The sequence below is a fragment of the Apium graveolens genome, chromosome 9 (genome assembly GCF_009905375.1).
Source record: "Apium graveolens cultivar Ventura chromosome 9, ASM990537v1, whole genome shotgun sequence".
In the NCBI taxonomy this organism is placed as follows: Eukaryota; Viridiplantae; Streptophyta; class Magnoliopsida; order Apiales; family Apiaceae; genus Apium; species Apium graveolens.
This window is the reverse complement of record NC_133655.1, coordinates 172,098,930-172,171,018: the sequence shown is the minus strand read 5'-3', so window position 1 is coordinate 172,171,018 and position 72,089 is coordinate 172,098,930. Positions and strand designations below refer to the sequence as shown.

At 38.1% G+C, this 72,089-nt stretch overlaps 2 protein-coding genes and 1 long non-coding RNA gene across 4 annotated transcripts; 1 reads left to right on the top strand and 2 right to left on the bottom strand.

Moving 5' to 3' along the window:
- Window positions 1-24,316: 24,316 nt before the first annotated feature.
- Window positions 24,317-27,949, top strand: LOC141682665 (uncharacterized). Its single transcript, XR_012559887.1, has 4 exons — window positions 24,317-24,447; window positions 26,286-26,817; window positions 26,894-26,964; window positions 27,182-27,949. It is a non-coding gene; the product is annotated as an uncharacterized LOC141682665 (long non-coding RNA).
- Window positions 27,950-31,884: 3,935 nt separating this feature from the next.
- LOC141687323 (serine/threonine-protein kinase Nek6-like) lies at window positions 31,885-36,566 on the bottom strand. 2 transcript variants are annotated; one of them, XM_074492558.1, is made up of 14 exons: window positions 36,248-36,566; window positions 36,005-36,130; window positions 35,680-35,746; window positions 34,997-35,062; window positions 34,772-34,818; window positions 34,578-34,623; window positions 34,403-34,483; window positions 34,274-34,316; window positions 34,150-34,199; window positions 33,648-33,729; window positions 33,496-33,545; window positions 33,283-33,356; window positions 33,132-33,183; window positions 31,885-33,034 (listed from the first exon to the last, which is right to left on the bottom strand). In XM_074492558.1, the coding sequence occupies exons 2-14, from the start codon at window positions 36,118-36,120 to the stop codon at window positions 32,051-32,053; spliced, it is 1,758 nt and encodes a 585-aa protein (XP_074348659.1). In that variant the 5' UTR covers window positions 36,121-36,130; window positions 36,248-36,566; the 3' UTR covers window positions 31,885-32,050. The 2 variants fall into 2 exon arrangements, with proteins under 2 accessions (XP_074348659.1, XP_074348660.1); XM_074492559.1 differs by having other exon boundaries at window positions 36,005-36,124.
- A 15,480-nt stretch (window positions 36,567-52,046) lies between these two features.
- On the bottom strand, window positions 52,047-55,169 carry LOC141684429 (uncharacterized). The gene is made up of 2 exons (XM_074489412.1): window positions 55,041-55,169; window positions 52,047-53,069 (listed from the first exon to the last, which is right to left on the bottom strand). Exon 2 carries the CDS (start codon window positions 53,049-53,051, stop codon window positions 52,494-52,496), a length of 558 nt encoding a protein of 185 aa, XP_074345513.1. The 5' UTR covers window positions 53,052-53,069; window positions 55,041-55,169; the 3' UTR covers window positions 52,047-52,493.
- Between the last annotated feature and the right edge of the window lie 16,920 nt (window positions 55,170-72,089).

Here is a 72,089-nt window from a genome sequence, read left to right as displayed (position 1 = left end):
CCTATGCAGCCCATGCCAATTTCACGGTCTATCAAATGGATGTTAAGAGTGCTTTTCTAAATGGAGATTTGGAGGAGGAAGTCTTTGTCAGTCAACCTCCTGGTTTTGAAGACCCAAATTTCCCAAATCATGTCTACTATCTTTTGAAAGCACTCTATGGATGGAAGCAAGCACCTAGAGCCTGGTATGACACTTTATCAAAGTTCCTTTTGGAAAATCACTTCACTTATTCTCTAGAAATGTTAATGGCTCTAGTATACTTGTTCAAATCTATGTAGATGATATTATATTTGGCTCTACAGATGAAAAACTTTGCAAAAAGTTTGGCAAACTGATGCAAAGTAATTATGAAATGAGCATGATGGGAGAACTAACTTACTTTCTTGGTTTACAAGTTAAGCAAGTTAGTGATGGAATATTCATTAGTCAGACTAAATACATTCATGATCTTTTAAAGAAGTTTGATCTAATGGATTGCACATCTGCAAAAACTCCCATGGCTACTGCAACTAAGCTTGAATTAAACACTACTGAAAAGTTTGTGGATATTTCAAGTTATAGGGGCATGGTTGGTTCACTTCTGTACTTAACAGCTAGTAGGCCAGATATAATGTTTGCTATTTATCTTTGTGCTAGATTTGAGGCTGATCCTAGAGAATCTCACTTAATTGCTATTAAGAGAATTTTCAGATATCTCAAAGGTACACCAAAACTTGGCATTTGGTATCCCAGAGATTCTGGTTTTGATCTAACTGGTTATTCAGATACAGATTATGCAGGTTGTAGAATTGATAGAAAAAGTACAACAGGAACCTGTCAATTTCTAGGAAACAAGCTAGTGTCCTGGTTTAGTAAAAAGCAAAATTCAGTTTCTACTTCTACAGTAGAAGCTGAATATATTGATGCTGGCAGTTGCTGTGCACAGATTTTATGGATGAAAAACCAATTGCTAGACTATGGTCTGCAAGTGGAAAGAATTCCTATTTTCTGTGATAACACAAGTGCAATTGCCATCACTGAGAATCCAGTACAGCATTCAAGAACAAAGCACATAGACATCAAGTACCACTTCATAAGGGAACATGCGATAAATGGTACTGTCAAACTACATTTTGTTCCAAGTGAAAAACAGCTTACAAAATATATTTACCAAGCTACTGGATGAATCCACCTTTTCAAGGTTGGTAAGTGAGTTAGGTATGCTTAATTATTCCTGAATCATTTCAGATATTTTTGCAAGTTGTAATGCAGCCAGAAATTTAATTGATTTTTCTTCCTTGGATGAGATTTTGGCTAAGTCAAAATTTACATCCCAATGGATGATCATTATCCATCGAGTTTGATAATCCGTCGGAATAGAATATCTAAAATTCAATTATTTTTCTGGATTATTTTAATAACCTGACAGATCAAATGTTTTATTCTCATCCGTCGAGTTGTCCAAATCATGGACGTTAATTCTTTGAACATCATCCATCGAGTTTAGTTAGAGTCTGTAAGTATATTTCTACGGATGGTTGATAGAATTTTGACAGTTTGTTTTAATTTAAAAGGCTATTTTGGGCAAATTTGATTGGTTCTTTATTACTTTTGTCAGTTTATTTTTGAGAAAGTATAAAAGCAAAATTTATTTTCATTACTTTTCTTTTATCATTCTCAATTCATCTGCTCTAACTTCTTTCTTTCTCAAAAGCTATTACCCTCTCTTTCTGTAATTTTTACTCTCTAACAATGGCACCCGTCATCAAAATCATGTCTCAAACTGGCTTTATCTATGAAAAGAACAATTTCACTGCTCTAGTGAACAAGGGGATTCAACTGTCTGGCGACTACCATAAAATGATGGATTTTGTGCAAGGCTGTATACTCAAATATGCCATGCTAGAGTCTCCCACTATCTACTGTGAGGTTGTGGAAGAAATATGGACAACTGCAGTGTACAACTCAACTGACAAGACCAGCACTTTCACTATTAAAGGTAAGGAATTCTGTGTTAATAGTGACATTGTTAAAGCATGTTTTAGGAATCCTGATAATACTGTCTCTACTCCACACACAGACATTGATATTGTTAACATGTTAAACTCCATGGGTTATGCACTCACCATCTCTAAATTAAGTGAGATTAGAAGATTGGGTCTTAGGAAAGAATGGAGTTACCTGTGTGATGTAGTTACTAAAGTATTTTCTGGTAAAATTAGCATTTTTGATTTTATTAATATCTCCATGCTCAACATGCTTTACATGCTAGTTACTGATAAATACTTCAATTTTAGTGATCTAGTCCTGTTTGAGTTGGGGTTTAAGTTATGGGGGCTTAATAAGAGGGGCAAGAGTGTTTATAATGCTAGATTTTTCATGATGCTTGCTAACCACCTCTCTGAGGACATTGTGATTGAGAACCCAACCAACAAGTTAAATTATTGGGTTCAAGAAAGAAGAATTATTGCAGATCTCAATAGAGCAGATCACCACAAAGGGGTGCCACTCTTCTACTTTCCAGTAATGGAGGCACCTCAGGTAAATGAGGTAATTTCAACTGTCTCTACTCTTCCTACCTCAAAAATTTCTTTGCCTTCTAGTGTAGCAGTGGCATCTGTGTCAATGACCAGACATATGCCTACCCCAGCTACCAAAACCAAAGTTTCAAAAACAAAGACAAAGAAAGCCCCCTCTGATTTCTTTCAAAAGAGATCAGTTATAAAATCTACCAAACCTAAAGAGGGGAGTGTGAAGGTGGGTAAGAAAGGTGAGGGACAGGGTGAAAATCAAAGAAACCCTAAGAATAAGGATGGTGAGCATAGTGTACCCAAACCAAGCCACACCACAGTTTCCTAACAAACTTTGGTTGTTAACAAGGACAAAAGCTCAATTCTAGTTTCATCCTCCGAAAAGGATGTAACTATTGAAACAAGCTCTCAACTAGGAGCACAGAAAAAAGGGGTAGGGACACAAGTTCACCATAAACTTACACAAGAAAGAAGAAACCTAACACCCTTGGGGATGAACAGGGTACACACACAGTGCAAACTGGAGCTAAAGACCCAGTCACTGCACCATTTCAAAGTCAAATTAATGTGGCTCCAACAAATATGGAGTCACAGCCAAAATCTGTACAAATTGAAACATTTCAAACACCAAATTCTCCCACACACTCTTTGGATGTTGACATAATTCAAACATCTCAACCATATTCTCCATCTTTAACTCTGTTGGAGAAGCCAAAAATCCATGCAAGTAAGCATCATCTTCTAGATGATTTGTTGGCTCACTTGCCATTTCTTTCTGAGACTGTTGAGATATTTGTGCCAAAATTTTCATCAATCTGCACAGAGTCTACAATAGTCTCCACTCCATACTCACTCATTTCTACTCACTTGATGGATATTGTTCATCCGTCGAGTAGTGATTGTATCCCGAGGGATGTGCCTAACAGCAGTCATCCGTCGGATAGTCAAATTACTAACCCGATGGATATTTCTCATTTGTCGGGTGTCTCTGCACAACTACAAAGTTCAACTATAGTTACAAGTGCGGATGACTTAGTAATTTTGCAATTACTATTAGGATTGAGGGAAGGTAGTGACTTGAGTAAGAGTCTGGGTTGCTCCCAGGAAAAAGGAGAGGGAAAGAGTGATCTAATGCAATCCATTTCTTCAAGAATGGCAAAAGTGAGTGTGAGGAGTCCCACCTTAAATGGTGAAGGTGAGGGTAAAGAGCCAAGGTGAGACCTTGATGCAAGAAAAGAGAGAAAATGAGAGAAAAGCAGGTACTGGAGATATAAGGGTGGATGTTATTGTAAGTGAGTTAATGAATGTCCAGGATGCAAACAAGGAGGGACTATCTCAGCAAACTCCAGCTGTTATAGATTCCACCTCCTTGGATGCTGAGACATTTACTCACCATGTTCCAGCATATCAACTTCTAGCTGGACAGGGCAATGACAATGCAGAAAGAATGCTCAATTTGGTGCACACCACACAGTCCATGCAAAGGGCTAAGGATGCCATCACAGCTTTGCCCTTAACAGCTGGTGATGTTGATTATGAGACTGGTAGTTCAGAAGAATTCTTTGGAGGTGAGGGTGGAGATAGTGAAGAAGAGCCATTGGATATAGGGGAGAAGTAGGCCCTAGTTCCAGATCAAGCATTCCATCATGGGCCTTCTCCAAGAAATGTGATGATCACCATTTCAAGACCACACTCATCCAACTTATCAGCCAAACACAGTCTGCACTTCAATCAACCACAAATGCTAGCACCAAGAAGCTTCTGCAAGCACATCTTGCTTCTCTCCAACTACAGCAAATCTCAGGCTACCAATAAAGTCAAAATGTCTCCCTCATCAAAAATAAAGTTGATCAACTTAATAAAGACATCTCTGACAAGTTTGAAGCTAGACTTCCATAGACAACAATGATAGACATCAAAAGACAGCTCAGGAAAAACTCTGATCTTGCAACCAAGGTGGATTCCTTGGACAAAAGAATGGTTTCTAGGGAAGCTTCTCTTACAGCAATCCATCTACACCAAGCTCAACAAACAGACTTGCTTCAGAAACTGGTGGCGGCACAGACCTCCTCCTCTACTCAACTTGCTGATAACAAAAAGGGGGAGAAAGAGAGTTCTAGGAGTGAGAGGGAGCAAAAAGTGCTTAACATTCAAGTGAGTAAAGCACTTATGCCAATAATTTCTTTCACAAAGCCATCAGCTAAAGATAGCATTGATCTGATAAATGAAGCAGCAGCCACTTTGAGAGCAGCTGAGAAGAAGCAGTTTAGTCCAATCAACTGGGAGAAAATTGAAGATGATATTCAAAAGAAATTTGGTCTAGCAAAGAAGCCAGAAAAATCAGTCATTCATCACTCTCAAGTCAGGAAAATTTCTGTGAATGATATGAGCATGAACTATCTGGAGAGAGGCCAGACATCCTGCATCAAATCCCCAAAGGTAGATGTAATCATGAAGCCAAAGGTGAACTATCAAAAGTCTTCATTCAAAAATCCTTTGGACACAATGTATGAGACACCAAAGTCTAATGAGAAGAAGTTGTTGGCCAGGTCTATAGCATTCTACAAAGATCTTGCAGATTCAGCTCTAAAAAGGAGAATTGCCAAGATTTTCAAAAATGGTAAGGAAATTTGTGTGGCGGCTGGACACCCTCAATTTGTTGAAGCAAAAAGGGAAGAAAAGGAAAGATTGAAGCAAAAAAAGAAGCAAGCTGCTCTAGATGCTAAAAAGCTCAAATAAAAGAAGGAGCAAGCTGCTATCTTGGCCAAGTTGCAAGCTGTGAAACCCATACAACAAATTTTTGCACAACCATCTGTAATTGCTGAATCTCAAGATCAAGTAGTGCAAGATGAACCTCCACAGGCAAAGAAACCAAGGTACAAGCAAAGAATCAAGAGAAAATTGGATTTCAGTGATGAGGAGATGAAAGACTACTTTCCCAAAGAGTCTACTTCTACAATAACTCAAACATCCATTCCCTCTGTGGCACATGAAGAATTCAAGATAGATCCATCCAAGAATTTCCATGGTGAACCTATCATTCCAAAGGATGAGCCAATAGACTGGGATAGTCTACCAATTCCTGAACTCAATCTACCTCATTTCATGAAGCCAAAGAAAACAAAGACCAGAGCAGTCAAGAAAGTGAAGCTCTCAACTCTCAGATCCAAGTCCCTAACCAAAGCTCAAACCAAAGTCAACAAGGGAGATATCATGTACATTTGTGACATCGAGGAATTCTCTGATCTAAACCTCTATCTAGATGAACTGGAAGAAGTTAGAGGGATTGATGCTTACAGGAATCTACCTGAAAGGCTAGTATTCAAGTACAAGGCATGAAAAGAGATGACATGGTCACTTCACAGGATTCTTCAAGAGAGCCAATCTATCCTGATAAAAGTCTATTTATCTTTTAAGAAGAACTTTGGATTCAATGTGACAGCTAGAAGTATAACGACTCGTATATTTCTATTACTATTTAAATGTGTAATTATGGAATAAATAATTAAATAAAATAATTGTGTGATTTCCGTCAGCGGGTTATTACTCTGTCATTATGTGTATGTGATTACTAGTTATGGAATTGAATTGCATGGTTAATTAATGGATTATATGATTTTGTTTCACTGTTGAAGGTGATATTATTGCAGTTTTATTTTCATAAATATTTGGATTGTCTCTAAAATTATTTTTATGGTTTTATAATTACAATAATTATTTTTGGGATTTTATAAAAATTAGAAATCAGTATTTTATCAGTTATTTAGCCTTGTATGATTTTCTGATTGCATTTATCTGTAAAATATGTATTTAATTCTAGAATTCTTCAAAAATTATGAAACTCATATTTATTTAAGTTTGGAATATTCCGAGAAGTTTAAAATTATTTCGAAAATTTTTGGGATTTATTTTACCCATGCATTGATTCGTTTAATTGATAAAAGCGGGTATAAAGTTTGTTTTAGAAATTATTTTAAAATTTCTAAAGTTACATTTTTATTTACTTCGGGATATTTATAACATTTTGAGACTATTTTCGTGAATTTATAAATTTATTTTGTGCGCAACTTGGTTCGTTAAAAATCTAAAATACGGGTCAGAACGGGACAGAAATTGGAAGCGCGTCCAGAACCAAATACGTGTCACCTTCTTATCAATTCATTTGATACGTGTTGTCATGTTATTGCTGGGTTTATTAATAAAATAAATAAACATAAAATCCTATTCTACCCGAACCACCCCACCCCTGTTCCCCTTTCTCCCCAGTTGCCTAACATCTTTCTCTCGTTTTCTTCCTTCCAGTTCTTCCGCGCCATTCCCTCAATTCCTGCTTTTATTCTTTTTTTTTCTTCTGCCCCGCATGTGTTCCCTATTTCCAGTAACTTCCGATTTCTCTGTTTTTATCCGGTGAGTTCCGGCGGGGTTATGCCGATAATTTCCCTCGGCCTTGTTCTTGCTTGATTTCTGTAGAAATATGTATATACATACGTTTATATACATATATGTACTTGGGTGTGTATAATATTGTGTGTGTGTGTGTGTGTCAAGTGTGTATGCGTGCAGTGTACGTGTGTAGCGCTGGTGGCACGTGTAATGCACGAAGTGTGATGGTGTGGCTTGATTGTGCTTTGCTCCTGTTACTCGATTATTGATCAAATTATTATATTTGTTTTTATTTTCTGCAGAGGCATATTTGACTGATTTTGTGAAATAAAATATTGAATTCGTGCGGGAATTATCTTGGGTTAATCGGTGAAATTTATTTGGAAACCTGACGCGTATCGAGCACCTATAAATTTTACCGTCGTCGGCGATGAGCCTCTGCGAGCCGACGGTGGACGGTGATGACGTTGTTCTGAGTCCTACAAATAAATAAATAATAAAAAAAATATATAAGATGTTAATAATAATAATTAGTTGATTCAAATCGGTGGTTGGGAAATTGTGAAATGTGGAGTGCGTAATTGGTTTGGACTTGAATTGATTGGTTGTGCATTGTTGTGTGATTGATTTGACGTCGAGTTGTTCGACAGGTAGTCCGATAAACAAAGGAGACGCTGCCCGATTTTCGGGAAATTGACCTACGGGAATATGAGAGCATATCTGATGATTGTCGGGACGTCAAGTGGCTATATAAATACATATGTGTTTTATACGAAACTTGATTGTAAGATGTGATGAAATATTTTGTCAAAATCAATAACCCTAATTTCGTAAAATGACGAGTATACGTACTTTCTAAAAACGAACACCGAACCAATTTTTTTTTGAGATTGTGAACCCTAATTATTGCGTGTGTTATTATAATATACATAATTACGAGTCGGGTTTAAATATCGTTGGGTAGAATTGGTATCGAGGATATGTCAAGCATACCTAGAGGTCTAACGTAGGGTATTTCGGCTCTGTAGGTTCTAGTCGAAGGACTCAAGATTTGATGTCGAACTAAGATAACCTATTGATCAGTCGATAAGCGTAGCGAGGTTCCAAGCGAAGGACCTGAACGTTGAAGTCGGATCCAGGATAGTCTGATAGTAAGGCGATAAAGTCGAGTGTCCAAGTTAGTCCAAGATCGATCGATAATAGTGGTAAAGCTCTGCAAGGCAAGTACCCCTGACCATTCTTTTATAGTTCAGTACGTATGAATAGCTAAATGTTTTATTCTCGTAATGGAACAGAAACGTTTTAAGTTGCGTATCCCCTGTAGTTATAAATCACTATTTTCAAATTGTTTTGGGGAAAAGTAACTTCGCAAGGTACCTATCTCAAATGAAATGAATTGCGAACTGGATTTTATATGTGTGATGGTTAAATAAATGATTTTGAAAATGAGATAGGTACAAGTGTTTTGAAAACTGGATAAAACGGTCAGATATGGGATATATTGGGGCCAGAGTAGGCCTATTGAGGTTGCGTAAGAGGCTAATTAGGTTGCGCGCAATATAAAGCCAATTAGTCCAGCAGGTCAGAGACCTAGCTAGTCTCTGAGTTCCGGAACAGGTATATGGGATGGCAGTGGGAGCCGTCCAGTGTTGATAGCCTGATCAGCTGTCTTCACATATCTGTAAGTATCTGATTTGACTTTGTGATTTTCATAACGGAACAAGTGAATTATACAGTGGATTTGGAAATGAAAATGGCATGCTAGAATTAAACTCTGGTATTTGTACACAGCACACTACTGACATTATTGTTTTACAGAGCATGCTAGTTTTGGAATATCCAGTTTATGAATTGTTTTACATATTTTGCAAGCGAGCTATAATCACTATTCCTATCACTCTTTTATCATAAATTGTTTTATTGTTATTCATATAGTGGTACTGCTGAGCAATTGATTGCTCACCCTTACAGAATATTTTACTTATGTATTGCAGATGCCTACGAGATTCTCGTGTAGTAGTCAGGGCAGAGTTCCAGCTCCTTTCGTGTCAGGCTCCTCTGAGGTAGTTGTGCTGGACCAAAGTCGATATGTTGAGTTGCTGCATTAGGTTAGTTATGTCAGGATTGTTAGAAGTGAGTTGGGTTGTAATAGTTGTAATCTAAGTCATACTTAAACCTGGAAAAGGTCTTTGTAAATGGGTCGTAGTTATATATTATTAATGATTTGGATTAAATTATGATTGTTATTATTGTTGTTGATGACGTCAACTCCTGACCCCGGGGTTGAGACCGTCACAGTTGGTATCAGAGATACAGGTTTGAGTCCCTGATTTAGGTTAAGAATGGAGTCAAAAGAGTGCAAGAAGGTTTATGTGTAGATGTGAGTCAGCAACTCAATCAGAGGAGCGAGTCCATGAGTTTAGTCAAGGGTTTCAAAAGCGTAGCCCTGATGTTTGTTGAGGATTGACTGGAACTGCCATAGTTTAGAGTACGTCTCTTTCGTATATATATTATTAGTAATGTCCGATAGAGATTCCTAGTTTCCCTTTTCGAGAATTTGAATCTGATTGATAAAAGTCAGCTTTTGAGCAGACCTTTGATGTGTCAGCTAAAGAGACGTTAATGTTAGTTCTAAATATCACATTTTCTATGACGAGGAATGTTATTAGACTGGTTGTGTGACCTTGGTGAGTTCGAATAGCGTGATAATAGTTAGAGCCTACTATGACGACCAAGTTTATATTGAATGTGGATCAGAACTAGAGGTGGTATCTTTGAACCCTTCTATTTATTCCTTAAGATGTACTTTGTTTCCAGAGTAATTGTTCCTTATTCCATAAGTTGCTTATCTTTGAGAAAGTTGAGAACTAGAAGTAAGCAACTTAGGATTCTGTTGATCCTATTATAAACCAGATTTTTCTCCCTCCCTATTTGTGAATTTCCTATTTTAAGCATTGTTTCTTTTCTCGGTGATTCTATCGGTTGATTGGGGTAAACAATGCATATGAGTTGACCGTTTGTCTGTGTGGCAAAAGGGTCTGGTGGGACGCCACCGAAGTATGTGTTGTGAGCTATGCGGTACTAAGACTGGCCATCTTATATATTTATATGTTTGCTCTCAGTCATACCTATGTTTTCTTCTCTTGTCCTCCCCGTATTATTGATTCTTTAACTTTGAAATTTCATTTGAAGTCCCGAGGCAGTGAATTATCAGTAGCTTTTGTAATTAGACAGTCCTGGTCATTGAAAGTAATTGAGAGTTGACTGTCTGGAGAAAATAGAAGATTTATATCGGATTGCTAGCTATCTCAGAAACGATAATAGTAGAGAGGATTCATGATTCGATATTGTAAGTTGCGGTTTTAGAAAAGTTAACCCTGTGAAAGATAGGTTAATGGTAGGAGATAAGAAGTCTCCTTGGGAAGGAAGGGTAGTTCGGTAATTGATGAATCACTTGAGGGTGATAAGAAATCATCCTTAGAGGAATGATTGGTTGAAATTTGGACCATGGTGCCTAGAGGAGTCTAGCATTCCTTAAGCTTGACTTGAATTACTAGTGGGCTCGGTGTAATTGGTGGCTGTTATAGCCGGCTAAGTTTCATTGTATACCAGATGGGTGTTAATATGGTAATAGAGCAGTGACGGGAAGTGGTCAGTTGCTATTGTACTAAGGATCTATGCTATGGTGTTCAGTTTCTTTGTATCCTAGTTTTCCTGAACTGTTGTTGATTCTGCTACTGTCATTGTTGCTGTGATTGCAAGTGCTGTTAATCTAGATTTCTTTTATAAGTGGACCCCGATAATTAAGGACTTGGGTACTGTGATTGGGCAACATTTCCCTGATATAGGTGCACCGTTTAAATGGTGATACCTTCTGTCAAACATTTTGTTATGTTTCGGAATAAAACTCATTTATATACCCCAGGAAGATGCCACCTAAGAAAGCTACCCAGTCTTAAAAAAATAGTAGTAGTTTTGCGGAGGGTCCAATCATAAATGAAATTCTAGACTTGTTGCGCCAGCAGCAACAACAACAGTTGCAGTTAATCTAACAGGTTCAGCAGCGATAACTACTATTGCAACAACAACATCAAGAAGTGAACCCAAGTGTTTATTTCAAATCTTTTCAGAATGTTAACCCTTCGGAGTTTAAAGGTGAACCTAATCCAATGGACGTCGGAGCATGGTTAAAAGTAATGGAGGAAGTTTTCAACCTCGTTCAAGTAAGTGATAACCTTAAGACTGACTAGGCAGGCTATTTCTTGAAAAATGAAGTGAATTATTGGTGGGAGTCAATCAGAGTGTTAGAAGGAGAAGGCCCTGTTCTATGGGCTAGGTTTACTAAGTTGTTTTTTTTGGAAAAGTATTTCCCAGATTGTGTGCGGAGTCAAATGAAAATTGAGTTTCTATAACTGAAACAAGGTGAAAGAAGTGTGTTGGAATTTGAGGCCAAGTTTATAAAATTGGCTCGATTAGTTCCTGAGTATGTAAGTACGGAGAATTAGAAGGCAAGGAGGTTCCAACAAGGGTTGAAGCCTGAAACTCACAGGGGAGTTGTGGCATTGCAACTTAAGACATACTCCTCTATGGTTCAGGTCGGCCTGGTAATGGAAAGTGACCAGAAGTTGACTGTTAAAGATGAAAGTGATAAGAAAAGGAAGTCGGAAGATGTTAAGGATAAAGCAAGCCAAGGAGAATCCACTCAAGGATTTGAGAATTGGTTTGGCTGGAATAGGATTAAGAGATTACGGAGACAGAATTTCCCTCAGGCTAGGTCTAGTGCTACTTCAGTTTCTTCCACTCCAGCCCAGTCAGTCAAGTGAGCAGTGGATTGCAAGTCCTGTGAAAGGAGACGCAGTGGTGCGTGCAAGAAGAGTGTGCGATGTTTCAAGCGTGGACATAAAGGTTATTATGCATCGGAATGCGATTCAAAAAATTTAGGAGTTATGTATCGTAATTGTGGAAAGAGTGGCCATATTGCACAGAGTTGTGAAACGACTACTCGAAGTACTACATCCCAAGAGCCAACATCCAGCTCATCTAGAGATAGAACTTTCAAAAGAACCAAGAAATCAAGCGTTTAGAAGTTGGACGTAGTTGCAGTTGATCTGACACCCTCTGGGCTAGAGGGATTTGATGTGATTTTAGGATTGAGTTTGTTGTCCTGTATTATGGCAAGGAGTGGTTTTAGAAGAAGTGAAGTGAAGTGTACAGAGGCCAATAGTAAGATAAGTTTCTGGATGCAGAAGCAATATAAGGAATTCTTCCAATCATGCAAAAAAAGAGGTAATAAGCTAAGGATATAAGGTAGATCCACCATATGTAAAGATACGAAGAAGATAATACTTAAGCTGGAAGAATTTTGGGTAATAAATAAATGCCCTGGAGTCTCTAGAAGCCTTTGGAACAAAATAACTAGTTCGATAATCAGAAAAGTTATTGGAAGGAGGAAAGTAAGCTTACCAAATATAGTCCAATAAAGCGCACCAATGATGCCATGAGAGAAGAGGAATGAAGTTATGAGGTTATGTACTGTTTATTGAGAGAATGAAAAAACCATGAAGAAGAATAAGTAACCCTATTCGAAATTGTTTACTTATGTGACTTAATTCTAGGAGTGTGTTGTTTCTCGAAGATTGACTGAAGATCCAACCTGAGGACATGTCAAAGATTGCGATCAGAATGAGTTATGAGTATTGTAATTTTTGGTGATATTATGGGGAGTAATAAGTGCATCAGTTATCTATAAATAATCAAGGAACATGGTGTATAAGGAGTGCTTGGATAATCAAATTGTATTTATTGACAACATCCTCAGCTATCCAAAGATTAAGAAAGTCTGTGTAGAACGCCCAAGGATTTCCCTACAAAGATCAGAAGGGAAGCAATTATACCTTAAGTTTTAAAGTATGAATTTTGGTTGAAAACAACAAAAGATTTTGAGTCTTTCACTAACAACCATCTAAGCAAAGCCCATGTAGTAGTTTATGTCTCGTGCAGAGAAAAATGATTAAATATGGTTAAGATTGCTAAGGAATTAGTAAATGAATTGAAAAGTGTGGGAGTTGAAGTTGAGTATCTAAAGATGATAAGAAGTGAATATATGAGGTTATTTTCTAACCTTGACGGATGAAAATAAGTAAGAGGTGTTCGAATGTGTGAAATTAAGTTGGAAATGAGTACTGCCTATCATCCTCAGATGAAGGGTCAAAGTGAGATGGTGATTCGAACAATATAAGATATGTGGAGAGTATATATGGTGGTTGAAAAAGGGAACTGCGGTAATCACCTACCATAGATTGAGTTTTCTATGATAATAGTTATCATGTTAGTAAGAGAATGCTACTTTGCAAAGTATTGTATGGACATAAGTGTGGGTCCTCACTCTATTGAGATCAAGTGGGAATAGAGATAGTGTTAAGTCCTGAACTAATTCAGTACATCCACAGTGTGGTGGTGTTGACTCAGAAAAGAGTTGAAACAACTCGGGATATACAAAAGAAAGAAAGTGGATTTGCATCGAAAGGATATGAATATATAGAATGAGGATTTGGGTATAGGCAAAAGTTTTACCTTGAAAGAGATTGGTTAAGTTTGAATAGAAGGGACAAGTAGAGTCCTAATTGTATTGAACCATTCGAGTTATAAAGAAATATATATAAAGTTGTCTATAAGTTGGTATCACCACCGCAGTCGCAGTATATATATATATATATATGATATGTTATATGCGTCAATGTTAAAGTGATATGTTTCTGATTTGAATCAAGCCATTGATTAGGCGCCAATAGGCTCTCATCCAAATTTATTCCGCGTGGAATAATCGATCCAAATCCTAGATCGTTGAGAGCGAGTCCTTAGTAATGAATTTATGTCTATAGTGAGTATGCCTTGAATAAATCCTTGAGTCGAAGAGTCTACCTGGAAGTTAGAGTCGGAATTGCTTGACAAATATCCTCACTTATTTAGTTAAGTCAGATTCTGAGGACAGAATCTTTTTAAGGGGGAAAGGATATAACGACTCGTATATTTTTATTACTATTTAAATGTGTAATTATGGAATAAATAATTAAATAAAATAATTGTGTGGGTTCCGTCAGCGGGTTATTACTCTGTCATTATGTGTATGTGATTACTAGTGTATGGAATTGAATTGTGTTGTTAATTAATGGATTGTATGATTTTGTTTCGTTGTTAAAGGTGATATTATTGCAGTTTTATTTCCATAAATATTTGAATTTTCTCTAAAATTGTTTTTATGGTTTTATAATTACAATAATTATTTTTGGGATTTTATAAAAATTAGAAATCAGTATTTCATCAGTTATTTAGCCTTGTATGATTTTCTGATTGCATTTATCTGTAAAATTTGCATTTAATTCTAGAATTCTTCAAAAAACTATGAAACTCATATTTATTCAAGTTTGGAATATTCCGAGAAGTTTAAAATTATTTCGGAAATTTTTGGGATTAATTTTACCCACGCATTGATTCGTTTAATTGATAAAAGCGGGTATAAAGTGTGTTTTAGAAATTATTTAAAATTTTGAAAGTTATATTTTTATTTACTTCGGGATATTTATAACATTTTGAGACTATTTTCGTGAATTTATAAATTTGTTTTATGCGCAACTTGGTTCGTTAAAAATCCAAAATGCGGGTCAGAACGGGACAGAAATTGGAAGCACGTCCAAAACCAAATACGTGTCACCTTCTTATCAATTCATTTGACACGTGTTGTCATGTTATTGCTGGGTTTATTAATAAAAGTAAATAAATAAATAAACATAAAATCATATTCTACCCGAACCACCCTACCCCTGTTCCCCTTTCTCCCCAGTTCCCTCACATCTTTATCCCGTTTTCTTCCTTCCAGTTCTTCCGCGCCATTCCCTCGATTCCTGCTTCTATTCTTTTTCTTTTCTTCTACCCACGCATGTGTTCCCTATTTCCAGTAACTTTCAATTTCTCTGTTTTTATCCGGTGAGTTCCGGCGGGGTTATGCCGGCAATTTCCCTCGGCCTTGTTCTTGCTTGATTTCTGTAGAAATATATATATATATATACATACTTTTATATACATATATGTACTTGGGTGTGTGTAATATTGTGTGTGTGTGTGTCAAGTGTGTGTGCGTGCAGTGTGTGTGCAGCGCCGGTGGCGCGTGTAATGCACGAAGTATAATGGTGTGGCTTGATTGTGCTTTTCTCCTGTTACTCGATTATTGATCGAATTATTATATTTGTTTTTATTTTCTGAAGAGGCATAATAGACTGATTTTGTGAAATAAAATATTGAATTCGCGCGGGAATTATCTTGGGTTAATCTGTGAAATATATTTGGAAACCGACGCGTATCGGGCACCGATAAATTTACCGTCGTCGGCGATGAGCCTCAGCGAGCCGACGGTGGACGGTGATGACGTTGTTTTGAGCCCTACAAATAAATAAATAATAATAAAAATATATAAGATGTAAATAAAAATAATTAGTTGATTCAAATTGGTGGTTGGGAAATTGTGAAATATAGAGTGCGTGATTGGTTTGGACTGAATTGATTGGTTGTGCATTGTTGTGTGATTGATTTGATGTCGAGTTGTTCGACGGGTAGTCCGATAAACAAAGGAGACACTGCCCGATTTTCGGGAAATTGACCTAAGGGAATACGAGAGCGTATCTGATGATTGTCGGGACGTCAAGTGGCTATATAAATACATATGTGTTTTATACGAAACTTGATTGTAAGATGTGATGAAATATTTTGTCAAAATCAATAACCCTAATTTCGTAAAATGACGAGTATACGTACTTTCTGAAAATGAACACCGAACCGATTTTTATTTTTGAGATTGTGAACCCTAATTGTTGCGTGTGTTATTATAATATACATAATTACGAGTCGGGTTTAAATATCGTTGGGTAGAATTGGTATCGAGGATATGTCAAGCATACCTAGACGTCTAACGTAGGGTATTTCGGCACTGTAGGTTCTAGTCAAAGGACTCAAGATTTGATATCGAACTAAGATAACCTAGTGATCAGTCGACAAGCGTAGCGAGGTTCCAAGCGAAGGACCTGAACGTTGAAGTCGGATCCAGGATAGTCTGATAGTAAGGCGATAAAGCCGAGTGTCCAAGTTAGTCCAAGGTCGATCGATAATAGTGGTAAAGCTCTGCAAGGCAAGTACCCCTGACCATTCTTTTATGGTTCAGTACATATAAATAGCTAAATGTTTTATTCTCGTAATAGAACAGAAATGTTTTAAGTTGCGTATCCCCTGTAGTTATAAATCACTATTTTCAAATTGTTTTGGGGAAAAGTAACTTCGCAAGGTACCTATCTCGAATGAAATGAATTGCGAACTGAATTTTATATGTGTGTTGGTTAAATAAATGATTTTGAAAATTTGATAGGTACAAGTGTTTTGAAAACTGGATAAAACGGTTAGATATGGGATACATTGGGGCCAGAGTAGGCCTATTGAGGTGGCGTAAGAGGCTAATTCGGTTGCCCGCAATATAAAACCAATTAGTCCAGCAGGTCAGAGACCTAGCTAGTCTCTGAGTTCCGGAACTGGTATATGGGATGGAAGTGGGAGCCGTCCAGTATTGATAGCCTGATCAACTGTCTTCACATATCCGTAAGTATCTGATTTGACTTTGTGATTTTCATAACGGAACAAGTGAGTTATACAGTGGATTTGGAAATGAAAATGGCATGCTAGAATTAAACTCTGGTATTTGTATACAGTACACTACTGACATTATTGTTTTACAGAGCATGCTAGTTTTTGAATATCCAGTTTATGAATTATTTTACATATTTTACAAGCGAGCTATAATCTCTGTTCCTATCACTCTTTTATCGTAAACTATTTTATTATTATTCATATAGTGGTACTGCTGAGAAATTGATTGTTCACCCTTGCAGAATATTTTACTTATATATTGCAGATGCCTAGAAGATTCTCGTGCAGTAGTCAGGGCAGAGTTCCAGCTCCTTTCGTGTCAGGCTCCTCTGAGGTAGTTGTGCTGGACCAAAGTCGATATGTTGAGTTGCTGCGTTAGGTTAGTTATGTCAGGATTATTAGAAGTGAGTTGAATTGTAATAGTTGTAATCTAAGTCATACTTAAACTTGGAAAAGGTCTTGGTAAAGGGGTCGTAGTTATATATTATTAATGATTTGGATTGAATTATGATTATCATTATTGTTGTTGATGATGTCAACTCCTGACCCTGGGGTTGAGGCCATCACAAGAAGACTAGTTCTAAAGAAGATTGAAGAACTGAAGAGTATTAGAGCCAAAGATGCACTCCCAAAGACTTTAACTATTCCTTACACAGGAAGTAGATTGCATCTAAGGCCCTATTGGCTGATGGAATTTTTTGGTGATAAGGGAGTTAGAAGATTCTTCAGACTAGAGGACCAGTTGAGCATCTCTAGCATTGAGACTCTTCTGGAAATGCAAGAAATGTTATATCTGTCAGAACCTGATGAATTTGAGTTCCACGGACAGCTCCAAAATCAGATAGAAGAAAACAACAGGAAGCTTGGAAAGAAATCCAGACCATCAAGGAAATAGATAAATTTCAGACTAGAGGAGCACCTTGAAAATGACTGTAAGCAAATCTTTGTACACTTTGTCTTGTAAATTCTTCAGTAAATATTGCAGCACTTTTTAGTTTTATCTACTACCTTTTAAATTTGTATTTTTAGGGTGTTTTATCATCAAGTTTCTCTTAATTTATGACTACAATTCTAGTAGGCATAAATTGGGGGAGATTGTTGGGAATATATTGTGAACTTGATGATTACATTAACAAAACACCTTAGTAGATTTAACTTAATGAAAAATGTAGCACCCGATGGATGATCAATTATAGCCCCGATGGATGATTCAATATAGTCCCGACGGATGACTAATTGATATCCATCGGGTTAGTAGCTTATGTAACAATAAGTCATGTAGCACATTTTTTCAAACATCTTTGTATAGATTTTGTAGTAGCTTATGAGTCATGTAGACTACTAGAAGATGTGCAGAATAGGTTGATTAAATATAAATATAAGATGTCTTGTAATTCTGCACAAATGAAATGGAGTCAAGTGATAAATGGCTACCCGACGGATGATCAACAAAGCTACCCGACAGATGATCAACAAGGCAACCCGATAGATGACAAGCATGTACCCGACAGAAGATCAATTCAACCATCTGTTGACAATGACAACACAGTCATATGTGTTAGGTGTTTGAAAAAGGAGTGTGGCAGCCTGTTTACCAGGAAATGAAGAACAAAGAAGCATTACTATTTCCATACAAGATTAAGAAGATTTTCAAAGATGCTGGAATAGAGTAGTGAAGCAGCATGGAGTTTGACTTGATAGTTTTTCTTTATTATCCTGTCTTATTACCATGTAAACTTGGTGATATATAAACCAAGTGTAGCTAGTAGAACAAATAACTAAGCAAAAACTTTTAGGAGAGAAATAGAAAAAGCTGTAACTGTTAAGAATTTCTCTGTAGTTTGTTTGTTCACTTGTAAAGCAGTTGTGAGACATTTTTTTCTTCACAGAGTTCTTAATTCGATATATATATATATATCTGGTGGATACTTTCAAATCCACCGGAAAGTTTTAAGGACTTGTATTTTTATTACTTTGTGTTTTTTATTTATTTAACTTGTGATTCCGCACCTTGCAAATCAAAACACTTATATATATAGTTTGAATTAGAACATTTTATAGTTCAAGAAAGAAAAGTTTACTAGAATTACATTCAACCCCCCTTCTGTAATTCTTGCTGCATTGTTAGGGAATAACAATTGAGATCTACATTACTGTATAGAGATGTCTCATGTCGATATGTATTGATATCTCTAATCCTCTATGTGCAGTTTGGCTTGTCGACATCTCCACTTCTCTACATACAGTTTTGACTTGTCGATATCACCACTTCTCTACATGCAGTTTTGACTTGTCGATATCTCCACTTCTCTACATATACTTTTGACTTGTCGATATCTCTTCATCTCTACATACCTTGGACTTCTCTACAAGTAGAATGACATCTCTACAAGTAGAATGACTACTTTACAAGTACAATGACATCTCTACAAGTAGAATGACTTCTCTACAAGTACAATGAAATCTCTACAAGTAGAATGACTTCTCTACAAATTACTCTAACTTCTCGATACACATCTCGACATAGATTGATCTGTGACTTCTTGACATCTGACTTAAAATATTTTTCAATCCACTACATTATTCTTCACCAAGTAGTATATCATTATTCTGAGGCATGATCAGGCTTGATCTTCTTCCAGAAATTTATTCCTATCTTGTTGATTGTTTACTGAAAAATACTTCAGTCTAGTCTTCTTAATAATTTTACAGACTCAAGAAACATTATTAAAAAATCATAGAATTACAAGTTAACTAAATCTTAGGATTGTACTTAGTCTTGTTATGTACATGCATGTCTTACACAACAAATATGATCCCGGATACGAGCACTTATATACCCACTCAGATTATGTCTCATATTGTTTCTCTAAAGTGATCCTAACGAATATGATTCATGGTCGGTATTTGATTAAAACCGAACATGAATTTTTAATTTAAACTCATTACATTTTTAAGTAAATATCCATTTTATAATTTCTTAATACCTTATATAAATATAATTTATTAAAAAATATGATTTATTGTCACAGCCCCAAAATATAACTAACTGAATATAACTAATAAATATAAAGTTATTACAAATGGCTATTAACAAAATCCAAGATCGCAAAGGTTCAGTGTTTGAACAGTCCAACACTACAACTATTACAACTCTTATATAAAGCTATCGGTCCTCACACAAACACCAACTATACTACCTGAGCTCTCACATAAGCCTCAGCATCTCCACCGGTAGACTTACGAGCAGTCTGTTTGGATCTAACTATACTTGCTAGCTGAAATAACATGAATGAAAAGCAAGAAGTGAGCCAAATGCTCAGCAAGGTATAACATAAGATAGAAATTGACAATATATCAATTCATAATTTAAAGTGAGGGTGGATGGCATCATTATTCAAATCAATCTCAAATCATTGCTCAAAATCATTTTATGACACTACGGATTACAGCCGGTGATCAGCCGCGAAGTAATCCCGAACCTCGTTGGGTTCTAAACAATTTGATTGGGATCCTTAGGCATCTTTTAAGTCTAAAATAATAAATATGGAAAGGACATGCGTCTTAGTCTGAATCCACTAATTTCCAGAAAACATTCTTTTATTTGAAGAGCAATTATCCTTTATAAAACTGATGCCATGGAGAAATTTCAAGGATTCTAAACAATAGAGCTTGAATTATAAAGCCAGGATTTAAAACTCTTAGCAGAAATGAATTAACTTCTCACTAGTAGGGTCATCAACAATGAAGATCAATGATTTATCAACCAAGGAAGAAAGTATTGAAAATGAATCATAACGATATCCAAAAATATAGGGATCTCAAATTTGGAGGGTAAGACATGGCACATATCTTGTAACAAAGTTTAGGTAGGATATAAAGAGAAATGAAAAAGTATGAAGTTAGATTGTTGATAACTCAATGTATCAAGGGTATAGGGATATAATATCAAATCAATAGGGGTTTTTTATCATGGAAATTGAAATGATGGAGCTTATAAAGGTATTTTGGTATAGTACGAGCAATCAAAGGATATAAATTATGGGTACTAAGTCAAGTTGAGACAAAACAGTGATATGGGTATGATCTTATAAGAGCATAAATAGACTTGAAACAATTCCAATAATCATAAGCATGGCATAACATTTTCAATATATCTAAAAAAGTTCAGAATAAACTTGTAACATATCTCAAGAAGGTTTAAGGACACTTGCAATATATAGTTTAAGGAAAACATCACTAGAACGATAAGTGAGGGCAAAATCACTTACAATATATCAAGAAAGTTCGGGAATACATGCCTTAAGAAGGCTTGACTAACTCTCGACTTCATCGTGGAAACAACCGGGAGCACTACTCGACTTTGACGACAAGCTTACTATCTTCTCCTGAGCCTACACAATAATATTAAAACTCATCAAGATATACTCTCACAAAATTCCATCCTAGTTACTGAAAATTCAAATCATAGTGGCACTTAGGCCTATTTACACTTTCGACTCTTAGTATTCACATAATAGCATCATGTCCCAATTAGTAATTTAGGAGCACATAACACATTTAGTCATATAATATATTATTTAAAACATATTTCACTATTAAGTATTGAATGATCTCACTCCACCAACACAAATGACTCGAAATGTTAACTAGCCTAGTGCAACTCAACTACCTCTCCAAACTCGAAGTGCCCTGACAAGCCAACCTCATTTCACTTGACCACAACCATGGCCTAACCTCCTACTTACCTCTAACTATCTTATGAACTCAAGGGTCAACTCAGGCCTTACCACTAAGGACTCAAAAACTAAGTGCAAGGTCAAAGTGTTTCTAAGTGCAATACATAGGTGACATCGAATGGTTTCTAGTGTCATTGATCCCTGTTCCACTCAAATTTTGCTATTCAAATTACTACACTGGAATCTCAGAACCTAAATCTAACTTGTGCACTTGGAATGACACAAAGGCCTATCATAGGCCTCCCTGGGCCTACTCCCAAAGTTGACTCTCCCACTTTATACCCTTGGTTTTAACTCTAAACCTCAAAAATATGTCTTGCAAACCTCCCACATACTCCCTAGTATCTGTGCTAATCGAGGCCTAATGAGGGCCTACCCATAACATCACTTTCTAAGCTCAAACTTGCTCATAACTCAAACTATCCCTGTTCTGGCAGAATTCAAGTTTTGACTTGTGCACCTAACTAAATGGATTGATTTCTCTCATTTAAAGCTTCTGGGATCGACTATAGGTAAATTCCTAACCCCTGGTAGCTTGGGCCTTCTAGTTCCTAACAAATGCTCATTCATTTCTTACTCACAAGTCAAACCTCAAATCTGGAAAATGCTGAAATCTATTCTAACTTCTTCCACCTTAACTTCCACTTATAAACCATGAACTCAATCTTTAACCAAGCATAATTACTATCCTAATACTCTCATCTAATCCACTAACACGTGGTGGAGATCATTCATACCCTAATGCACCATGACCAAATTATATAAACAAAATAGCAAGACTAACACTTAAATCACATTTTCGAGTACTTATGCACAAAATGAATATATATCAGAACATGCAAACGCAATACCAACTAAATATACTCATTAAACCACTGTACATACTATACATTGTCATAATAATGCACTTATCATCACATGCAAATCAATTCAAGGCTCAAAATCTCACAAATCAGGGCATGCAACTATGATCTTGACTTATACTCAAAGATATCTTGGTATCACTTAGATTTTATTCCATAAAACTAACATGCAACCTTATCATGATCATATTTATAGAAATATATAACATGCAAAGGTTTAAACTAAGGTAATATCTCCAAAAATCATGATTTAGGCACATAGCAACTAAGAGCAAATAATGATACAAGCAACCACTCCATTCGGCTCCTTTTGAGTCAATGTCGAATGGAAGAGGGAGGAATGGCACTTGCATGTGAGTGAAACTCCCATGTCTTTCCCTTCATAACCCTTTTGCTAATTTAACTCTTAGTTTGGACCTTAAGTTCATAAGAACTAAGGTCTTCCACTTGAGTTTTGTACTTACCTCTTACATGCAACACCAAACCATTTAACAAGCATATAAATCTCTACACAAATATGTATGGAATGGGTTTAACAAGATTGAGAGAGTGAAATTATACTAGAATTCTTTGTATTTGGAAATGAAAAAGAAGAGGAGTGTGTTTGTGTGTGTTTCGGCCGAGAGAGGGAGAGAGGGGGGGGAAGGAGAGTGAGGGTGGAGTGTGCAAGTGGAAAAATGATCAAATGTTTTATCATTTTATTTGTTATGTAATGGGTAGTGGAGTGGATAATTACTTTATTGACCTTCTCTCTTAACTAGCACAACGTGCATGCAAGGTTATAGTGCTCATTTGATTAGGTAGAAAAGAGTTAGTGGAGTGGATAATGACATGAATGTTCTCACTTTGTATTAAGGGTAAAAATGAATGCAAGGGCAATTAGGTAATCACATAATTATTAATCTAATTAAATACAAAGAATACATATTATAAATAAGACCGTAAATCTATAAATTACAAGAGTGACACCATAAAATAGTTTAGAATTTTAGGAATTTAATAAGATAAATTTCGAAATTTATTAATAAAAATAATTTTAAAAAAAAAAGATTTTTCTTGGATAATAAAATGTATTTTATAACCTACATAAATAGAAAATAATACATTTCTTATTTTCTAAACTTGCAAATAATATCACACAATTATTTAGCATAGTTCTAATCACACAAACACATATTCATAAAATTTTTTATTTAATTCACTTAATATACATATATATATCAATTAAAAGATAAATAGAATACCGATTATGACATTTATCCACCCTTAAAATGGAAGAATTATAATTGTATTTTAATTTGTTATTATTTAGTATACTTATAAGATTTTATCTATTTTTAGAATAAATAATTATCATAACATATAAATTAAAAATATTTTGTATTATTAGTGGATCATATTTTCTTAGGATTCGATGGATCATAAACTACCCGGTTAAAAAAGAAAATATGATACTGACTCATATCCGGTTTGGATCCGGACTTCTAATACCCTGTATTGTCTTGTATCCGAATAAAACGATACCAGACCCAAATCTAGATAATACGAAAATAAAATGATCCAAGACTTGAGTAAAGGGGTGTCCGGTATCATCCGGATCATTTTACACCGCTATCATGTGACGTGTCATGTATTTAGTTTTATCAATTAAAGTATAGACAACCCGACTCAAATAAATATCAAAACCTTCACCTAAGTTTTTAAATAATGATGATAGGCATTAGCCAATCAATATCATTTTAAATATTAGCAATCGGAGATGCTCAAGCCTCTCATATGAGTTAAGAAATAAAATATAAACAAATAAACTGTTTTATATTTGAAATATTTGGTCAGTAAGTCTTATAAGTTGTTTCATTTTGCATATTAGGATTACAAATAATGCGAGTTAAAAGTATTTTGTGTACCTAAACTATTGGGAATATGCACTTTGTGTACTTGAACTACCATATCTATCAAAAAACATGATATACTCTCAATTTTATAGCGAAAAGCATGCTACCGTCAGTTTGTAGTTAACACCGTTATCATGTTATGTGCAAGGGATAAGAATGAGAGCATTTGGGTCATTTCATTCAATTAATCGTGTGTGTATATGGTGGCAAATAGACACAATAACTCTACCCTAATTGATCTTCATTAATACACTCTCAATTTATTTCCCCTCTTTAATGCTCTCTTTTACCTTTATCCTAATGCCTTGGATTTTGAGAGAATCACGCTTTAATGAAGCATATTTTTCGGCTGAAGCTCCTAATTACAAGAGTAAGCTCTGTTTTCATTCTTTTTTTGTTCAATTTTGTATAGGGTTTGCATGGTATATGTCTCAGTGATAAGGGTTGTGTGCTTTGTATCTGTATCTATGATTCCTATTTCATGGGTTGTCCAATTTTTATTTGAAATCGTATTTATAGCATTTTAAATCGATTGTGCGGGTGACATGGACTTATTTAGCATAAATCTTCATGTTGCTGGTTAGTTAGGTGCACAATTGGGATTATATGTTGGTGGCACGTACATGTATGTTGATAATTGCGATGTTGACGAGATGTCTGTGTTAGAGCTTGGTACCATGTTAGAAGAGGCTTTTGGCCATCTTGGATATTTTGAATTCTCGTATAAATTTCCAAATATTAGTGGGTTAAACTCATTAAATAGGGATAATGATGTACTTACAATTTGTGGTAAACTTGATGAATCTCGATTGGTATATGTGTATGTCGTGACAGTCGATGTAGAACAAACACAAGACTACTGTCCCTCTCAATAAATAAATTTAGAATTTTTAAATCTTCCTAATCTTGAGGATATGACGATGAGGAGATAGAAACATTTTACTTGAGTACCTAGCACATAAATATGATAACAATTCACAGAATGAAAATGTTGTAATGAAAAATGTGTCTGTTTCAAATGATGAGATTATGGAGGTGGTTAGTGATGTCGATGTACAAAGTTTTCATGATGATTCTTCTAATATAGATAGTACTAATGATGAGGTCTATGATGTCAAGGAAAAGAGGAAGCAAGTTAAAGAACAGAAGGAAGTTGGTTGTGACATAGGACATGATTTTATTGAGGGATGTCTTTCATAAATTAGTGATAATGACTACAATAGTGAGGAGGAGAGGACGGCTACCAATATTACTGATAAGGAGACCATTTTTTCCTATATTTGATGAGAAAACAGATATGAAGGATCCAAAATTCTGCATTAGCAAGTTGTTTTGCAGTGGCAATAGTCTTATAGTAGTTGTGAAGAAACATGCCATAATGCATAGGAAATCAGTTGCTCAATGTAGAAATTTTGGCAAGAGGATTAGGTTTGTTTATAAGGGAGAAGGATGCCAATGAAAAATCTATGCAACTCCATTAAAAGACACAAAGACCTTTCAAGTTAAGACCTTTTAAGGCACTCACACATTTTTACCAACATTTAAACAAAAATTTATGACTTCTAAATAGATTGCAGAGTACTATGAAAATGTTATTCGCATGAACCCCACCTGGCCCCTTGGTGCATTTAGAAAGAAGGTTGTGAACGATTAGGGATGTGAGGTTAGCATTTATGCTATTGGCAGGGCAAAAAACAAGGCTTTAAAGGTGATAAGGGGAAATCATGAAGCACAATATGGCCAATTATGGGATTATATGGGTGCAATTAAAAAGGCAATGTCAGGTAGCACAGTTGAACTTATGCTAGATTCTGAAGAAGCTGGACTGCAAGGAAGGAGATTCAAAAGGACATATATGTGTTTGGGGCCCTTGAAAAATGGTTTTACAATTGGATGTAGACCTCTTATAGGGTCAGATGGTTGCCACTTAAAAGGTCCATATGGTGGCCAACTTCTAACTGTTATTGAATGTGATAGCAATGATGGAATGTACCACATTAGTTGGGCTATTGTTTAAGTTGAAAATACTGAAAATTGGAACTGGTTTTAAGAATTTCTAGTACAAGATGTTAATGTAGTAAACTCTGATGGTTGGACATTTATATCAGATAGACAAAAGGTAAACTATAACAGTTGGTTTAAATATGACATATAAACCAATGCCATGAAGTTATTAATCTTTGATATTATTTTATGATTTTACTGCAGGGACTTGTAAATGCTCTAACAACACAAGTACCAAATACAGAGCATAGATTTTGTGTTATGCATCTCTATAGGAACATGTACAAAGACCATACGAGAGTTGGTTGCAAATCATTACTATGGCTGGCAGCTAGAGCTACCACAGACTACATGTTTAACAAACACATGACTGAGCTCCAAAAGGTACCAACTCTTATTTAATGACTTTGATGCAATGTATGTTCCTGGAATATTATTTTATTTTATGGTTTTTTTGTTGGTTGTCCAAGAAATTTCACAGTTGGTTAATTGAAAAACTAACATCCTAATGGACCAGATCAGCATTTAGAACATCTTCACTCTCTGATATGTTTGTGAACAACCATTGTGAGGTGTTCAATAATAGCATAGGGGAGTATGGGAATCTTCCTGTTATTGGTCTACTGCAAGATTTACACAAGAGTGCCTTGAGAAGAATTCAAACTAGGAGAGACAAGATGGCAAGGAGTTATGCTTTAAATCATATCTGTCCAAATGCTATGAGAAAAGTACACAAGTAAGATTCCTAGTCCTAGTTTATTTAATGATATTTTATTTAACATTTATTTCATGATTTCATGTTTTATTTTTAGGACAATGACTTTCAGTAATGGATGTGTTGTTCAATGGTCTAGTAAGAGCAAATACTTAGTTACAATGACAGGTGGGGGCCATGAAATTGTTGTTGATCTTGATGCTAGAACATGTGCATGTAGAAATTTTGATCTAACATGCCTCCCATGTTATCATGCATGTGCATGTATGAAAAAACTTGAACATGGTAGACTACATTCACATGATATATAACAAAGATATGTACTTGTCTTGCTATGAGCACACATTTGAGCTCATTACTAATGACCAATATTGGGACAAAATAGGCTTTCCTCCTCCACTGCCACATGTGCTCAAGGTACAACCTGGGAGGCCAAAGAAATTAAGAAGTAAAAAGAATGATGTATCCCTTGATCCAACTAAACTAACAAGGTAGAATACCAAGATGTATTGTAGTTATTGTAAGAAAAGAGGTCACAATGCTAGGACATGTGCATCTAAGGTAAATTTTTATATTATTTCATAATGTTAGGACTAGTGCATAACTTGTGTCATATTATTTATTTTGTATTTTTTACAAAAAATTGATCAAGGCAGTAATGCACCTAAGCCTAATAAAAAGATGAAACTAGTTGCATCCAAGGGGTCAAAAAAAGACAATGCTAGTGCAAGTGCTAATCCGGGTGCAATAAAAACTCCTACTCCTCCTGCACCTAGTTCAATTGATATCACTCCTCAACATGTCCAAGGGTATAATCAAGGAGGTGTTTTCACATCTTATACTCAGCCTTCTAGGATGGACAACACAATTTTAGGTATACAACCACAAAGAGCTATGGTTATGGGACAATATGTCACAACCTTGCAGCAGATAGAAGCAGAAGCTAATGCAAGGAAAGCGGCATTGAGTACAAGGCCTTTATGGAGGTTGTGATTCTGATGATACACAGTTGAAGTCATGTGGTAGAAACTGATATATTTTTGTAGTCATTTTGACTAGTAAGCTAGTGCATTACATCTTTAGATATATTTAGTGTAATGGCAGGGTATTTTTTTGTACAAATTAATGTACACAACTTTATTTTTAGTACCCAAAACAGTCAGCTAATGTAACAATTTATAATGCCTTATTATATATTAAGTGGCATTAATCGACCAGTTTCCATTTATCTCTTCTCTTATTGGCTTTTGTGGTAAACTTTAAACTGCCTTGGTAATGGAAGTTTGAATGCCTTGGGACTTATGGCCTTGACTGTTACAGCCAATGCATGTTAACATGGTTTGGACCAAATTTATGGTAAGTGCACTATTTAAGCAGATACCTGTCCACGCTATTTCTCACACACATTCATCCAATTACTCTATACACTCTTAGTTCAATTTATTGTATCAATCATCATGGTCGGGTGGAGCAAGCCAACATCTGCAAGGGTTTTCAAGGTGAACTATAAGGGTGTCTTGACAGAGGCTAGAGACAAGGGGGTTGTGGCTTGTATCATGAGAAATAATCGAGGTCATTGGGTGAGGGGGAATGCTGGTATGATGGGATTGATGGTGCTACTTGTTAGTGTTTGTGCCCTAGAGACAACAATATTATGTTTATATTATGAAACATTTGGATTATTAATTATGATTCTATGGATTATTCTTTAGTAATTTATTATATCTTTATTATCTGCGATAAAATGTTAGATTAATAAATATCCTTGGAATATGATATGTAAATCTATATCTCTAAGTACGTGACTTAGAAATGAGATTATGAGAATAGTATTGATATTCCTAAAGGTCCCTAGTCAAGTATTATTGTTAAGGGACGATAATAAATACGTTGAGACAAGTATGTTTGTTGACTGATGATCACATCTCATGGATCATAGGTATGGTGATATTAAAAGTCAAAACACGGGCACATGTATTAAATACATGGTGCTGGATTGACCCGTTGTGAGATACTACATGTTTAAAGTGTCATAAGTTAATCTCACAGTGATAATGATGTATTGGTCCTTAGACCTAAAATCATTATATTTCTATATAAGAATTAATATACTTTGATACTATTGAAAGTTATCCTTGACCGGGTAATAATAAAAGTATACATTGGGTATATTATGAATCGTATGAGAAATATGAATGATCTAGATGGGATTTAGCCTTCCTTTATTAAAGGAGTGATATTATTGGCCTCTTGATTGAGTAAGTCTATAAAATGCATGGCCGTGCTCAAATACTGATTTGTTTAATAGTTTACTCATTGATCAAAGAAAGAAGAATTAAACGTTAACAGAGGATGACACAATGCATGCCTCGAGTTTGATCTATAATATAAGGCTAAAGGGATTATATTACATTTTACATTATTCACGAAAGGTTTAATTGAATCACCAATTATTATTATTACTTAGGGAACAATGATGTATTACCAGATGCCACTCATTGTTTATAATTTTATTATTAGAAAATAAAATTATTGTCAACATAATAATAACCTAAGGGTCACACACAAAGAACGTTTTAAAATGGAGTGTTATTTAAATTATGAATTTAAATATTTTATTTTTTTAATTCGAATTTAATAATTAACTTAATTAAGTGAGACTTGATTAATTGTATATATATTAGAATTCGAATTTAATAATAATGTAAACCCAAAATCAGAATGGGTCCTTTTAGAAGCCCATTATGATTAGGGTTAGGCCCGAATCTCCTATCTCCCTATATATACATTAAGATGTATATTTTTAGGGTGGAAGAAGTTGAATCACATTTTTGAGAAAAAAACCCTAGCAACTCTACATCTTAGAGAGGCTAGAGAGAGAGAGAGAGAAAAAAAGGCAACCAAATCGGCTAGTACCGGCTCCGGTGATCGTTGGACGATCGGATGTTCGTGTGGATACCTTTGGAGAGCAGATCTTCGAAAGAAGGGCTGTTGTGTTGGTTCATCAAGATCAGAACACCCGCTACAGTCAGAAGGAAAGCTTTATTAAGGTAAACATCAATTCTCCATAATTATCCGTTCATTATACGTAGATCCTGCGGCAGGAATTCGAAAATTTTTATTTTTTCGTTGCATTTTATTGCTCAAATCCCTAACACTACTAGCAGCAGAGTTATGGTCTATCTTTTATGGTTTGAAAATGGCATGGGAGAAAGGAGATGTGAAGTCAGTTTTCATTGAATCTGATTGTGAGGAAGCTATGAACCAGGTGAATCATCTTGACCCTGAGTTTTGGTTCTTTGATTTGGTGGTGTTGATCAACAACCTCATGAATGAGGGTTGGGACTCCTGTGCAGGGATGCATATGGCTAACTCTGCTAATGAAGCAGCCACATCTTTTGCACAAGCTCAGATTGGTGCTGATGGTGGCCTCAATGAGTTCCATGAGGCACCTTATTTCCTCCGTCCCATCCTTGCAGCAGATCTCATGTAGGCACTCTAGTCGAACTAGAGTTTATTGCTTTGTTTTCGTCCCTTTCCTATATTTTTCACTATCCGTCTGTTATGTTTTTATCCTTCTCAAGTAAGTTAGTTATGTTTTTATCTAGTTCAATAATGAAAGGGACTGATTGAATGAATTTCTATATGTATGGTTGTATATATGTCCATTCTAACAACTACAATGCCAATAATAACAAGCAACATCACATAAATTTCATAACTTAGATCAATTCTCATTTCGAAAATGCATTACAAGTAATATGGAAAATAACTAATTAGAAAAAAATATGAAAAATAACTTAATCCAATCCACCAACATACTACATGACTTAAACCTGTCAAAAACAACAAACAAAAAGAACACATTACATATTTGATCCACTAAGACCAAAGCAAACAACTACAAACAGTACAATGACTACATTCAAACAAACACATGGATTAAGTCTAAATTTTGAAGGGCTGATCTTCTTCTCTTTGTCTTGCAACACCATCAATTTCTCCAATTACTCTTCATTCCTCTCGATTCTTCTAAGCAACTCCAATATAACAACACGACCACGCTCGCAAACCGGAAAATCAACCCATCAGAAGTACTTACAACCCCTTCGACCATTGACACAACTAACAAATCTCCGTCCAACATTGTTCTCCGTCCACGCTGTACATTCTACCACCAACATACCACACACATCTTTCATCCATCATATATAAACAAGAACCCTGAAAGAAAAAACTGATGAAATTAGCTTCTCAATTGGTTTGAGTTGTTTTTTAGAGTACTCTGCTTTTTATCATCAGCTAAGAGCCGTTTCATCTGTGTTTTTACATCCAAGCCTTCGACTTTTATATGCATTTCTGGAAATAGCCTTACGGAGTTAAACCCTTTGAACGGTAGCATGCTTTTTGCTACAAAATTGATAGTATAGCATGCTTTTTGCTAGATATGGTAGTTCACGTATACAAAGTGCATATTTCCAATAGTTCATGTACATAAAATGCTTTTCACTCCAAATAATGCGGATGGTTTAGCTTCAGTGTTTCACCAAGAAACTACACTGGAACCGGGGATGCTCTGACAAAGATAGTGTCGTGCTACAGACACATCTGCATTACCTACATTCTGAAGTTAAATTTCAATGGTTGTTTCCTCCTTAACATAAGACTCCTGGTCTCATATATGTATATATTGCTTTGTAAATTGTTGCTCAAATTCTAACATGTATTAATTTGAAAGGCAAGTGTGTTGTTAAAGAGGGCCAGTAGCACTTACAATCTACAAGGATTTCAAACCATGACCTGTTGCCCTTTACCCATTTGGGAAGAGTTAACAAGGGCCCTTACCTCGTACAAGAATTTGAACCCTGCTCTTTGTCATTAGAAAAGAGTTATGTGAAGGAAATACCTGTAGACCAAGAGGTTGTGGGTAATCACTAGGGTATCCCGAATCCTATTGTTGCATGTTTCCAGCTTGTTATTTGGTGATTTTTCATGCAAGATATATAAATTTGAATCTGAACAAGGTTATTATTTTCAAGGCAATTAACAAGATTCCCAACACGAGCTATCCACTAGGTTACAACGTCAGGAAAAAAATAAACTTGTAGTTGACAGAAATTAAATCCCAAAGAACATGGTAGTGCAGTTTCCTACTCCAGAGAAGTAATATGGTATAAATGCACAGCTAATAGAATATAGATTTAATGTTAGTTGATAGTTGACACAAACAATATTTTAGGTAAATTTCAGAATATTATATCTTCCCTTCTTGTTTTGTGAAATTTCTCAGGCTCTTCGATAACCAAATGGCTGTTTCCCTTGAAGAAACAGCCTCTTCACCAAATGGTCTAAGAACACCGGCAAGTTCCTCATGCCTTTTTTGTCTAAGGAGTTTTGCGCAAAGTTCAAGTAGCGCTTCCAATGCTTCTGCTCTCTTTTGTCCCAAAGACAATTCTCTTCTAATTGGTAAAATATCAGAGGGTTTTTGATTTACTTGATAACAGTTTTCTCTGCCATTATGCTGGCTTATAGCATCATCTGCTTCTATGCTTGGATCAGTTCCTTCTGCAAGCGTGACTGTACTTGTAGAAGTTTGTTCTGAAGCAGTGCCCGCATCTAATTTGGAGAGACGTAGAGTTTCATGCACATGCTTTATTATAGTTGTGGCGTCCGACAACTTCTCGTCCTTAAAAATCTTGTTGCTGTACATTTGGTATTTAGGTGGTTCTGAGTTTGTGTCGCAGTTTCCATGGCTCATGCATTTCCCTGTGCATACTGTCTCACTATTCTGGTGCTGCTGGGAAGCACCTGATAAGTTGAACTCTTCTAGTTCTATTACATCAGTGTGTTGTTTAATCAATGAACTGTCTATAGCTGATTTCTCTAAGTCAGCACTAGCATTTTCATCAAGCATGTTTAAAGTGCCCCTAGAGCCTTCTTTTCCTTTGGACACTTGCCTAAACTTCTTTATAGAACTAACTGGTTCAGTCTTGACCTTGACTTTCCTGAATTGGTGAAAAGCCTTTCCATCAAATGTATGAACATTTTTCAACCGCGTCAAGACTACATTTTCTCCAGTCCTGCTGTTTCTACTCTGCTTCAGCTTGTCAGAAAGCTGCGTTCTTGTTGATTTATCCCTCAACTTATTTTCAGGTTTTACAGGAAGAAAAACTGCAGATGAGTTGCTGTATTTGGCGACATATGCTTGTAGATAGGGATGCCTCAACAGCTCTGCAGCCTAAATGTCAGAGAAAAAGATGCAAGTGTCATAGCAAGGTAATTTACTAATTCACAGCCATATACAGTATTTCTAAGATAGAGAGTTGGAGACTGACAGTTGGTCGGAGTTCTGGCTTTTTCCGTAGCATGCTTTTGATCAATCTTTTCCTGTAATACAAAGCAATGTGATATATTAACCAATCATAGCGTTCTATTATGTCATTTTAATTAGTTACAGTATACTATAAGCTGAGGGATGTTCCTTACAATGTAGAGGAATAAACTGCAGGCAGCGGGGAAATAGATGATTGGTTGATTTTGCTTATGAGTCCGGCCATGTCCTGTTTCATATATATTTCTTAGTAGTGGATACTAACTAAATCTATAAGTTATGTTTCATTTTTACATTTAACTGTATAATACCGAGACCATATACCCACATATATGTAGTGCGGGAAAGCATCTTAAGCTGAAACTTACTCGAGCTCTATATGCTGGTTGATGTGCAGCTATTTCAAACAAGGAGCAACCTGGGTACAAAGCAAACTGTCAACTTATAAAAAATATGTCTCATGCACCACCATTAATACCAAATTACGCACGAAAATTGTGTTATGGAGAAATGTATATACCTAAGGACCAGATGTCTGACTGGTAGCCATACGGTATATCTGCTATAAGTTCTGGACACATATAGTTTGGAGTGCCAACAACCTAAGTAAGGTTTAACAGGTAAATGTTTGAATATAAAATCAACTACGAAAAATCATTTGTGAAGTCTTAGAATTAAACTTGTACAAATATAAAATTTTAATGAGTAGCATACAAATCGAAGAAGTTAACAACATAGGTAAGGGAAGTACAATAAGAAACTAGAATTCCATTCCCCCTTACTCTGTCTAAACACCAGTAGATTATCTTAGATCACTCGATTCATTTTTAAGTAGGTTTCTCATGTTCTTTCTTAATGTAGATTATATGCAGATGACGTGAGATACATATGAGATAAATATTTTAGAATTTTTTTGACAGGCAAACCATATCCAAGTCTTTCACATGGAATAAGTTTGAACATAAAGTAGGCCACTTAAAAAATGAAATTCCACAAAGTGTAAAAGGGGAATCAAATATTACCGAAGACGCGAGATCATCTTTGTTTAGTATTTTCGCAAGTCCGAAGTCACCTGTTTAATTTTGGGAATAAAACTGATCAGAGGGCCATAGCATTTAACTTGTATTATTCTGCAGTTGTTCTTACCAAGTCTGATATCTTCTTCATTTGTAAGAAATATGTTGGAACACTGGTGCCATAGAAAAAAAATAATCAGTTCAAAATTACATTTACCGGTTCTTCTTAAAAATATAATGATTTGACAGCTGTATGCACCTTGATATCCCTATGAAGGACTCGGTTCGAATGAAGATAATTAACAGCTAGTAGCAGTTGGGTCATCCATTTGCAGAGCTTCTGCAAGACAAAGTATATATACAGTAGTTTTGGCATCTGTTCATAACAACTGAGGATCTTTAGATTCTTGCCCATCATAGATATGCTTACTCACCTCCTCAGGAAAATAAGTTCCTCTAGCTTTCTTAATCATCTCTGCCCTGAAAATTTCAAACTAGGAAATTATGAACATTGAAATAAATTTTTAGTTTCTACACCAGAGTCACTTCTAGGTTTATTAGAATGAACATTGTTTATACTGGACCGAGTTTATGTAATCAATTTAACAAAGTTTAGTTTCTGGCTTACATGTCTCCTCCTTCGCAGTAACTTGTAACAATGCATATACCACAAGCCTGAAAATTTAATTTAACCAGGTAAGAAACTAGCATGTAGTAATATAACGCCTTGTTAAGTTCAGCTCATTGCAGTTGTCTTCGGCTTGAATTGACTATAATTTTAGATTAGCAAAACAAAATATTGTCGTCTTTTTCAAGTGCAAGTATTACTGATCATAGAGAGCATATAGTTTACCTTTTCTACCCATGCATCCTTGTACTCCACTATAAATGGGTTATGCAGCTTGGCAATCAAATTCATCTGCAGTTCAAGCATCAAATATAAGGTTGCCCAACTTCTGCCTGCTCAACACTCTATTACGCTTCCCAAATTATAACCATGAAAATTCTACGATTGCTAATTATTTGCTTCCCATAACTTTGACATAATTGGTAATTAGGTGATTCTGATCTTTAGTGTATTTCAGATTTTATGTAGAAACAAAACCTATGTAGTTGTGATATATATTCTACCAGTGACAATAATCTTTGTTCTAACTTTCAATTTGTTAAAAAGCAAGACTTAACAGTGTAGGAGTAATGTTATGGTATTATATTTGATATTCTCTATTTGTAATGAACTTCTGATATACACGTCGTGAAAATTAAGTGTACTTAAAGAATTATATTCCTCACGTAAGATCATAGATATATACCTTTAATTTTAGGAAACTTAAACATATGGGTTCATATTATCGAGAACGGAGTCGAGCTAACAGCAAGTTGCGGCTCTAACCCTCTTGGAATGGTTAATTAACCCTCTAAATGACCACATCCATACATCTGGGAGTCATAATATTACTATGCATGACTGCTTGAACTATTCTATTTAATGTATATTAATAATTTATCCAGTAATGTAGTTGGAAGGCTCGTAACCTCCTGATGCGCGGTGCGTTTGAATTTCTCTGTTTGTTTAGCCAAGCCAATCCTCTTGATCACATACCTGCAAAAGCGAGTAAACATAATTAATCATTTGTTGCCGATGATTGTTTGTTTAATGTAGCAGCAGTCATTACAACACATGTGCTCCAACTCCTTTCACTGATTGTCTCGTTCTCTTGTCAGGAAAAAAATCCCCAAAACAAAGTAAAATAAGCATACTGCGGAGGACTTGTTAGGATCCTTACACGCATACTAAAAAATCTAAGACATCAAAAATTAAGTAATATACTTGCAAAACATAGCGTAAAGAGCATCTTACTTTTTCATTTCAAGCTTGTGTTGCACTAGAAATGCAGTTCCGAAAGCTCCTCTACCGACCTGTTCTATCACTTGATAATTTTCCATATTCGACTCAGCTTCGACCTTTATCCGCATTAGCCTTTGTCTCCAAGGAAAACACTTATAAAATAAGTTGTTGCACGCACTCTAGCTTTAGTGATACAATATAAGCCCTTACATATACATAATTGTGTTTGTGTGTGCGCAGAAAATGTGTATGTACCTAAAACACAGACGCTCTGCAGGAGAACACAAAAATCTCGGGTAAATTCACAACTGAATTAAATTCCAGAGCGTCTTGGTACTCCTTCACCGTGGTTGGATAGAAAATGAAGCACAGTAATAATAACAACATTCATTACTAATGGAAACAGAAATTTATACCGGTAAAAAATGTGCATCACAGACACACACGCAGGGCAATTAATATTTTCGTACATGGAGCGGTGGATGAGGCAATAAATATGAAATCTAGCAAGGACTAAGACTATTGAATGTACACATATACTTGCAAAATAAGGCTCGAGAAAATGATGATGAGTTCAGAGGACATAAATACATGGAAAGCAAGCGGATATGATTGTGAAATTTGATTAAAAAAGGAGGGAAGTTTTGAGACAAAGCAAAGTAATAGACAAGAAAAAGATGTTGTAGATGCAAAGTGTTTGTAAATACAGCTGTCATTGAAGCCTAATGATGTTTGGTACTTAGTACCCCTATATAATTTCACAGTTTTACTAACGACAAGTACAAGGTGGTTCGAACCTCACGTGTGTGGGCATTAACATTAAAATTTATGTCAAAATCTCGATTGTTAGAAGTGAATAAAATTAGTTGTTGTTATACCCAAAATTTGGCATTGGATTGACTCGGGTCAAATGCGGGCTAATTACACTCAAACTCAGTATTGCGTTGTGAAAGTGAGGACGCGTCCAAGTATTGAGGACGCGCCTACTTGGGAAGGGATATGTTACGAGGCGAGAAGAGTGCATGTTCAAGGAAGGACGCGCCCAGGCGTTATGAACGCGTCAATAATTATGAAAGTGCTTGGCAGGTGAAATCTTATGGTGATGGATGCTTTAGGACGCGCCTACCTTAGCAAGGATGTGTCGTTGAAAGTGAAATGTTGTGCGTGATGGTTTAGAGGAGACGGTGCAAGTCTAATAAGGTTAAGGACGTGCCCTATATTCTAGGACGTGTCCTGTGACTTTACATGTTATAAGAAACGATTAAAGCAGGGTTGGATTTGTGGAGGTTAGGACGCGCCCAGTTGGTTAGGACGCGTCCTGTGTTTGATCTATATACTTTTTGATGTTGAATTCAGGACAAAGCTTGCATGGAGAGGAGCAATGGAGGTTATTTTTACTAATGTATTTGTTGCAGGTACTCTTTGAAAAATTCCCTCCTTGAGACGGTCAAGGAGGGGGATGTCCGTGAAAAGCTTGAAGGCCTCCAGGGGTATGCCTGATGATTGAAGACCTCCTCATGTATTCAACGGGTGTCCTCGTTGGGGATGTGGGGTTTACTTTGGTGTGTGCTTTGGGAGCTCTGTTCTTGTATTCAACGGGTGTCCTCGTTGGAGAACTTTGGAGTCATCCTGCACTTTGCACCCAAGAGCTCGGGATCACCTGTCCTGCTATCTGGTGGGTTATCCTCATTCGGGGGACAGGGACGCGTCTGGCATTTGGGGTGAACCGTGGCTATACCTGCGTTCGTAAATCAAGGGAGATAGCTGTAGCGGAGTGTTATCCTTGCGCAGGGAGATGCACTATCCGTGAAGTCCTACGATTACGGACGAGCCTTGGGCCTTTGCGGTTGGGCCTCATAGTTGGACATTCCTAAAGCTAGCGGAAGATGGATATCAGATAGGCTTCTACTGGGCTTAGGAGTAAGAAGTCTAAACTCATTAGACTTCCTGTTCTACGAGAACTACGTCAGGCTTGATCCCTATATAAAGGGTACGTAGGCACATTGAGAGGGTAAGAAGTTGAGAGCTGAAAAGAGAGCCACCACTTACTCTGATCAATCTCAGCCTAAAACAACCACAATCAACCACACACCGATTAAGTTTCCGGCAAAGAACCATCGTCACAGATCTTAGTTCCGGCGAGAAACCTCAATCTTTGTTGTTACCAGATTCCTCCATCAACAAATTGGCGCTAGAAGGAGGGGTGCTAATTAAGGTCGCAATCTTGGGAGGAAAAGATGTCTTACAATCGTGATGGAAGTTCTTATGATGGAAGTGACAGCAGGTCTGAAGGAGAAGGCGGGGGGCATTATACTCGCCATGAACCTTACGTTCCCAGAAACATGGCGGATCCACCAAGGGCTCCGGATGTAGGGGGGACACCTCCGGTTCTCATCAGCAACGCTGATATATTGGAGCAATTATATCGCATGGGGGATACTCTTAACAGCTTTAACTCAAGACTAAACACGATGGAGCGTCGAAAGACGAGGAGAGGTCGCCGTCTTCCCCGTCATGGTCATGCCTTGGGGAAGGCCCCTGTAGTTGAAGGAGATACCCAAGGGAGCCGGGAAAACCCGCGAATCACTCCACGATGTTTGGAGTATTCAGATGACGTAGAGCCTATTGTGGAGCTTGCGGATGAGGACACTGAAGGCAGAGAAAGGCCCCGCCTGGGCAACCAGGTAGTGCCACACCCGCATAGGTCTGGGCGTACGATGGACGAGCGTCGTCGTGCGGAGGACACTCAAAACCAGGACGAAGGAGGAAGGGATCTTTCAGCCTTGAGAAGGAGGCTTGGCATAAGGTTGGAGGATGACGATTTGAGGATGTTGCTGGTAGAATGGCAAAAGAAAGAAAACGCCGGAGAAGCGAGGCCCCGTGATACGACGCGTGTGCCCCCCGCATTCCAAAGGGATGACGGGGTGCGGCACCGCGAGCACGAGCGTGCCCCTCCGCGAGGAAGGCCCGGGAATTTCTACCGGGGATATCAGAGGAATGGACGAGGAAGAATCGGATACCAATACGGAAAAGCCCCTTACAATGGTAGGAGAGGTGGAGCGCACTCCGCTGGAGAAGCCCCCGCCGTTATTCCCGTAGCTTCCCACAGCGTTACTGGTAATGGGTCTGGGGCGCGTCCTAATGACCATGACGACGGGCGAATTCAAATAAGAATGCAGAACAATGATGAAATTCCGAGACGCGGTCAAGATGAACCTCGCGCACGGGAAAATATCCAGGACCAAAATGGTAACGTGCCACCGCCGCAGCCTCAGGTCGAAGGGTGGCGAGATCCTCCGCCACACCCGGGGGGTAATCAAGGGGAATTTCAGCAAGTCGCAGAACAACCCCAGCAGCCTAATGTTCAAACCATTCCTGGGGTAGGGACGTTTAATGTGAACGACCTTAAGAGGTTGCTCAACCATCTTGAGGGAGGAAGAGTGACGGCGACTGCGCAAGCTCCTTCTCCTTTTGCTGCTGTTTGAGGGAGGCCCAATTGCCCGCGGGATACCGGAACACAACCAATGACTTGCGTTTTCACAGGAACTCTGATCCTATGGAATTCTTGGGGCGTTTTAACATTGAAATGGATGTATATCAAGTACCTGATTTGGCTCGATGCCGTCTCTTGGCAGCCACTTTCAGAGAAGGCACTCAGCAGTGGTTCCAAAAACTTGGTCCAGGTGTAATTACATCCTGGGAACAGATGAAAACTTTGTTTTTGACACAATTCCAAGCCGCGGTGAAGTACACACCACCTGTTACCACGCTGGCTAATGTGAAACAAAAGGAAGGAGAAAGTTTGACTTCGTATTTCAAGAGGTTTAACGCAGAATCTACTTTGGTGAGGGGTGCAACTGATGAAAAGTTGAAAATATTGCTTATAGCTGGGTTGCGTGTGGGGACGGATTTCTGGAAGCACCTACAAGGGAAGGACCCAGTATCGTTGGCTGATGTGCTTGCGCAGGCGGAGTCGTTCAAAGCAATCGAGCAGTCGCTTGCAGAAACAAAAAAGAATGACAATACATATAACTCCAAGGGGCGATCCAAGAGAAGGGACAGATCCGTGAGCCCGGATTATCGGCGAACGGCCAGAAGCCCTAACAGGGTAAATGCTGTGAGATCGCGAAGAGAATGGAGCCCACCATCGAACTACGAGATAAGAGTCAGCAATTATACATCGCTGGCAGCGTCCATTGATCATATCTTCGAGGTAAATAAGGATAGGGGAATCTTCAAGAAGCCCGACCGTCTAACATCATGGCAAAGCAGAGATAAAAAGAAGTATTGTGACTACCATGAGTCTACTGACCATGACACCCACGAGTGTCGTCACCTGCGGGATGAGATTGAGGAATTGATCAAGACTGGACACCTGGGAGAATGGATTGACAAGGTGAAGCGATGTAGGGGGCTTGATGACAAGGGTAAAGATGAAAGACAGTCCCCGCGGGTGGAGGATGTTGAGAAAACAGCAGAGGTCAAGTTTCAGAGGACCGGCAGTATTAGGGCAATTTTTGGAGGACACCCTTTCGTTGGTGATAGTAATCGAGCACTGGAAAGAAACGCGAGAGAAGCGAGACATCCACCGCTCACCAACATCCACAGCTTGGAAGACAGACCCCCGAAGATCTTTAAGGGGGAGTCCGCTGATATTACATTCAAGGAAAAAGAATCTAGGTGGGTACATCATCCTCACAACGTGCGCTGGTGATTACCATGCTTATTGGGGCAATGAATGTATATTGAGTCTTCTTGGATAATGGGAGTTCTACAAACATCTTGTACTACAGCACCTACAAAAAGCTGGGTTTCCCAGATAGCGACATGTATTTCGAAGATGCACACGTCTATGGCTTTCCTGGGGAATCCGTGAGAGTTATGGGTTCGGTCAGGCTTCCCGTCACGCTCGGGGAAGGAGCTTTGTCGGTTACTCAAATGATAGACTTCAAGGTGCTAGATCAGGATTCCGCGCATAATGTGCTGGTCGGCAGACCTTGGTTGCGAGCGTTCAGGGTGATAACATCGATACACCACTTGATGATAAAATTCCCAATGCCAAACGGAGTTGGCAGTCTGAGAGGGTCACAGTATGAGTCACGCGACTGCTATCACAAGGCTGTCAAGGAATTTCACAGAAGAAGGTATGAAGGAAAAGGTCTCCCATTTGAAGATATAGAAGATATTCATACAAAACCAAGTGGAGAGGTCCATGCCCACTATTTTGTTGAAAGCCCCGGAAAGGAAGAAACCAATACCTCTGGAAACTCTTTTTTGACGCAGGGACGTGTTTCGGAAATCCATAGCGTAGAAGAAGTGGTGGTGAGTCATACAGAGAAAATCATACAGAAAGAGGTTAACGGGGAAAAGTTGGAGGGAAGAAGTGAGATTTTGCAAGGTCTCGGCAATAACTTCAAGGGTGATGCTCCTCAAAAGAAGGATGCGTCCTTGAATGAAGTTGAGGTTGATGCTCCTCCAAACGAGGACGCGCCCTCTTCAGCTACGTTGCACAAAGATACATCCCGTCTGGGGGTGGATGCTCCCACTCAAGAGGACGCGCTCTCAGATACAAAAATGGAAGTTGAAGACCCCCGAGACTTTGATTTCGATTTGGATCCCAGGATCCCTATGCCCGCCGAAAAAACGGGACCAGCCGAAGACACAATATCCATACCGGTTGATAAAAGTGACCCAAGCAAGGTTTTGAAAGTGGGGTCCCAGTTGGCTGATGAAATGAGAAGAAGTCTTGCCCGCTTCCTAATTGCAAATCTTGATGTTTTTGCATGGAGTCATTCAGATATGATAGGAATCGACCCAGAAGTAATGTGTCACCGTTTGAATATCCTTCCGAATTATAAGGGCATGCGTCAGAAATGTCGCCCGGTAAGTGGGGAAAGGGCAATAGCATTAAAAGAAGAAGTGGACCGGTTGTTGGAGGTGGGGCTAATCAAAGAATCCTTCTACCCCGAATGGCTTGCAAATCCGGTACTGGTGAAGAAACCGAATGGGAAGTGGAGGACATGTGTGGATTTCACGGATCTCAATAAGGCATGTCCAAAGGATAGCTTCCCGCTCCCAAGAATCGATCAGTTGGTTGACGCGACGGCGGGGCATGCGTTGTTGAGTTTTATGGATGCATACTCCGGTTACAATCAAATTCCGATGTATGGCCCCGACCAAGAACATACGTCCTTTATTACGGACAGGGGGTTATACTGTTACATAGGAATGCCGTTTGGTTTGATTAATGTTGGCGCAACCTACCAGCGGTTGGTAAACATGATGTTCAAAGATCAAATCGGGAAAACTATGGAAGTGTATGTGGATGATATGTTGGTGAAATCTGAGGTGACGAGTGACCACATCAAGCACCTGATGGAGATGTTTAATATTCTGAGGAGGTTTCGTATGAAATTAAATCCGCAAAAATGTGTGTTCGGCATGGAGTCGGGCAAGTTTCTCGGGTTCATTATCAACAACAGGGGAATTGAGGCCAACCCCGCAAAGATCAAGGCATTATTGGATATGAAGTCGCCCACCAATGTGAAACAGGTGCAGAGTTTGACTGGGAGAATCGCCGCGTTAAATCGATTTGTTTCCAAGTCGTCTGATAGATGCAAGGAGTTTTTAAGGCGATTAAATTAGCTGGGAAAGACTTTGTATGGACGTCAGAATGTGAAGAGGCTTTCAAAAGAATCAAGGAGCAACTGGGACATCCTCCCATGTTGTCAAAGCCGTTGGATGGGGAAAATCTAATACTGTACCTCGCAGTGTCTGAATATTCGATCAGTGCAGTTCTGGTAAGAGAGGAAGATGGGCAGCAATCACCAGTGTACTACGTGAGCAAGCGATTACACGACGCTGAAACTCGCTACACAAGTATGGAGAAACTGGTTTACGCCCTAATTCTTGCGTCAAGAAAATTGCGGCCGTATTTTCAAGCCCATAGAGTTGAAGTTCATACAGCGTACCCGCTGTGACAGGTCCTGCACAAACCAGAGTCATCGGGCAGAATGCTGAAATGGGCTGTGGAGTTAGGACAGTTTGATTTGGAATATGTGCCTCGAACAGCGATAAAAGGGCAAGCCTTAGCCGATTTCTTGTTGGAATTTGATTCTGAAATTGATGATAAAGCTTTGGTAATGCTACATCCACCTCATATCGAGGAGTCTTTGGAAGAGTTTCCGCATCCTTGGTGGATCTTGCATGTGGATGGGGCGGTTAACAATGGAGGAGCAGGTGCGGGTATAGTACTTGTGTCTCCGGAAGGCCACCACCTGATGATCGTAATTCATTTCAAGTTTTATGCAACTAATAATGATGCGGAGTACGAGGCGCTAATTAATGGCCTGAAAATCGCTTTGGAAATGGGGGTGCGAAACTTAATTGCAAGAAGTGACTCGGAGTTGGTAGTGAATCAGGTGAATGGGGGATTTCAAGCGAGAGGCCCGCGAACAGAATTATACTTGAGATGTACACAGCGCCTGATTGGAATGTTCAAAGAAGTTAGATTGGAATGCGCTCCGCGGGAGAAAAACAGTAATGCGGATGCTCTGGCAAAAATGGGGTCGCAACAAGAGGTTGTATTATTAGGATCCATCCCTCTTGAAATCTAGGAGGTTCCTAGTATCCCAGAGATAGAAACTATGCAAGTGGATGAGGCTCCTAAGGAAACATGGATGACGCCCATCCTAGCTTACATTCGCAAGGGAACACTCCCCGAAGATAAGTTTATGGCTCGTCGACTCCGTTATCAAGCCGCAAGATATGTGATATACGATGAAGTCCTATACAAGAGAGGGTTCAACCAACCTCTGCTCAGGTGTGTTGAAGAAGATGAAGGAAATTACATCCTAAGAGAGGTGCATGAAGGAATCTGTGGCAATCACTCGGGGGGTAACTCGTTGGTAATGAAAGTGTTGCGACAAGGGTATTATTGGCCCACAATGAGAGAAGATGCTACAAATTTCGTCAAGGCATGTGATCGCTGCCAGCGCTTTGCAAACTACTCGTCTATGCCAGCTACACTCTTGACGCCTATGGCAAGCCCATGGCCGTTCGCCATGTGGGGAATTGATCTTATCGGAGAATTGCCGAAAGCTAAAGGAGATGTCAAGTATGCAGTGGTTGCGGTCGATTACTTTACTAAATGGGCGGAAGCTATGCCACTGGCTTCTATCACCGCAAAGAAAATCAGGGATTTCATTTTCAACTCAATTGTATGCAGGTTTGGAATCCCTTACAAGCTTGTTTCCGATAATGGAAAGCAGTTTGATAGCAAGGAGTTGCGACAATTATGTGAGGAATTGAAAATCAAGAAGGAGTTTGCAGCGGTTTATCATCCTCAAAGTAATGGACAAACAGAAGCTGTTAACAAGATAATAAAGCATACCCTTAAAACCAAGCTGGAGGAACGTAAAGGGAATTGGCCTGAAGAACTCCCGAAGGTGATGCGGTCATACAACACTACGCCACGATCTACTACGGGAGAAACGCCATTTATGCTGACTTACGGCTATGAAGCTATGGTCCCCGTGGAAGTCGGATCGGGATCACTCCGCAGAGATTGTTATAGGAAAGAAGATGCTGAGATTAATCAAAGGCTTCATTTAGATCTCTTAGAGGAGACGAGGGAAAATTCTCAGCTAAGGCTAGCAGCGTATCAGCAACGCGCCGCAAGGTATTATAACAAGAAGGTAAAGGGACAATTGCTGAAGGTGGGAGATTTGGTACTTAGGAAAGTGATGCCTAATACAAAGAACCCCCAGCATGGAGTGTTTGGAGCTAATTGGGAAGGACCGTACAGAATAAAGTCTATCCTGTGGAAGGGGACTTATCACCTTGAAGATATGGACGGGAAGCTAGTTCCGCGAGCTTGGAATGCGGAACATCTCCGAAAATATTACCAGTAAGGCGTGGCTTTGGCCCCTTGCATATTTCTTTTATCATTTTGGTTTATGACCAATTTATAGGCTAGAATTAAATAATTCCTCCTAGCCTAGGGGGGTAGTGCATGTACTACTTACCTTGGGACTAGTTGAAGGGTCATTTTTTAGAAATAATTTCCCCACAGAGCATAGTAGCCGTGGGACTGGTGCACTTTTGACATCAGAGCGCATTATAAATAAAATTTTGAAACTTTCCTAAGGGATATTTGCTCCGTTTGCTTGGTCTCATGACGCGTCCTAAATGTAGGACGCGCCCTAAGCTAGGGTTTTATATAAATGAAACTCAAGAAAAAATGTACTATTTTAGAGGACGCGCCCAAGTTATCTTGGTTGATGCTCCTTTAGACTGGATGTTACTATGAAATTGACAACATAAGTAAAAAAGAAAAAGTGCTTGTCAAAGACGCGTCCTGCGTGAAGGATGATTTATTTTGGATCAAAGGTGAGGCGCGGATGTTAACTGAAGTAGTGGCTGCTAAAAGGAGCAATAGAACTTGAGTAAAAATGTAACTAGGAAGTGTACTATTTCCAAGGACGTGCCCAAGTAATATTGGTTGATGCTCTTAATTTAAAAATAAAAGCAAGTCCCTACCATAAAATATTTCTAAGAGAACATTAAGGCATGACAAACAGTTAGGACGCGCCCCATCGTGCCTTGTGCATTGGTTAAACACACAAGTACAATGTATTACCGTGCTCATGCACTTTCCAAAACAAACAAAGACGCGTCCAACTAGAGAGGATGCGCCCATAATGGATATTTGCTTGACAGCAGTAAAAATGATAACAAATTAGTCAAAGGAGACGCGCCCTAAACACCAGGCGCGCCCATGTAAATGATTGAGAAAAAAAGTGCAAGTGAATGTTCAAAATAGTCTTTACAACTTGCAAGGCTTCAAGGGGCCCGCACCCTTAAATAGTTCAAATACATAAAAGATAAAGGACGCGTCCTAAGTAGGAGGCGCGTCCTGTGTCTTGTCTTGGCCTTCTGCAGGGGGAGGCTGAGTCTGAAGTGGAGCAGGATCAGGGGACGCGTCCTCTACTTCTAAGCCCAGAAAAATCCTCTTGTTCTTGATAGATTCTGCGGCCCTGACCCTAAAATCATTTACCCATATCTGGGTATCTGCATCAAACTTTGAGAATGTATACTCTGGATCGTTGGCAATGAACCCAGAGCACCATTCTTCAAATCCAGCCTGGAAGCCGTGCTGATAAACCAGTTTTTTCTCCTCTGTCCATCCATGCAGCCTATCATCATTCAGGGTGTCAAGCTCTAGCTGCATGGTGGAATTCAGGGCGATGACGCTGTCCATTTGCTTCTCTATTGCGGAGACATTGCCTTCCAACACAGCTTTTTCCATCTCCAGACGCGTCCTCTCCCCCTCCAGGCGTCTGATTTCAGCATCTTTTTCTTGGGTAAGCAGGGCAATATGTTTTTCCATAGATTTGACCTTATCTTCGGCCTGGCTCTTTGCAGTGTCAGTAACGGCAAGACGCGCCCTAAGCCTTGCAGCCATATTGGCACTCTGCCTGGCATGAAGGTGAAGCTCGGCTGCAGCCCTGACCATAGCCTCCTCTGTTTGTTGCTCAGTCCTGAAGGTCCAACCTCTCACTTCGTCCTCAGAAAAGTCACCCACTGAGGACGCGCCCAGATATCTGAGGACAAAGGACTGGTCGTCAGGGACAGTTTTTTGACGCTTTAAGGGCGCGTCCTCTACCTCCTCAGGAATGTCAAACACGGTAGTGTCTATTATCTTGCGTGAAGGAGAAGGAGTTGCAACAGGAGGTGGGGTTTTTGCCTTTGGATCAACTTTTGTAGGAGCCTGTTTCCTTGCCCTTAGTTTTTTGGAAGCCCCAATTGCGAAGCCTTTGGGGAGTGAGGCCATATCTGCGATATAAACATAAAAAGGAATTAGTTATGTACAAAAAGACGCGTCCTGAAAGTAGGACGCGCCCATCACATGATATAAAGGTCTACGTGCATGACAGATATATATGAATGCAAAGATGTATAAATGGGTGTGAGAATGACGCGTCTTAAAGATGTGATACGTCTTACCTAAGAGACACGCCAGGGGGGTAGGACGCGTCCAAGGTGATAATGCATATATAAAGTAACGCTTATAGGTCAGGCTAAACTAAAGAAAAAAAAGTGAGCATAAATATGACGCGTCCTAAATCCGTGACGCGTCTTGATTTCTTACCTTGCTCTAAATCCACCTTCTTGTTGACGTCTGGCTGAATAATTTCTGTGGCTTGGAGCCCTTTGGATTTTTCGGAAGCGGTGAGGATGGGTTTCCCATTGTGGAAATCTCGAAATTTGCAGAGAGAACTCACTCGTGGGGACAAAGCTCCTATTTTCTTCAAATTCTCCTCGATAATCATGTCTTTGAGGTTGAAATGTTTTTCAGCATACTGCAAAACCTTCTCTGCTCTCTTCTTCTTCTTTCCTGTAAGCTCTTTCTGGGTCCTTTTGTCTAAGAGAAGGGAGGATAGGTTACAACAGGGAAAATAAAAAAAAGAGGGATTATGAAAGAGAAGGCGCGTCCTAAAAGAGAGGACGCGTCCAGAGCATTGAACTCACTTGGTTCCAAATTGAAGCGAACGCGCGTCCTTTTGACGTCATAAATGTAGAAAAATGGTTCCTTCCAGTCTCTCTCGTGGCTGATTTTACCTTCGTTAAATCCCTTGTTGTTCAACCATTTATTGACAACCAGAAAATGGTATCCGGGAATTGATTTCCTGATGCTGTAAAAAAAGCTGAATTCTTTCATCGAAGGCGCGCCCAGCCTCAAATTATGGTACATAATGTACAAAGCCCAGGCTAGTTTGTATGAATTTGGAGATAGTTGGACTGGAGCCACGTCGTACCATTTCAAAATTCTCTTAATGTATGGATGCAAGGGCGCGCCCACGCCTAGGGAAATCAGCTTTGGAGTTAGCACCATTCGGGGGATCCTTTGATTCCGAATGTTAAAAATATGTGGCCTCATGGTTCGAAGAGGGCGCGCCCAGATGCCCTCCATGTCATAGTACTTCATGTGCCAATGAATTTCCCAGTCGGTTACAGTTGAGTCAAGGGCAACACATGCTAGCTTACTTTCTTTCTTCCTTCTGGCATTTTTCTCTGCCTCAGTTAAGGTGCCAAGCCTGGCCCAGTCACAATCCACTTCAACATCTGAAGGATCCCAATGTTCTAGAGGAGAATTAGATTTCTGAGGGGATACAGGATATGTCTCGGGGTTAGGAACCCTCCTTTCGAATTCACTTACGCTAAGAGGTGACGCGTCCTGAGAGTAGGACGCGTCTTCGTCTGAAACAGCTGTTCTTCGGGGTTTTTGTCCTGTGGTGGTAACAATTTCATCGTCCGTCCAATCTTCAATGGCGGCCCTAGTATAGAGAACCGGAGTTCTTTGCCTCTTAACTCCCTTCTTTCCCATTCTTAAGCTTATGGGAACATGGTCCATGGAGTCGGAGCTGGAATCAGACATTATAGAGTTTTTTGATTTAAGGGAACGAAAGACGCGTCTTTCTGCTCTAAGAAAGGAATTTGTCCTGTGGATGTTAGGAAAGTCGGGTTTAAAAGCTATCAGATGTGGGGAGTAGATTCCGAGGCGTTTGTTGAGGGCTTTGAATGGATGAAATGGTGAGAAGGAGGACGCGTCCTCCAGCTGTAAAAGAATGAATAAAAATTTGAGGACGCGTCCATTTATGTAAAAAAAAAAAGGAGGAAGATGGAAAAAGGATACTGGAAGGGCGCGTCCTAAAAATCTACCGCAGGGGGTGTGCTACAATGACGCGTCCTAATAAACCTTTGGCCCTATATTACCTTTGTTTGGGACAGTTTAAATATGTCTTAAATTAGGAGATACAGGACGCGCCCTATCGGGAAGAAGCGTCTAACATGATTATAATGGTGGAATGTTAATCGACTGTTAACAATTTGGGGAAAATATGATGGAATCCTAGAAACATGTAGTTGGAAGATCAGGGAAGCAAAACATGTTATAGTTACAGATATATACACATATACATACAAGGAGAGCTAAGAATGGTGCATGGAAACTCAAAGCATATGAACGGGTTTTTGCTCATTAAACTCGATTTACTTAGTTAAATAAGAAAGTAAAGAAAGATTTGTATACCTTGTGAGTTGGCGGTTGGATTGAGCTAAAGAAACAGGGAAATGGCTGGATAGATCACCGGAATTTGGACCTCGAAACTCCTGCTTGAAAAGGCGGCAATGGCGGTTGTATGAGAGAGAAAAAGAGATGGTGGTGGTGGTATGGTGCAACTAGGGTATTTATAGAAGAAGGACGACCCTAAGGACGACAGCTGTACACCACATGCAGAAGGTGAAAGTAAGACGCGTCTTCCTGTCATGACGCGTCCACATATTCTGAGCCAAATTTCGCTTGGAAAGAAATTCCAATTTTGTTTTTAACTGCAAATGGAATTTGGGGGGTAGTTGTTATACCCAAAATTTGGCATTGGATTGACTCGGGTCAAATGCGGGCTAATTACAGTCAAACTCAGTATTGCGTTGTGAAAGTGAGGACGCGTCCAAGTATTGAGGACGCGCCTACTTGGGAAGGGATATGTTACGAGGCGAGAAGAGTGCATGTTCAAGGAAGGACGCGCCCAGGCGTTATGGACGCGTCAATAATTATGAAAGTGCTTGGCAGGTGAAATCTTATGGTGATGGATGCTTTAGGACGCGCCTACCTTAGCAAGGATGTGTCGTTGAAAGTGAAATGTTGTGCGTGATGGTTTAGAGGAGACGGTGCAAGTCTAATAAGGTTAAGGACGCGCCCTATATTCTAGGACGTGTCCTGTGACTTTACATGTTATAAGAAACGATTAAAGCAGGGTTGGATTTGTGGAGGTTAGGACGCGCCCAGTTGGTTCGGACGCGTCCTGTGTTTGATCTATATACTTTTTGATGTTGAATTCAGGACAAAGCTTGCATGGAGAGGAGCAATGGAGGTTATTTTTACTAATGTATTTGTTGCAGGTACTCTTTGAAGAATTCCCTCCTTGAGACGGTCAAGGAGGGGGATGTCCGTGAAAAGCTTGAAGGCCTCCAGGGGTATGCCTGATGATTGAAGGCCTCCTCCTGTATTCAACGGGTGTCCTCGTTGGGGATGTGGGGTTTACTTTGGTGTGTGCTTTGGGAGCTCTGTTCTTGTATTCAACGGGTGTCCTCGTTGGAGAACTTTGGAGTCATCCTGCACTTTGCACCCAAGAGCTCGGGATCACCTGTCCTGCTATCTGGTGGGTTATCCTCATTCGGGGGACAGGGACGCGTCTGGCATTTGGGGTGAACCGTGGCTATACCTGCGTTCGTAAATCAAGGGAGATAGCTGTAGCGGAGTGTTATCCTTGCGCAGGGAGATGCACTATCCGTGAAGTCCTACGATTACGGACGAGCCTTGGGCCTTTGCGGTTGGGCCTCATAGTTGGACATTCCTAAAGCTAGCGGAAGATGGATATCGGATAGGCTTCTACTGGGCTTAGGAGTAAGAAGTCTAAACTCATTAGACTTCCTGTTCTACGAGAACTACGTCAGGCTTGATCCCTATATAAAGGGTACGTAGGCACATTGAGAGGGTAAGAAGTTGAGAGCTGAAAAGAGAGCCACCACTTACTCTGATCAATTTCAGCCTAAAACAACCACAATCAACCACACACCGCTTAAGTTTCCGGCAAAGAACCATCGTCACAGATCTTAGTTCCAGCGAGAAACCTCAATCTTTGTTGTTACCAGATTCCTCCATCAACAGTTATAACCTCAGATTATTGGGGTGTGGTTAGTAGTAGGGTCACTATGTTTCATCTTTCGATTTTTGAGATGCAGCATATGAGTTTTCGGAACCTGCCGGCCATTGGGATCAAAGAAAATGAGCTGGCTTCTCCGCCGGCCTTAGAAGCATAGTTAGTTTGCCAAGTCCAGGGCTGAAATTTTGGCTGGGTTTCAAAAATTACTGTCATGTGTTTCCTTGCAATGTCTCTATTTGGAAGTACTAAAACAAAGGGGATATGTACAAGCGGGATATTAACATAAATCATAATCTGCTCGAACTGGGAGTAGGTCATAATAATTTGAGTATTTTAATAAGAACGTCTCCGATGGTTGGCACTTGACATGCTTGTCACGTAATTAAAAATATTATTTTTAATATTCTCTTTTTTTCATATCAAATTTGACACTTTTTTTTCCACAAAACACTCCAATGACAGTCACCCTAGGTGTCAATTTCACAAGCTTAACAAAATAAATATAAAATGTAGTTATATAAATTAGAAACATTATTATTTATTTATTATTAAAACCACAAATGATATCATAACAAAAGTTGATACCGATGACAATTTTTGACAACCCATGTCAACTCACTCACGTGTTTCTCCAATGTCATTTCAACATTTCAATTAAATGCTAAAAAAATATCTCATGTCAACACTTGAATGAAATGCTAAGTGACAATTCACATCATGTCACATGTTGTCACCTCACCGTTTAGAATTCTCTAACATGTTTTCTTTTGAAATATATTCCCTCTGTCTCTCCCATTTGTTTACACTTTTTTTTTGATATCCCATCCAATTGTTTACATTTTAAAAAATTTCAAAAACAGTATAATTTTTAAAATAACTACATCCACTACTTCTCTTCATTATACCAACTTTATACATATAATATTAATTGGTCTCACTATTTTAGTCAATTTTTTTAATTTTTCTCCACTATTTTATTATTTTTCTTAAATTTCGTACCCAACCCAAATGTAAACGTTTGAAGGGACGGAGGGATTTACATTTAGTAGGAACAGAGAAAGTATATTACAAGAGGAAGGACAGCTCTGATTTCATTATATATATATTCACTTTGGGCCACGACTTTGAGTACTGAGGTCAATTTTTTATGTTTTTCTAATTTAATAAATTCTTAAGTTTGAAATTAATATGAATAGACATCTAAATCAGTATCAACACATTAAAATAACAATATATTAATAGATGAAAAAATAAGATATTAATATATAAATTTGGACCAAAATTTAGACCAAGTTCCAGAGTTGTATCGGTCCAAATTTAGACCAAGATTTAGGCCAAAAATCAGGGAACTCTTTTAACTCCAAGAGTTGCCCTGATATTCATTATTCATAACTCATCTTTTCAGGGCTGCATACATCCAGGTCCAACACTGATTACACACAAACAATAGTATCACTATTTACTAATCTCTTCCGGGCCAGGACAAGACAGAATAACAATAGCAACACGGAACTCTTTCACAAGAAGGCAAGAAAAGTGCACAATGCAATGTCCATTTCTTTCCTTATTACATCAGAGTTCTAAAAACTAATAGACTGGATTCTTCCGCTATTATCGTTATAAAGTGGCTCGCATCAAGCCAGTTCAACAGCATTAACATAAATCCAAAGTGGCCATCGACTAGACTTTTATGTTAAGCTGATATAGTTAGGTCTAAAACCAACAAGCTACAACTTAGGAGCTTGAATTTGTATAAAGATGAAAGATGTTTAAAATTATATTTTGATCCCCCTAGATTCAGCTTCCAAATACTTGCAGATCCTCTCCATAACCTCTCTACCTTTGGCACTATTCTGCTGAAACCTATCAACACATCTCTGCTCAATCTTTTCAGCCATGGAAGCCAGTGCTGAAAAAGGCCTAATCCGTATGCTGGTTTCTTGCTTGCATATAGTCCACTCATTCGGATTATCTGGGTGTGGGTCGTATCGGATCTTCTCCTCAACTTCAATGAACTTCTGCATACTAATGTTACGGGTAGCAAGTTGCATTGATCGAGATTGCCCATCAACAACAGTCGATTCAACACAATGGCAGATATCTTGACCAACAATTTTGCGTACAAACCATGGTCCTGGAGCATGGATTGTGATGGCACGAGTTGTGTAAAGCTTACCTGACTCAGAATCAAGCTTCCGATTCAAAGTGTCAACTTCAAGGATGTGAGATAGCACACGCTTATTCTCAGGGTCAGCAAACTTGCGCCAGGATGCAGAGGTCACCCTTTCCCATGGGTGCTTAAAAGTGTGCTCCTGTGAGTATGCTCTAACCATAATCTCTTAAATTTGTGGCTGCATATAATAGAACAAAGAGTTATGTACAATTGCGGCTATATATGTATCTATGTGCATGTGTATCAGAGAGATGTCTGGCTCCTTCATATCAGATGCGCACATTGTTTGACTACCTTCCAGAAGAAGAGAATATGGAAACAACGCAAGTAACAACTCACTTGGTACAAAATGACAACAACTTTCAAAGAATTGCTACCGACACATGTATAATAAAATGCAGAAACTGTAAGATATTTGATTTATACTTGATAACAGTTATTTAGTTAAAGGGTGATACTGGAGTTCCAATATATTCAGAGGCCACATGAGTAAGCAAACTGCATATTGGTATGTAGGTAGTAAATCTACATATAGCATACTTGAACATAGTATAGAGAATCATCTCTAGCACTAGAATTAGAAATGGGTACCGAGATATCATCCAAAATGGAGGGCGACATAACCACATTGACAAATTTTCAACTGACGACTCACGACTCTAGTAAAGATAGAGTTACATACTAGCAAAAAAAAAATATTGGACTCGTCTAATTTGTGCAACCTTTAGCAAATAGGCTCAGATAAGTCGAAAATAAATTCCAAACGAAACAACTATAAGAAGCTATATATCATATCCAATCAACGCTTTTCTTCACCTAATTAGCAAGCAGGCACTTAAACTTTATTATGTAAAATAACCAATCCCGACCCTAAAGGATCCTCCCAACTGAGAGTCATACATTTGCTCTTTTCCCTGCTTACTATATTGTGCTAAATAGATCAGAAGCAGGAAATGAATGAACATGTTACAAAATACAAACAAACAACTGATGTAACTAGGATACCCAAGAACCTGGACACACACTGGAGCATATGAGCAACAAATGCATATAATTTGATCACTCCAGCAATACCACAATTGCAGAGGATGAATATCTTCCACTATTGTTACCTTGTTACCTATTAACATTCTTCAACTCCGAATCATTCAAAAAAGAAAAATTAATTATTTCATATTCTAGTTTCACACAATGATGTATATGCTTCACCATCATAAATTACTATTAAATTAAAAATTACATCAAACTTCCGCTAATATCTCCCTTTTTTGGATGTTGGCATGTGGAACAGAAAATTCAATTAAACCTCAATCTCTCCGTGTTTCATACAAAATTCTTCAACCCAGCTTTGTGTCTCTTCATTTCATTCATACGAAATTAATTTGAAGCTCAATCATGTCCGTCACTTCATTCCATTTGTACACCGTTAATTCAAAGCCCAATCCCACCTTTTATCTCATCAATCCATTAATACAAAATTAAATTGACGATCAATCCCTTTTCTCTCTTCATTCCATTCACACAATATTGATTTAAAATGCCAATCCCGCCAATCTAAAAAGATGCGCCTATTTACTTCCTGCTCACTTCCTCCACAAACACTTACTCCACCTAAAAAACGCCCCCCCCCTACCTCTCGTTCTTTCACACTCTTACACACTCCCATCCCTCAATAAAATCTACCAACAATCATCTATTCTATTCCTATCTCATAACATTCCAGTAACACATCTACCAACTAAATCTCCGGAATACGAAAATACCATTAATTTATCGAGATTAAAAATACACTACCATCCAATACGATTAACACCGCAAAAAATATTAATTCATCAATTATTACTGCACTACCTATGAAATAGAACATTATAATATCACATCACAACAAACATAACAGATCAAAATCGAGCTGAGAATCAGATTAATCACATATATATTAGTATATACAATTCAACACATACCTAACTAAAAGCATATCGTTAACTAATCTAATACAAATAAACACGCACAAAAATGAACAAAATATATTCGAAACCATAAATTAGAAAATTAATCGAGATTGAAAATTCGAGATTAATAATAGTGTCCTTTGTTAATCAAATGATAAAAAGCCAAATAAATCGAAAGTGAAAAGATCGCAAATAGATACCTGGAAATATATACTCGTGTTTGTATTCGTTGTTAACGGTGAGATGGCAGCAGGGCAGATTATGAACGAGGCGGTGGTGTGTGTATTTAGTGTGTGTTTTTTTAATGAATGCCAACCTTAATAATGGACCGTTCAGATTAACCCACGTGTCTCTTCTAGCCTGTTGAGATGGATCCACGTGTTGATCACAGGTCTCCGGGAACGAGTAGGAGTAAGTATTTTCCGACTCAGAACCGAGAACCGAACCGATCAAAAATTGCGGTTCCGGTTCGGTTTTTAACTAATTCGGGCCCGATCCGAATCTTGTTTTTCTAAAAATTTTGATTCTCGGTTCGGTTCGATTTTAACATACTAGAACCGTAACAACCGAACCGTATATAATGAATAAATATAATATATATATGTATATGTATATATATTATATATTATATTTTCTTATTTATAAAATTATAATAAATTTTAATAAAAATATGATTTTTATTGTATTACTAGTTTCTTTAAATATATATGGAGTTTTGAATATTTTATAAATATTTTTTTCTTAAATATTATAAAGAAATCGAATTCAAAATGATCCACTACTAATTAAAATCTTCTTTTACTAAGTTACCCTTAATAAATAATCAAAACGAGTCAAAATTTAAAAAGTTAGAATATAAAATAATATGCAAAATAAATAAATATGAAATAAAATATAAATTCAGTTCTTTCGGTTTAGAACCGAACCGAACCGAAATTTACGGCTCGGTTCCGGTTCGGTTCTTACATATAAACAGGTCTGATTCGGTTCTTGAAATATTCCTAGTTCGGTTCTCGGTTCTATCGGGTCCGGTTCGGTTCGGTCCGGTTTTGACCCGTTGTTCACCCCTAGGAACGAGTAAACACGATAATAATAATAATAAAACGATTTTTTTCGTAGGATACGACGGCACACAATAATACGAAAATTTATAAATTTTGGTCATTTTAATTAGTGCACACTTATTACGTGCTCATGAGTACGTGGTAAAAAATTTGATAATAAAATCATGAGTTTAATGCATTTTCTATATAAGTCAATTTTTAATTTAAATTTACATTTGGTGCTCAATAATTTCTTTTCAAATAATTCTGGGGACTCCCGTCCGATTTTTTTAAATCTACTTCCGCTCGTGAGTAAAAAACATTATTTCAAAAAACACCGGACGAGTTCGGACGATCAATAATTTTTAATTAACTTATCTATTTATACTAAATTATAATAACCAAAATGATATATAACACGTTACAGATTCACGATCGTAAAATCTCTTAATCAAATAATTAGATCCAAATACTTAAAGAATACACCACCTAAATTTAAAGATTTGAATCTTACCAACAACAAAAATTTATAATAATATTTTAAAAAAGATTTCACATGTTCGAATCTCGTCGATGTTAGACATTTAATTATTATTTATAAATAAGGTTAATGGTTCAAATTTCATGAATCATATACTACTCTGTACTATACAGAAATAATTAATTTTAGTATTTAATTATTTACACTAGAATTTTAATAAATTTACATAATAAATAAATATATAAATATCAACTGGGATAGTGCATCACACGAGTTTAAGCCAGTCTATACTATATTATAATAAGTAAAACATACTTTAATTGTTGGTAGTTTGGTTCAACATTTTTTAATTTTTTGAGCAAATTATATAATTATTTTATTACTATAATTATTTTAATACACAGCAAAAAAATAGATTAACATAGTTTGCACCTTTTTGGTTCCTTTAATATACCAAATTCTAATATACACGAACACAAGTTTCGTGCTCAATTTCAACTAATTTGCTTGGACCCTATTAGATATTAAGTGGAGTGAAATACAACACAGATGGGGTAAATGTGTTTTCTTGGATTTTAATTACTTGTAAAAGTGTTTGGCTTATATATGAACAAAGAAAATATGAACTTGTAGTGATAAAAAGTTTAAATGCAAACAAACAGAAAAATTATCAAAAACTCACTTCATGGTATTAATCAAATTTATTTTGCTATAAATATGTGTTCTTAAAGATAAAAACACAACCACAATTCTTGAGAGAGAATACAAGATTTATTATAGATCTGTTTGTTACTTCTAAACAAAAGACCTGTGCATGCTTTATAGACCAACAGTACGGGTTTACAAAACTTGCACCAAAATGTACTAACACACTTTCAAAAGCTACTTTGTCTATTTTCATTTCCTGTGTTAGCAAATATGTGCAGAAACTATTAGGTCTGTGACCATCCTTTGTCCATTAAATCTTAACCTTTGATCTTGTATTTTTCAAACTGCATGTGTAGTCTTTCTAATTCAGTGGTAGAATTGTTTGTTGACTGATAATCTTGAATAATCAATTTGCCTGCATTCTGAATTATAAGATAGTTTGTCGAGATCTCTTTTTGTTCTGTAGAGATGTCACATATCGATAATGTTACTCCCTAACAATACAACAAGAATTACAGAAGGGGGGTTGAATGTAATTCTGACTACTTTTTTATATTTTAAAACAGTTCTAACTTGATAAATATAATAGTGTTTGATTAACAGTTGTGCGGAATAAAAAGATGATAGAAATCAAAACACTAAGTAATAAAAACAAAAGCTCTTAAAACTTTCTAGTGGATTTGAAAGTATCCACCAAAGATATATATATATTGAACAACTAAAACTACAGAGAAATGCTTACAGGATATAACTTGTTATGTTTCTCTGAAAATGTTTCTGCTTAGTTAATTTTTCTACTTGCTACACTTGGTTTATATATCACCAAGTTTACATGACAATAAGACAAGATAATAAAACAAAACATATCTAGTTTAACTTCATGCTACTTCACTACTCTATTCCAGCATCTTTGAATATCTTCACAATTGCATGGAAATGGTAATGCTTCTTTGTTCTCAAATTCTTGCTTAACAGGATGTCACATTCCTTTTGCAAACACCTGACGCATGTGACTGTGTTGTCACTGTCAACAGCTATTTGAATTTGATCATCCGTCAGGTTTATGCTTGTCATCCGTCCGGAGGCTTTGCTGATCATCCGTCGGGAGTCTTGTAGATTATCCGTCAGGTGTCTATTTGTCACTTGACTCTATTTCACTTATACAGAATTACAAGACATCTCATATTTACAATTAATCAACCTATTCTGCATATCAATCTAGTAGTCAACATGACTTACAAATTCCTAAGCAATCTACTTGACTTATATATGTTGTTTGCAGAAATGTGCTACAATTCTTATTATTACATAAGCTACTCACTCGATGGATGTTAATCTGTCATCCATCGGGACTGTAAAGTTTATCCGTCGGGACTATATTAGATCATCCGTTGAGTGCTATAAAATTCACTAAGTTAAATCTACTAAGGTGATTTGTTTAACTTATCATCAAGTTCACAACATATTTTTAACAATGTCCCCCAATTTATGTATACTGGAATTGTAGCCATAAATTAAGAGAAACTTGATGATAACAAAACACCCTAAAAATACAGATTGAAAAAAAATAGTAGATAAAACTGAAAAGTGCTACAATATTTATTAAAAATCGAACAAAGCAAAGTGTACAAAGAGTTGCTCACAATCAATATCAAGGTGCTCCTCTAGTCTGAGCAGATAAATCTATTTCCTTGATTGTCTGGATTTCTTCCCAAGCCTCCTTTTGTTCTTTTCTATCTGATTCTGGAGTTGTCTGTGGAATTCAAGTTCATCAGTTTCAGATAAATCCAACATTTATTGTATTTCCAAAAGAGTCTCATTGCTAGAGATACTCAGTTGGTCATCCAGTCTGAAGAATCTTCTAACTCCTATATCATCCATGAATTCCATCAGCCAATAAGACCTCAAATGCACTCTCTTTCATGTGAAGGGAATAGACAGAGTTTTTGGAACTGTATCTTTGGCTCTATTACTCCTTATCTCCTCTATTTTCTTTAGGACTATTCTCCTTGCAGTCACATTGAATCCAAAGTTCTTCTTGAAGGATGAATAGACTTTTATCAGTACAGATTGGCTTTCTTGAAGAATCCTGTGAAGTGGCAATATAATCTCTTTCCCTCCCTTGTACTTGAACATGAGCCTTTCAGGAAGATGTCTGTAAGCATTAATCCCTCTTACTTCTTCCAATTCTTCCAAGTAGAGGTTTATTTCAGAGAACTCATTGATGTCACAGATGTATAAGAGATCTTCCTTGTTGACTGTGGGTTGAGATTTGGTTAGGATCTTAGATCTAAGAGTCACAAGCTTCACTTTCTTGATTGCTCTAGTCTTTGTTTTCTTTGGCTCATCCTTTGGAATTATGGGATCACCATGAATATTCCTAGTTGGATCCACCACCTTAAATTCTTCAAATACCACTGAGGGTTTTGATGCCTGAGTTGAAGTTGTAGACTTTTTGGGAATAAAGTCTTCCATTTCCTCATCATTGAAGTCCAATTTTCTTTTGGAGGGGAGCTTGTATCTAAATCTTCTTTTCTGTTGTGGTTCCTGTTGCATTTTCTGATCTTGAGGTTCAGCAATCACAGATGGTTGTGCAGAAATCTCAGTTGTAGTCTTCACAGCTTGAAGTTTGGCCAAGATAGCGGCTTGCTCCTTCTTTTGTTTGAGCTTCTTAGCATCTAAGGCAGCTTGCTTCTTTTCTTGCCTAATTATTTCCTTCTCTTCCTTTTTAGCTTCTACAAACTGAGGGTGTCCAGCCACCACACAGATTTCCTTACCATTTCTGTAGATCTTGGTAATCCTTCTTTTAAGTACTGAATCTATAAGGACTCGTGTATATTCTTTTATTTTAATATTTTCAAAGTGTAATAAAGGTTTAAATAATTAAATAAATATGTGTAATGATTTTTGGCAGCATTTATTGATCGTTATTTATTTATGTGTGATGTGTTGATATGTGGGATTGAACTGTGTGCTTTAATATTGAGTTATACGTTTTTATTTCGCTTGTAAAAGTGATTTTAATATAGTTTTAATTCCATAAATATCTGGATTGGTTCTAAAATTGGTTTTATAATATTATAATTTCAATAATTAGGACTTTACAAAATTGAGAAAACAATATTTCACTAATTATTTATTTTTAAATGATTTTCTGAGTGTGTTTGTTTGTAAAATCCATATTTAATTATAGAAATTTTCAAAAATCGTGAAACTCATATTTTATTAAGTTCGTATTATTCTGAGAATTTTAAAATTATTTTTGAAATTTTCGGGATTCGTTTCACTCGCGCGTCGTTTCGTTTGATTATTAAAGAGCGGGTATAAAGTGCATTTCAAAAATTGATTTAAAATTTTGAAAACTATGTTTTTAATTATTTCGGAATATTTCTGATCTTTTCAGATTAGTCGGGATTTATTTCGATATGTTTTCAATTATATATTGATCGTTAAAAATGTGAAGTTGGGATTAAAATTGGGTTCCGGGAATTCAAGGACACGTGTTAATAAATTAACACGTATCCTATTTCACAGGACACGTGTGGCTGTTATATTGATTCATAAACATCACTCTCTCTTTGCTCTCTCGGCTGCATCTCTCAAATCTTCTCGATTCTCCCTCCCTTGCTTCGTTTCTTCGACTGTTTCTCCTCCCTCCTCCTTCATGTTTCTTCTTCGTCTCTGTTCCTCTGTTTCTCGACCGTTTCCGGTGAGTTTCGCCGCTGATGTTCTTGTTCTTTTTTTTCCGATTGGTGCTCGGTTTTGTGCTTAATTGATTGTGAATATATATATATATATGCATGCAGTCAGTGAGTATGGATGTTTAATTTCTTGTTGTTGGTTCCTCCGTTTTCGGTTGCCGTCGGTTTCGTCCGGTGAGGCGACCCGCCTGTGTTGTGTTGCTGTTGCACGCGTCGTGCGTGCGTATGGCCGTGTGTTGGGATTGTTTGTTGCTTGTTGCTTGATTCCAGTTAATTCGAATTAATATTTTTACTAATTATTAATTGATTTTCAGCAGGAATTAATTATGAATAAATATTCGTGATTTCATAATTCGTGCGGGGAAAATTATTTTATAATCGGTGAAATTTTCGCGTTGGAATTCGAGTAATCGAGTGCCCCGAGAATTTTGCCGCCGTACCGCGATGGCTCGTTACGAGCGGACGGTGGATGGTGATGACGTTGTTCTGAGTCCTAAATTTTATAAATAAATAAAATGATTTGTATAAAATATTTTTGAAAATAAATCGTATATTGGAATTGTACGTAAATAGATACATGAATGTGGAATTGGTATTGGAATGAAATTTGTGGAATGTTGCGATTGTTGACGTCGAGTGTAATCGACGGGTGCCAAAATTTTCTAAGAATGTACTTGTAAACATACGTATTTATATTATACGTGTTATCCCTATTTGTGATCGGATTACGTGATTACGTGACTATGTGTATAATAACTATACGAGTCGGGATATCGGATTGGGTTATTAGGATTTGAGGATATCAAGCATGTCGGTATAACTGATTAGGGTACTCTGTATTTGTAGATCCCAGTCGAGCTTTCCCAGGATTGAAGTCAGCGTGAAAGCTACTTAGGGTTTTGTAAAGCGTTGCAAGGCAAGTACTCCCAACCATTCTTTTATGGTTCAGTATATATGAATAGCTAAATGTTTTATTATCGTGATGGAACAGAAACGTTTTAAGTTACATACCCCCTGTAGTTATAAATCACTGTTTTTCAAATTATTTTGGGGAAAAGTAACTTCGAAAGGTACCTATCTCGTATGAAATGATTTGCGAAATAGATTTTATATGTGTGTTGGCAAAACGAATGGTTTTGGAAATGAGATAGGTACAAGTGTTTTGAAAACTGGATAAAACGATCAGATATGGGATACGTTGGGGCCAGAGTAGGCCTATTGAGGTGGCGTAAGAGGCCAATTCGGTTGCGCGCAATATATAACCGATTAGTCCAGCAGGTCAGAAACCTAGCTAGTCTCTGAGTTCCGGAATAGGTAAATGGGATGGCAGTTAGAGCCGTCTGGTGTTGATAGCCTGATCATCTGTCTTCACATATCCGATACGTATCTGATTTGGATTTGTGATTCCCGCGAGGGTATAAGTAGTTGATGCAACGTTTTATAAATGTGCATAGCATGCTAAAATTGGACTCTGGTTCTTACACAACACACTATTACGTTGTTTTGATAAAGCATGCTAGTTAGTGATATCCGGTTATCTCCGATTTTCATTATATAATGTTGATGACATGATTACAGCTCTGTTTCTATTATTATTACATTACTATTTTATTTCGTTATTCATATGTTGGTACTGCTGAGCGATTATGCTTACCCTTGTAAACTGTTATGTATATCTCGGAGATGCCTAGAAGACCAGTCAGACATATCCGTGTTCCCGCCCCTTCCGGACCCGGCTCCTCTGAGGTAGTTTGTATCAGACCATGAGGTGTGATGAGTTGCTGAATAAAGTTAGAGTGTGTTAGATGTTAAATAAGTGGTTTGTAATAATGTGAACCTGAATCATACTTGAACCTGGATTGGATCTTGGTTTGGGGTCAAGTTAGTATATTTTAATAATAATCTTGTTGTTTATATTTTGGTAATTGTGTTTGGTGACGTCAACTCCTGACCCCGGGGTTGAGGCCGTCACAGTTGGTATCAGAGCCACAGGTTCAAGTCCCTGATCCAGGTTAGGGATTGTGTCGAATAGGTGATAAAGTGAGTCTTTAGGTGTGATTCAGCAACTCATATAGAGGAGCAAACCTTTAGAGTCAGTCGAGGGTTCCGACGGCGTTACCCTGTCATCTATTAAATGTTTTGATAGAATTGCCTTGACCTGGTTGTGTCTTCCCTGTATATTTATTATGTTGACAGTGGCCTATTGCGATTTCGAGTTCTTTATCTCGGGAGAATCCCTCTGACCCGGATAGCCCAGATTCTGAGAGGTCCCTGGATGTTGTTGCTGAGGAGACCCCTATGCCTCCTCCACCAGTTCCCTCCTTTGTGCAGAAAGACATCTCTGGACCTGGTACTCATCCCCGTTGGGTACGTAGGTCTGTGTCTGCCGTTAGGGATTTCCCTCCCGGCTGTGGTCCCAGTTCTTCCTCGACGAGACCTCCAGTACCTCTTGTGGCCCCTAGTGGTACTTCTTCACTGATCCCTTACCAAGTTCATAGAGCGGTGAATACATCCCTTATCAGAGATCAAAGTCCGGGATTGGCTACTCAGCTTGACCAGGTACCCATTGCACCCTTCCAGGGCATTTCTGCCCCTTCCCCTGAGGTACAGGCCCATGTGCGATCATTGACCCAGATGGCTGTTGAGAGGGCTAGATCCATTAACCGTTTGATTAGCTCAGAGTTCAGGGCTGTGCAGTATCAGGACCTAGTGAACTGGCTAGTATTTGAGCTAGGTTCCATCAGTGGCAGTGGTAGTGGTTAGACCAGGTTTGCAGCAGAGAGATACAGAGCTCAGAGTTGACTTCCAGGAGTTCTATAGTTGTTTACTTTGTATATGTATATTATGTTGTGATAGTTTTAGTAGGCGGGGCTGCTATGACAACCAATTTTGGTGTCTATTCGGATGGTTTCTTTTCAGTTAGATTTTCAGTTGTACTAGTTGGGTTCCTGTTGGTTATTGTATTGTAGCTGCTTTATTTCATTGTTCAGCTTTTATATATTGTGCATTGCTATTATTTTGTAATTATTATTGTTGCTTCTGTTGCTGGCATTTTTAGATTATAATCATTCACTCAGGATGGATCTAATTAAACTGGGGATGAGGATATTGTCTTAGTGGCAACGCTCTCCTGATGCATAAATATAAACTGCTTGGAGCAATCCATTTTATTATATATGGTCGTTATGTTTCAGGAGATGCCACTAAAGAGAAACTCTCAACCCAATAACGGATCTGCTGGGGATCCTTCCATGAGTGAATTGATGAACTTGCTGCGTCAGCAGTCTACACAGCTGGCCCAACAACAACAACAATTCCAGCAGCAACAACAACAATTACAACAACAACAGCAACTCATACAGCAACAACAACAGCAACTACAAATCCAGCAGCAGCATGAGATGAGGGGAACAAATCAGGGTGTTAGTTTTAAGTCTTTTCAGGCAGTGAAGCCTCCAGGGTTTAAAGGAGAGGTAGATCCTGTTGCTGCCAGGATATGGTTGAAGGAGATGGAAAAGGCGTTTGCGCTCACCAAGGTGAGTGAGGATTTAAGACGGATTATGCTAGTTATTTTCTGAAGAATGATTCGAATTATTGGTGGGAATCTACGCGAGCCCTAGAAGGAGAAGGTCCGGTTTCATGGGTCAGATTCACAGAGTTATTTTTGGAGAAATACTTTCCAGACTGTCTCCAGAATCAAATGGAGATGGAATTTTTGGAATTGAAACAAGGAGATAGGAGTGTCACGGAGTATGAAGCAAAGTTTACGGAGTTAGCCCGTATAGCACCCGAATATGTGAGCTCGGAAACTCAGAAAGCGAAGCGGTTTCAACAAGGGTTGAAGCCAGAAATAAGGAGTGGAGTTGTAGCTTTACAACCCAAGACATATACTTCGGTAGTTCAGGCTGCCTTAGTGATAGAGAGTGATCAGAGGTTAGCTACAAAGGAGCAGGGTGAGAAGAAGAGGAAATTTGAAAGTGGACCTGCTAGGTCAGAATCAGGAATAGCAAGTCGGAAGTTCCAGCGTTGGTTTGGAAAGAATAAGAATAAAAGGTTCAAGAGGCAGAATTTTCCCCAGGTTAGACCCAGTACTACTTCAGTTAACTCTGCCCCGACGAGGGTTAGTAAGTCAGTGGTTGATTGTAAGACATGTAGGAAGAAGCACAGTGGACAGTGCCGAGAAAATATCAACTGTTTTAAGTGTGGACAGAAAGGTCATTATTCCACGGAGTGTAAGTCTGAGATTCAAGGAGTAACTTGTTTTAGTTGCGGAAAAGTGGGACACATAGCTAGGAATTACAAGTCGGTGACCCAAGGTAATGTTGGAAGAAGCGTGTCCCAAGGACCAGCAACCAGTACTGCTAGAGCTAGGACTTTTCAGATGACCAAGAAATCTTCAGTTCATGATTCCGATGTGGTTGCAGGTACGCTTTCTCTTAATTCCGTACATGTTAACACTTTGTTTGATTCGGGAGCGTGCAAATCTTTTATATCTGTGAATTGTATGAATAAAATGTAATTGATGTTGGAAGATTTAGACGAACCTTTGACCATAGAAGTGGCTAATAAAGATAAAGTGCCTGTAAGTCAATTTTTTCCTAGATGTTCCTTAGAGATTTCAGAATATATGTTCCCTGTTTACCTAATACCTTTCGAGTTGGATGAGATTCCCATAGTGAGAGAATTCTCTGATGTTTTCCCAAAAGAATTATCAGGATTGCCACCTGATCGAGAGATAGAGTTCTCCATTGATTTGATACCTGGAGCTAAACCAGTTTCTAAGGCTCCATACAGGATGGCCCTAATGGAAATGAAAGAATTAGCTAAGTAACTTCAGGAACTATTGGATAAGGGAGTCATTCGACCCAGTGTTTCTCCGTGGGGTGCTCCAGTGCTATTTGTGAAGAAAAAGGATAGAAGTATGAGATTGTGTATTGACTACAGAGAGTTGAACAAATTGCGAATAAATAATAAGTATCCTTTGCCACGCATCGACGATCTATTTGATCAGCTTCAGGGAGCATGTTATTTCTCAAAGATTGACTTAAGATCTGGCTACCACCAATTGAAGATAAAGCCCGAAGATATCCCCAAGACTACATTCAGAACAAGGTATGGCCATTATGAGTTTCTAGTGATGTTGTTTGGATTGACGAATGCGCTAGCGGCTTTTATGGATCTAATGAATAGGGTGTATAAGGAGTATCTGGATAAGTTTGTTATTGTATTTATTGATGACATCCTCATATATTCAAGGAATCCAGAAGATCACGCAACGCATCTACGGATTGCTCTTCAAAAGTTAAGAGAAAAGCAATTGTATGTGAAGTTATCCAAGTCTGAGTTTTGTTTGACAGAAGTACAGTTTCTTGGACATGTGGTGAGTAAGGAAGGTATCAAAGTAGACCCAGTAAAGATTGAAGCCGTATCAAAGTGGGAGCAAACGAAGACACCGACGGAGATAAGAAGTTTTCTTGGGTTAACGGGATATTATCGAAGGTTTGTGAAAGATTTCTCAAAGATTGCATCCCCATTGACCAAGTTGACCAGGAAGAATGAGAAGTTCGTTTGGACGGAAAAGTGTGAAGAAAGTTTCCAGGAATTGAAACGGAGATTAGTGACGGCTCCAGTATTAGCATTTCCAGATGAGACGGGAAACTTTTTGATCTATAGTGATGCTTCTCTAAAAGGATTGGGTTGTGTGCTAATGCAGCATGACAAATTTATTACTTATGCCTCCAGACAATTAAAACCTCACGAGCAGAAATATCCAGTTCATGACCTTGAGTTGGCGGCTATAGTGTTTACTCTGAAATTATGGCGTCACTACTTGTATGGAGAGAAATGCGATATTTACACAGATCATAAGAGCCTGAAGTACATATTCACGCAAAAGGATTTGAACATGAGACAGAGAAGGTGGTTGGAACTGATCAAGGACTACGATTGTTCAATTAATTATCACCCAGGTAAAGCCAATGTGGTGGCTGATGCCCTGAGTAGAAAAGAAAGGTTGAATATGATTATGATTGCGGAAGAACTAGCCCATGACTTGGAACGAATGGAGATTGAGGTTCGAGTACCTAGGGAAAGTCAAGAACAACAAAATAAAGTTACTTTCCAGCCGACATTGATGGAAAAGATCAAAAGGTGTCAAGAAGGAGTTATGGAACAAGAGTCAGATACGTTGACGGGAGAAGAGTTGTGTACTCAAAAAGATAATCAAGGTTTGTATAGATTTTCATCCAGAGTTGGGATTCCTAATGTAATGGAATTGAAGAATGAAGTATTACACGAAACACATAACTCTAGGTTTTCTATCCACCCTGGTAGTACTAAGATGTACCAAGACTTGAAGAGAAACTTTTGGTGGCTATTGCCAATTGGGTAAGTAAGTGTCATATGTGTCAAACGGTGAAAGCGGAGCATCAACGACCGAGTGAATTGTTACAACCTTTGGAGATTCCCCAATGGAAGTGGGAAGAGATTGCTATGGATTTTGTAGTAGGATTGGCAATGACAAGAGCAAATCATGACGCTATTTGGGTAATCATTGACATATTGACTAAGTCAGCGCATTTTCTTCCGATCAATGAAAGGTATTCATTAGAAAAGCTAGTTAAGTTATACTTGAATGAGATAGTTACCAAACATGGAGTGCCTGTGTCTATAGTGTCAGATCGAGACCCGAGATTTAATTCCAGGTTCTGGACTAAATTCCAAGAGTGCCTAGGAATAAAGTTGAATATGAGCACCGCTTATCATCCTCAGACGTACGGCCAAAGTGAAAGAACGATTCAGACCATAGAGGATATGTTGAGGGTTTGTGTTTTGTATTTTAAGGGTAATTGGGATGAACATTTACCTTTGATTGAGTTCTCGTATAATAACAATTACCATGCCAGTATCGGGATGCCGCCTTATGAAGCTTTGTATGGACGTAAGTGTAGATCACCGTTATATTGGGATGAAATAGGAGAGAAGAAAGTGTTAGGTCCCGAGTTGGTTCAGCAAACTAAAGATGCAATAGTGTTGATTCGGAAAAGGTTGGAAGCAGCCCAAGATAGACAGAGAAAGTATGCAGATTTGCATAGAAAGGATATGGATTTCGAGATAGGGGCTCTAGTATTATTAAAGGTATCACCTTGGAAAGGGTTAGTGCATTTTGGTCAGAAAGGTAAACTTAGCCCCAGATTTATAGGACCCTTTGAGGTTTTGAAAAAAGTAAGAAATGTTGCTTATGAGATAGCGTTACCACCGCAGTGGCAGCACATTCATAATGTGTTCCACGTATCTATGTTGAAGCCCTATATCCCTAGTTCGAATCAAGTTATAGAATATGAATCGATTGAATTGCAGACAGATTTATCCTATGTTGAACAACCGATCCAAATTCTAGAACGTAAAGAACGAGTCCTTAGGAATAAGTCAATTCCCATAGTGAAAGTCTTGTGGAGAAATCCTCGAGTAGAAGAGTGTTAGGGCGAAAACACGCGCTAATATTCACGCAAGTATACGCGTTCGCAAGTAATATAGAATACTTTCTAGTTCGTTCCCTCAGAGACTCAGACTAAATTATTGTCTAATTAAACTCACTCACCAATGTATGATTACTTCTCAATGTTAAGATAATAACACTTAAAATTGTTGATTAAATATTAACTATAATTAACTACTTAATTAACCACTTAACTAACACTTCAATTTATCAATAATAAAACACTCATGAGATCACAACTTCATTATTACTTCCTTCTATAGCCATTGTTATTACCTTTAGCATATGACAGTGATGATATTAATCGAATAACACGAAACTGATAAAAGCCAACTTTCATTGTACTAATACCATTCTACCAAGCATCCACAATTAAGATAGAAGTTGAATAGTCATCAATTATGTTGAGTTCCTATATGTCTACAGAAATTGACAACACAACGATTTAAGCACAAGTTATTCTTTTTTGATTACATAGGGCAAATAAAACTGTTAGAGTTACCCACTAATCATGCTCAACGTACATGAACCTATGCTAGCATGGCAAGTTCTAAATCTCAAGATCCACCGTCGCTTCACAAGAGATTAACACCCTATCTTATATGTTCGCGACGCACATAAGACGAATACGTACAACCAATACTAGATATCATGCAATCATCACACACTAAAGTATTAAACAATTAACTAAAGAATTCCATAATAAATCCGTTGCAACCCCATGATCACGATTAGCCCATAATAGAACTTATCGCCATCATGGGTTCATATGAAATCATGATAAACAAACACAAGAAAATAATAACTAAACTAATTATATTAAAACAGAGTACGTCACAAGAGTAAATAAGTCAAAGCAAGAAAACTAGCATCCAACATTACAACGAAACAAGAATCACAAGAATATATGCTCCCTCTTCGTTGCGGTGTGCTAAATCGGTCTCCTTCCTTATCTCCTTCGCTTCTTACGTAAAACACAATCTAAAACATAATCCCCTTAATACTCTCTGTGAAAACGTCTCAAATCTACCTATATAATAGTCCCATAAAACTCAGATTACATAGAAGTTGGAAGCCAAACAGAAGTAGAAGTCTAAAATAATTTATCTTTTTCCCCGACCCTGCGCGGCCGCTCAGCATTGCTGCGCGGGCGCGCAGGCCTCTACCGGAAAAAATCCAGGTTTGCTCCGTTTCTTCGCCGTAATCTGCCCATTCCTTTCCTCTCGCAATGGTGAACACATGCCAAGGCTTATTCTTGATGATTCCTCCCCCGAAATGCAACTAATACCCTGAAATGCATAAACACTAGAAAAACGCATCAAATACATAAAATACTTGATTTCAAGACACCAATTTAAGCCATTTTAAGACGTTCTAAGTGGTATAAAATGCCACTTATCACACCCCCAAACTTAAATCGATGCTTGTCCTCAAGCGTCACAGACTCAAAAACAAATAAAAATATGCATGAATGCAATCTATATGAAAATGCAACGATCCCCCTTACTACAATTAATCAACCAAATTGCCACATCTCAATGAATGCAGTTAGACAACTAAAGATCAATAAACTCATGCAAACGGACATACAGCCAGAAACGTGGTGTGTGCAAATGCTTAACAGACATGCTTCAGAACTAGACCAATTACTATGACTAGACTATCCTCAAGGCAATCCTATGATTATACAAAGAATAAAAATTCCAGGCACAAAGTGATATACAACACTACAAGAACTCTGGAGCTTACTACGGAATCGTGCTTTTTATTTACAACTCAAATGCTTATTTGACCGTGCAATGAGTGAGGTCCACAAAAGACTTATACAATGATATCCATGTAACGAGCGTTAGGTTAGCGGATCCCAGACTCTAAAAGCCTTAGGTCACTAGGCACAAAGTCCCCTAAGAACTTAATAACTCGAATACCAAAGAGCCCACTCTTGATCAATTATGCCAAATTTTTTTTTCTTTTTTTTTTAATAACTTCTGAGCAAGTGCGTTTCGCTCCATCTTGCTCAACCCTAGACTACTCGCAACATATGCGAGCCGGCTACTAGCCATTTGACGCCTAGCCACAACTAGCAACAACTTCCATATTTTTTTCTCCAAATTTTTTTTCTTTTTTCATGTCTTTATCACTAAGAACCTATAATCGAATTCTAAGCATAATAAGTAGATTGACCTTGAAAATAACCAAATCATAACAACAATCTAGCCCTTACGCATTCTTTAAGACTTAGTGGACTTACAATTGTTTCTAGCATGCATATCAACCTACACAACTTAATATCACTTTAATGCTATCACTACACTCACATCAATATCACAATTCAGTCGATAAATCATTGTAAAAGGGATCATGGTAAATGCATGAGCTACATGACATTCATAAAAAAAAAACTAAATGGCATAAATTATGCAACTATATGAACTAAACTATAATGAATATGCAACTAAATGACACACACACAATATTCCTTAACTACCACCCCCAAACTAAAAATCTTCACTGTCCTCAGTGAAAGTAGTAGAAAGGAACACAGGGTATACCTACTCGGAGTCATCATCATCATCACCCTCAGTGGGTGGAGTATTAGGCGGTGGGTATGCAGAGTCCTCACCAAAAACTGGCCACTGGATATCAGCTCCAAGGCCTCGAAAAGCAGTCCCTAACGCAAGGGTGAGCTCCTGAGCAAACCTGCTCTGCGTCTCATACATGGCATCCATCTGCCGTGAAAGCCTCCTATACTGGGCATCACCCATCCCAGCACCCTCCTGAGCTCTCGAAGAACCAGCCTCACCACGCCCTGGCCTAGCCATAGTAGCACCTCGTGCTGGACGCCCTCCTGGAAGACGATAACCCAGCCCATGCTCCTCAGGCTCACCACCGGTCCACTCCTGCATCCCATTCAGAGTGCCAGAATCAATCGGAGCGGCTGGCAACTGCAATTGCTCATGAGCCGGCCAGTTCACTCCCACTGCTCGGCATAGCTTCGTAACCGTGGATGCATAAGGGATGTTCATATGCTTTGCTCCCCTCAAAAACTTCAGAATTCCTTGGTAGATAAACTCACCAAGGTCCACATAGTACTCATCATACAGAATTCCCCACAACAACTGTGCTCTCTCAACTGTGACCTCGTATGCATGTGAAGAAGGCAAAATATTAGCACATATAAATGCATTCCTTGCACGGGCATACCTGTTCATGGCGATCGCCGGAAAGTGACGATACTCATTATTGCCTGGACTGCGGGTCCAAACTGTGCCCGGTCGACAAAGAGTCGCACAAATCAAATCCAAGTCAAAATCCTCAACAGTCTTTTCATTCCAGTTCTCCTCCTCGGGCTTCCTCTCTCGCTGTCCAATCACACGGCGAATCGCCGCAGGATGATAATCAACCGTCAGCCCACGGACTACAGAAAACCCATTCTTTTCAGCCTTCGCGTTCGCGTAGAACTCGCGAACAACGATCATCGGTACTGCTTCGGGTGACTCACAAAAAGCTATCCACCCCTTCTCTGCAATCATGGGCAACAACTCACCATCCCTCCCTGATGGTAAAAAAACCCCTCTCCTTCAGAATCGGCTTCCCCAACAGCCTAGTGTACTCCTCCTCCGCAGCTCTGTCAGTTAACCGAGGCCTTGCAGCAGTACCCCTCGATGAATCAGCAGTAGGAACTGTGCTGCTGCTGTCAATAGTGCGTGCTCTCTTGGGTGCCATTGATTCGTGAATAAAAGTGTGTAAGAACTGATTTTTGATGTTTGTGAGAGGGTTTAAGTGTAGGAAGTTTTGTGGGAGATATGTAGGATAGGTGTATGTATATATAGGGTGTGGATTAGATTAGGGTTTGGGAATTAAGGGATAAAATGATG

Bases quoted from the DNA above. Each gene is read 5' to 3' on its own strand.
- LOC141687323 (XM_074492558.1), bottom strand. From the start codon at position 36,120: ATGCGGATAAAGGTCGAAGCTGAGTCGAATATGGAAAATTATCAAGTG. The intron at 35,063-35,679 runs GTTACGAGCCTT...CTTGAACTGCAG, and splicing joins AACGCACCGCGCATCAGGAG to ATGAATTTGATTGCCAAGCT. The intron at 34,317-34,402 runs GTGCATACAGCT...CTATGGCACCAG, and splicing joins TCCTTCATAGGGATATCAAG to TGTTCCAACATATTTCTTAC.
- LOC141684429 (XM_074489412.1), bottom strand. From the start codon at position 53,051: ATGGTTAGAGCATACTCACAGGAGCACACTTTTAAGCACCCATGGGAA.